At 49.6% G+C, this 71,061-nt stretch overlaps 2 protein-coding genes across 12 annotated transcripts in view; both read right to left on the bottom strand.

The window, feature by feature from the left end:
- The window catches only part of Arhgap23 (Rho GTPase activating protein 23), a 101,749-nt gene extending 73,694 nt beyond the window's left edge, over positions 1-28,055 (bottom strand). For 5 of the 8 annotated variants that reach the window (XM_087572184.1, XM_087572193.1, XM_087572179.1 and 2 more), the window contains exon 1: positions 16,446-16,558. Coding sequence is in view for 7 of the 8 variants with exons in the window: in XM_087572193.1 (XP_087428319.1) it covers positions 16,446-16,508 (63 nt within the window). In the remaining variant the exon portion in view is untranslated. 8 annotated transcript variants of the gene reach the window in all.
- Positions 28,056-33,904: 5,849 nt separating this feature from the next.
- On the bottom strand, positions 33,905-70,524 carry Socs7 (suppressor of cytokine signaling 7). 4 transcript variants are annotated; one of them, NM_001427009.1, is given in 10 exon segments: positions 33,905-39,041; positions 41,469-41,619; positions 42,053-42,188; positions 52,551-52,679; positions 56,345-56,513; positions 57,006-57,136; positions 57,986-58,087; positions 58,542-58,646; positions 61,810-61,874; positions 69,415-70,524. In NM_001427009.1, coding segments are annotated over 9 exon segments (1,929 nt in total). In that variant the 5' UTR covers positions 70,386-70,524; the 3' UTR covers positions 33,905-39,041; positions 41,469-41,498.
- Between the last annotated feature and the right edge of the window lie 537 nt (positions 70,525-71,061).

Here is a 71,061-nt window from a genome sequence, read left to right as displayed (position 1 = left end):
TCTCATTTGGAAATGAAAGGGACAAGGTGTCATTCCTGGGACACACACACACACACACACACACACACACACACACACACACACGGAACATACCCCCTGCATTCTCCAGGACTCTCAGCTCCAATGAATGATGCATAACCCCATCCCCCAATCACTTACAGGAGAAAGGTCTCCTGCAAGACAGATCAAAGTCTTCAGTGTCTTGAGCCTTGAGGCCTCCCTTTGGTCCCACAGTACCGAGGAGGCTCAATTCCCTCTCCTGAAGACATTGGGAGACACCAGTCATTCTTAAACCAGGAGCTTCCTGCAGTAACTCCTCTTCAAAATCATCACACCCATCCCATCACTGGCCAGCTCATTTGAGACAGACTGCAAACTCAGTGTGAGTCACCCCCCCCCCAGTTCTTCCTGTTGTCTTACCACCTGGCACCTGGGCAGAGACAACAGGTGCACTCACTGGTTTCCTTGAGGGGAGAAGAGAGGGAGAGCTCAGCTCCAGTCCAGTTGAGACCACATTCCCTCAGAGGGCAGGTTTCAGCAGACTCCTAACATCTCCCCCAGGGCACATGGGGTTCTCTGCTCAAGGAAAGCTCTCAGCCTCACCTCTGAAACCACCCCACCCCCTCACCTTAGCCCTGCCCAACCTGCTGATGCTACTACCTCTCCATGCCCCTGTATGCTGGCCTGCCATGCCTCTGAGCAGAACCTCTCCCTGGTTTAGCCTGCGCTGTGTCAGAGGCAATCCTAGGAAGTGAGGAGATATGCAGCTTTAGGAGGCCAAATGCCCTCCACTATACTTCTGACTATGAAGGAGTTGAAAGGGCTTCTAGGTTGGGATGGAAGACATCTCTTATGTCCAGACCCTCGTCTTCAGTCAGTCAACCCAGCTCTCTCCTCAGACATGGAATCTCAGGCACAACAGAAGTAGATGACAGGGACAGGAGGTAGTAGCACATGCCTTTAATCCCAGCACTCAGGAGGCAGAGGCCTTAGATCTCTGAGTTCAAGGCCAGCCTGATCTACGCAGCTAATTCCAGGACAGCCAGGACTACATAGAGAGACCATGTCTCAAACAAACAAAGAAGAAAGAGGTGGAGAGGAAGAAAGGAGGAAGAGGAAGAAGAGGAGGAGGAAAGAAAGAGAAAGAAGCGGAGGACTGGAGAGATGGCTCAGAGGTTAAGAGCACTGGGTGCTCTTTCAGAGGGCCCAGGTTCAATTCCCAGCACCCAAATGGCAGCTCACAACTGTCTGTAACTCCTACTCCAGGGAATCAGACACCCTTACACAGTCATAACACCAATGCACATAAAATAAAAATAAATTTATAAAGAAGTAGCCGGTAGGTCCTCTGTACACACAGCACCTGTGAGCCGTGAGGTGCCACCCATCCCCTGCTTCCTTACCCAGCCATGACTGGAAAGGGAATTCTGTGCTCACCCATGGACCGCTGAGGGGAGGGGGACAGAGGCTGGGAGAAAGATCTACACGAATCTCAGCGCTCAGGAAGGAACATACCCCAGGCATTCACAATGACCCTTTTCTAAGCAGCATTAAGGTCACCTGTCAAGTGCACACTTGCTGAGCAAAGTTTTCAGGAAGGCATTCAGAAACGGACAGGTGGGAGGTGTCATCCACCCGGCCTCCTGCCCACCATCAGGGTGGACCCTGCCACCCAAAGCCCAGGGACCCAGCCCACTTCCCATCCACACCCGCTCTGCGCTGCTTGGTTTCCCTCTGGGAGGTCAGTCTAGGCTGACAATATTTTGGTCTCCAGGCCCTGGAGGACACACTGCTGGCCTCCACACCCCGCACCCCCTTCCCTGTGCTCTAGTCACCCCAGCCTCTGGCCTCCTTCCAGTTCCCGTGAGCACCGTGCTCCTGTCCAGCCTCTGCAGCATGCTGGAATATTCTGTTGCCTTCAAGCCCTCCTGCTTCCCCAACCCTTACCCCACCCACCCCCACCCACCCTGGAGCGTCTAGCACTAATGTCTGCCAGCACACCAGCTCCAGGTGCTCAGCACTGACTGCTTGGACTAAGGAGCCCCAGGACCCACACGACAGAAGAAGAGAACTGATCTTATGTGTCCCGGAACTCCCTCTACAGACCAGGCTGGCCTCAAACTCAGAGATCTGCCTGCCTCTGCCTCCTGAGTGCTGGGATTAAAGGTGTGCACCTCGATAAAAAAGATTTGTTTAAAGTCACTTCACACACATACTGTCCTGGTGCCCAACCAATGCCAGGTCTCTGGGCACCCTCCTGGGCCATGTATGTTTATGAGGCGATTTTAACCTGGGAGGCCAGGACTGTGTCTGCTTTGAAGGGACAGTGTGGCCCAGGTGGGCATCAGCTTCTGAACTTGGGGGTGAGGAGCCAGCAATGCTTTCATCCCTGGGGTGTCCACCCCTCCCTCTGTGGGCCCACCGGGTACAGAGACTACTTCAACTCTTTCTTGTTTGTTTTGAGACAGGGTCCCACGTAGCTCCGGTTAGCCAAGGATGACTTTAAACTTCTGATCCTCGAGTCTCCAGCTCTCAAGTGCTGGGGACAGGTTTGTGCTACCGCACCCATACTTCAGTTTTTTGTCCTTTTTTGGTGGGAACTTTGGCGTCAAGAAGTAAGGGGGCGGGGCACACAGGGATAGACAGGAATCTGCTTCCATATAGCCATGCCTTAGCCCCATATTCCGTGTTCCAGCTACAAGCCCTCCTCACGTTTTCAAACATGCTAGACACAAGTACTTGCCTATATTCTCCAGTCCTGTCTCCTTCCCATGACTCCTGATTAGTCTCCCCACCTCACCTGGCAGCTGAATGGTAGGCCCAGGTCCTGCTGTGTGTCATATCCCTGCCAGATGCTTCTTCCTGTGGCAGTCACCTATGGCATGCCAAGCCTAGCTCTTGGCCACCTCAACTCATGCACCCTAACTATCAGTTTCTTCCTCTAGGCCCAGCCCAAAGAGACACCAGCTGTCGGGCTTTAGCGTGCTTGCGTGCACAGGCTACAAGAAGGCAGCTGAGATAAGCGGAAAGGATAAGATGAGAACAGAAGGGAGTAGGGGACGGGGAAGGGGGAGCGGGATGGTCCAGCCAGACGTGAGGAGCGACAAATATGCGAAGTACGCCTGCCCCGGAGCTATGAATAGTGCAGCTAGGTTGCCAGCCGGGTCGCAGCCCCCCGCCCCCACCCCGCCCCACGGAACAAACTGCACCGGGCTTGAAATGAGGTGAGAGCCCAGGGGGCAGAAACCGCTTCTGCTTGACAGGGCTGAGCTGTGAAAATGAGAGGCGTGGCCATGCAAAATAAGAGCAGCAGGCACCTCTTACTGGTGGATCCCTGCCTACCAGCAAGTTTGGGGCGGAATGATCACTCTACCCTAGGCAGCACCCGCAAGCTGAAGAGGCTGCCTTTTCTAAATCCATAAGGCTGGTCATCATCAGTCACCAGTCACCGCAGAGCCGAACCCCAAAGATGCCTCGGGGCTGCTGGAGACCTCCCCATTCCCATCACTGCCCTAATAAGGTTCTGCCTCTCTGGGACGCCATTCCTCACTACCATAGCCCCAGGTCAGCCTCGCTTTCTGGAAATGCAAAGGTCTGAGCTCACACAGCTGAGCACTTAGGCAACATCTGAACCAGTCCCTGCCCCAAAGGTACACACGTTAAGCTTAAGGGCCTGAGAGTGGAACTGCAGCCCTATCCTGTCCCCTATGTGTCCCCAAACAATTCAAATTTCAGATTCTAATCTAGGACCATGGAAAGGTTCTCACCAAGTGGGGCTCTAGATGGAGGGGTTGGCACACTAGGTAAAGAAGGGCCTCAGAGCCTGGGGCTCAGTCTCCACCCTGTGTAGCCCTGGTCTCACCCAGTCCCTCTCCAAGCCTCCACCTCCTGAGCTGTAAGGGATCCTGCAGGGTCCTGCAGGGGACTCAGCTGAAGGCCTGGCCATCTAGGAGCTGCTCAGCAAGTTTTAGTTCAATCCCCAAAGGATTTGCGGAAATTAAAAGCAGTCTGAATTTCTAAAGATCAAAGGGGTAGATGTGCAACAAACAAAGCAGATGGGGACTTGGGGTTCAAAATGCCCAAGCTGAGGGTGCCTGTACCCCAGAACTGGGGATGTGGTGTCAGGGGGCAGGGGTCACTGAGAACTCAAGGCCAGCCTAGGACACACACTGAGTTCCAGGCTTCAACAACCTGGTGAGACTCTGTCTCAAAAATTAATAATCAATTAAAGCAACAACAACCACCAGGGGCTGGAAAAATGGCTTAGTGGTTCAGAGTAACTGGCTGTTCTTCCGAAGGACCTGGGTTCAATTCCTAGCACCCACCTGGCAGTTCACAACCATCTGTAACTCCAGTTCCAAGTAACCCGAGTCCCTCTTCTGAGCTCCTCAGACACCAGACACACACAGTACACACGCAGGCAAACCACCGCCTGCGTGCACTAACAACAACAACACTAACCACTCAAATAAGGGAAACATAAATATGTAAACGAGACCAATCCCTAGACCCCACAAGATAGAAGTCGAGAACTGCCCGGCCCCGGTTATGTGCTGTGGCACACACACACACACACACACACACACACACACACACACACAGACACACACACACACACACCTGTCTTCCTGTGGTCACTGCCATATTGCCTAACACAAAGGTACATGTAAGGGGCTGGGTGTGATAGGCACATGCCTTTAATCTTGGCACTCAGGAAGGAGAGGCAAGCAGACATCTGCGAGTTTAAGGCCAGCTTGGTCTACAGAGTGAGTTTCAGGACAGCCAGGGCTAGACAGACCCTGTCTTAAAGAGTTCGGTGGGAGGGGAAGAGGTCACCAGGTCACCACTGGTGGCTCTAGAGTACCTCATGCCCTGGATCTGTGGTCAAGGCTTGCTCTTCATGGAGTCAGGAACCCCAGGGTTCTTTTTTGCCTGTCTGTCTGTCTGAGACAAGGTCTTCACTATGTAGCCCTAACTCTCCTGGAATTTGCTCTGTAGAGCAGGATGGCCTTAACGTTGAACTCAAAGATCCACCTATCTCAGCCTCTGGAGTGCTGGGATCCTATCCTACCCCAGGATCCTATCAGTAAACACAGGCTTCTCTAAGAAGCTTCAAGAAGGCATGACTGTGGAGGAGGCGAGGTTTACCAATGCTGGAGGAGTTGAGCCATCCCAGCAGACGTTAGAAACCTGTCCAACAACAGACAGCTTAAAGGTGGGAGGAGCTGAGACTCACACCCATGCTGTGTGTGTGTGTGTGTGTGTGTGTGTGTGTGTGTGTGTGTGTGTGTGTTTACCAGAGCCACCAGCAGGGATGTCTTCCTCTCCCTTATTATGCTAGCCCTCCTTGGATTGCAGCTCTCTGCTCTGGGATAGGTGGGCCTATGCTGGGCTGTGGGAGGTGGCCACCCATATGCTTTGTGTCAGGCAGTATGGCAGTAACTACAGAAAGGCTGTAGGATTCAGAACGATCTGTCTGTTAAGCTGGCAACATATTTTCTCTCTCTCAGAATTTGGTTTGTTTTTTATTTTGCTTTTATAATAAACATACAATTGCCTAGTGATGGTTCTGAGCACCCACCCAACAGAAGGAATTTTACTGAAGAGTTCTCACTTAGGACTGGGGTATGGCTCATTGGCTGGAATTCTTCCACAGTGTGTATGAAGCCCTGGGTTGGGTTCCCAGCTCTACATAAGCCATCATGGTGGTACATTCCAGTAACAGCAGCATTTGGTGGAGTCAGAGGACTAGAAGTTCAAAATTATCTTTGGCTACCAATCAAGTTTGAAATAGGTTTGAGATATACTAGACTCTGTCTCAAAAAAAAAAAAAAATTCCAAGGCTGGAGAGGTGGCACCAAAGAACATCAATTACCCTTCCAGAGGACCTGGGTTTGACTCCCAGCAGTCACATGGTGGCCCACAACCCTCCGTAACTCCAACTCCAAGAGATCTGATGCCCTCTTCTGGCCTCCTTAGGCACCAGGCTCACACGTGGTGCACAGGCATCCATGCACATAAAACATCTAGAGATATTAAATTTTTTTAAAGTTAAAAAAAAAAAGGTCAGGTATTGGTGGTGAAAGCCTTTAATTCCAACACTTGAAAGGCAGAGGTGTGTGGATCTCTAAGTTCAAGGCCAGCCTGGTCTGCAGAGTGAGTTCTAGGACAGCCAGGGCTACACAGAGGGACCCTGTCTCAATAAACAAACAAACATAATTTTGTAAAGTATTAAAGGCACTACAGATGCATGTTCAAGGGCCACTATAAAGCACTTTTTTTAAAAAATATTTATTTATTTATTATGTATACATCATACAGCTTTCTGTCTGCATGTGTGCCTGCAGGCAAGAAGATGACCCCAGATCTCATTATAGATGGTTGTGAGCCACCACGTGGTTGCTGGGAATTGAACTCAGGACCTCTGGAAGAGCAGTCAGTGCTCTTAACCACTGAGCCATCTCTCCAGCCCTATAAAGCACTTTTTTAAAGATTTATTCATTTATTATATATAAGTACACTGCAGCTGTCTTCAGACACATCAGAAGAGGGCATCGGATCTCTTTACAGATGGTTGTGAGCCACCATGTGGTTGCTGGGAATTGAACTCAGGTCCTCTGGAAGAGCAGTCAGTGCTCTTAACTGCTGAGCCATCTCTCCAGCCCCCACTATAAAGCATTTACAGACTCAAAGTGAGCTCCTGTAGGCTAAGCAATGTGCAGCCCCAGCACCCCAGAGGCAGAGGCAAGAGGATTTCCCTCGAGCTCCAGCCTGGCTAAGACTACACAGACCCTGTCAAAAGACTGATGTAAGTAAATAAAGAAAAACAGCACCACGCGGGGTCACCGAGATCCAAGCTGAATCCGTAATCTGTGTTTTACTCGCCTTGGCTCTAGTCCCCTTTCTGACTCTGTACCACTGCTCCTTGGGCCAGCCCGGGTCTTTATACCATGATATTTTAGGCAAGGGGCCGTGGGAACAGTCTGGACTGTCAGGTAATGGAGACAGGAATCTCGCAGGCCATTGTTTATAAAAATCTTAGTGGAGTCTTTTTGTCTGGCTTTTGGGCAATAGGAAAAGCAGACAAGGAACCCCTTGAGGGCAGGGCTGTGTGGAGCCCAGGGTGCTTACAAGTAATGACCACCCATGAAATGAAGGCTGGTTTGCTTGAAGATCCGGTCACTGCCCAATCTTTCCCAAGCCACTTCGCCTCCTCTGCTGCCCCAGGCTGTAGTTGGAGGAGGACAAGAGGAACACTATGCCAGCTGTGCCTGGGAATGTCCTTGGCAGCCCCAGGCTGAGCCTGGTCCCTCAGATAAGCTAGTACCTAGCATTGAGCGACCTGGGTCCCTGGGACCCAGTGCAGGAGGCGAAGGCTGCGGAGGGAGGAAGTGGATGAATGGGCTCTGTCATCAGCCTGGGTGACCTATCCCCATCGCTTCCTTCTTGTACACCTGCCCACCCTTAGCTGTCACAACTCCTCCCCCAGGTGCAGCCCAGCAGGGGCCCACAGCCAAGGTCTCATTAGAGCTAATGAGAGCTCAGCTGTGTAGATACAGGGAGCAGCAAAGAAAGCCCCACCCCTTCTGGGGGAAGAACCAGAGGCCACGCCTCCAAAAGATTTCCTCAATTCAGTGTGAGGACAGTTCGTGTCTTAAGTGACACTTTCAAAGAATTGCATCACTGTGCAGTTTCAACGTGTGACCATTACGGAATACTTAAAACACTCTACAGTGCTACAGTTTACTAGGCAGTGAGATCTGGTCATTAGATCTCATGGCTACAGTCAGGAGGAAGAGAGGAAGCAGTGCATCAGGGTGGGACAAGGGCCTATCTGGCTGACTGGTCTGTTTCCCCTGTCCACACCACTCCGCCCCAACACCCAGAGTCCCCCTCAGGAAACCCCCTCATTCTTTACCTGGATGTCACCTTTTCTTTTCTCTCTCTCTCTCTCTCTCTCTCTCTCTCTCTCTCTCTCTCTCTCTCTCTCTCAGTTAATTAAGCCCGGCGTGGTGGCACAAGCCTTTAATCCCAGCACTCAGAAGCAGAGGCAAACAGATCTCTGTGGGTTCACAGCCTCATGGAGATGGAGCAGCGGATGGTCCTGAACTCTAACTTCCCAGTATCTGCCCGGAGTGCTGGGATTACGTGCGTGCACCACCGCCCAGTTTATCCAGTGCTGGGGGTTGAACCCAGGCCTTTGTGCACACCAGACAAGCACTTATCACTGATATACACCGCCAGTCCTCTTCTAGCTTTCTTCTTAACTTCAAGAAGAGTCTCAACTGTCCAGGCCTTGAACTCTTGATCCTTTAGCCTTGGCCTCCTGTCACCCGGCCTAGCTCTCACGACAGCTCGCGCTTGTTCTGCCTCCCTCTCTTCTGTGCCTGCCTTTTTTCTGGGCCTCACGTTCCCTAAAGGATAAACAGGGAGTTGGGAACGGTGCCCTCTCTGATTAGTTGTTCTACTCTTCTCCTTCCCTCTCTCCCCTGGGCAAGCCATTATTGTCTCCTCATTGATAAGAAGTCTGGGGAAGACAGAGGTCTTTGCTCAGAAGCGGGGGAATCTCCATTCAGAGGTGGGGTCTCCACTCAGAGGTAGGGGTCTCTGCTCAGAAGCGGGGTCCCCAGCTTTCTAAAGGCTCTAAGGAGTGGGGAAGCCTCTTTGACACAAATCCCTACTCCACCCCTCTATGTGCCCCCGGTCCTGTGGTCCTGCCCTAGTCTCCCAAGCGGTTCTCCCAGCAGTGGTAGAAATTAACAAGAAGACAGTGCTGGTTTGGGAGCCCAATACAGACAGAAATCAAATTGCTGGGTGAAAGAAACCGGTCACCAGCCAGAAGGAATTCTACCGTTCCCTAAAATGACACCCTGACTTGTCACGGGTCAGACCCCTAGTCGTTGGGCATGGCTCTAACATGTACCCCAGCCCACCACATTCCTGGTCCCCACAGGGCTCCTGCCCCATGTCCATGCCACAGAGGCCAGCAAGCCCTTTGCCCAGTCTGCCCAAGCTCTCTCTCCTCTCAAGAACACAGGCTGAGCTTTGAAAGGGTCACTTCAAAGAGGGCCAGTCTGTGGAGAACCCAGCCAAACCCAGGGCCAGCTCCTCCGCCAGATTCCTGGCAGCTGTCAACAAAGGCTCCAGTGTTCCCCCGACCCCCAGATGCCCCCGAATGCACTGGGCATAAGGCTTTCCTTCCCAGCTTCGCTCCTACGGGCCAGACTCTGCTCCAGTGAGCAGCTGAGGCAGGCCCCTGCTACATGAGAGGCTGTGTTGGTGGGCCAGGAAACTCCCCTCCCTTAGCACTCAAATCCAGGATGAGCAGGCAGCCCCCAGGACCAGTGGCCCTAATGCCTCCCTGCTCCTCGGTCACCCAGTCTTTCTGGCTCTACAATGACCTCCTACCAGACCACATTATATCAGACAAGGCTTTCCTGGCTTCTTCTAGTCCGCCTGTTCAGAAATACCTGGCCTCTGAAGAGTCACTTAGCCCCAACCATAGTGGCCAGCCTTTAGTGCTCCTTCCAGACCAGGCATCTGGCCACAGGCTCAGTCCCCAGTGTGCACAAGTCCAGGAAACAGTCCTTTTAACTGCCGTGACACAGCATAAATACCCAAGCAGTGCCCCCCAGGGGGTTCTGCCCTGACCTTTAGCTCAGTGCCGGAATTATCACCTGTCCACGTTATTGTCCAGCAGGGCTTGGGTACCTCCAGTGATGGAGGCCTCACTACTTCCAGGCACGCTCATTTCTCTTCAGATTACTCTGACCATGAATGTCTGTTTTGTTTGTTTATGGCAATGTCTTATGTAGCCCAGGTTAGCCTCAAGCACATTATGTAGCCAAGGACGATCTTCAACTTCTTTCGGATGCTCGTGCCTCCACCTCCCAAGTGCTGAGAGTATAGGCCTGACTACTGTGCTCGCTCAATCCACTGCAGACCCAGGGCTTGTACGAGCGGGGCAAGCCTCTACCATCCGAGCTGTATCTCACTCCTCTGTTGGTTTGGTATCTTGAAGTTTTCATTTATTTGCTGTCGTGCTTGGTTTTGTTGGCTTTTAAAGCAGGTGTCCCTTTGTAGCTTAGTCTGTTGTGGAGGTCACAAGGTAACCAATGCCTACTTTGAACTGGTGGTGAGGGGTTGGGGATTTAGCTCAGTGGTATAGTGCTTGCCTAGCAAGCGCAAGGCCCTGGGTTCGGTCCCCAGCTCCGCCCGGGGGGTGGGGGGGGGAGGAACTGGTGGTAAGCCTCCAGTCTCCCACTAGGGTTAGGATTATGTTTTTTTTTTTTTTTAAGATTTTATTTTATTGTATGGGTATACTGTAGCTGCCTTCAGACACACCAGAAGAGAGCATCAGATCTCATTACAGATGGTTGTGAGCCACCATGTGGTTGCTGGGATTTGAACTCAGGACCTCAGGAAGAGCAGTCAGTGCTCTTAACCACTGAGCCATCTCTCCAGCCCCTAGGATTATGTTTTATGTAACCCAGCTTAGCCCCAAACACATTACATAGCCAAGGATGATCTTGAACTTCTGATCCATAACTCTTTAGGGTCATGGGAGATGTGAGTTATCACCCCCAGCTAATGGGTGCTACTGAGCCAGCTGTGCTGTGGTTACAGCTCATGGCTTCCAAAGCCTGTGCTCTCATGCCCATTCATTGATTATTATTTGCCTAACACTGGCTGCCAATAGAGATTGGCCTGGTTCCCCTGGCTCAAGCCTCATCGTATCTGAGGTTTAAAAAAAAATAGAGGCCTTCAAGAGCTCAGATACAGCTCAGTCACAAAGTGCTTGACTAGCATGTGTAAGATTCAAGCCTCAAGTCCACATGAAAGAAAAATTGGAGGCCACTGTCCAAAGCCACACAGTAACGATGGGGTAGAGTTAAAACAAGAATGAAGAGGGTAAGGCCCAACCTAAACACGCAACCATAGGGTGCTCCAGACTCCCAAGGGCCTGAGGGCCATACCAGGCCCAGGCCCAGGCCCAGGCCCAGGCCCCAGGCCCAGGCCTCAGGCCCTCATCTTCCAGGGCCCATCTGCTGGGTCAGAGGGTAGAATGCCAAATATCTCACAGTGCGCAGGTCCCTAAGAGCAGATGGAGCTGCAGCCTGGGGGGCCTGACTGACTAACGCTAACTTAGACCAGGAAAAAAAAGAACAGAAAGGAAGGGTGACCCAATAGCCCAAGTACGTAATTAAGAGTCAAAGGAAGCTGGAGATATCCCTGGGCCCATGGTTTAGGACAGACGCAGGCTGGGAATCCAACACCTGCTCCTTGAGAGATAAATAGCTGATAACCGTGCAGCTGGCTGAGAGAACTATAATCCCGTGACTGACTCACGAGAGTGGACATTTAAGGCCTGACCTGGCTACAGAGCGAATTCAAGGCCAGCCTCCTTAACTTAAGCAAGATCCTGTCTCAAAATAAAAAGTAGAAGGGCTAGAAAGATGGCTCGGTGGTTAAGAGTGTCACATGCTCTCCCAGAGGACCTAGGTTTGATTCCTAGCACCCACATGGTGGCTCACAAAACCATGTAAAAATCTAGTTCCAGAGGATCAGATGCCTTCCTCTAACCACCACATGTGGTACACAGACACACATGCAGACAAAATACCCATATGCATAAAATAATAAAGTAAATTAAAAGAAAAAATAAGGGGTTGGGGATTTAGCTCAGTGGTAGAGCGCTTGCCTAGCAAGCACAAGGCCCTGGGTTCGGTCCCCAGCTCCGGAAAAAAAGAAAGAAAAGAAAAAATAAAAGTAAACACGGGCCAGGCATATAGACGGTGAGAAAGCACTTGTCTCGGATGCACAAGGCTCCAAGACTCAAGCCTCAGCTCTCAGTCAGGCTGGTGGTGCATGGCCTTTAATCCCGGCAGGAGGCCAAGGCAGGGGGAGGAGGACAGAGAGGACAGCTGGACACAGGGCCAGGTAGCAGAGCACGGAGCTAGCTTAGGCTAGCAATCCTAAGCTAAGCCAGAGCCAAGCACCTCGGGACTGTGATGGCTGTGAGGCTGGCCTTTGATTCAGCCTACAGACTTGCCTCAGACCTCTGGGAAATCTAGAGTCAAGTGAAACAGTAGAGCCAGGAGCTTTGGAGGCAGAGGAACCTGGTAGCCTTGGAAGGCAGTGGTGACAGGAGGCCCTCGGAGACTTTCCCTTCTTCCCTAGGCTCGGCTCTGGCACTCTGTGCAGACAACACAGCAACCCTCCCAGGTTGTCTTCCCAAGACCCTAACCCTCCTACGTGCTGAGGATGGGTGCAGGATTCTGTGGGTTGTCACACATTGTCTCACCATTTATGCATCCAGTTAGTCAGTCGGTCAGTCAACAAACATTCTCTAGGTGCTGGCTGGGTGCCAGACTGTGTGGGTAACAAGACAGACATGACACCTTTCGTCAGTTGGAATGAGGTTAAGAATGTGCTCAGCGCCTGGGCTTTGTCTCTCACTGTGCGACCTTAGGAAGCCATGGAATCTCTTCGTGTGACTGGGATGCAGTAACACACCTGCCCACCATTAAACACCATGAGCATATTTTATAGATCTGCCTGCCTTTGACTCACTCAAGTCTGACAGGGAGACTGACAAGTCTCCCATCCCAATGCCCAGGAGAGAGCTAGGCCCAGGTCACCCCAGGAGACCAGTGGGGGAGGCTTCTGGCTTGCATTCTGCAAACATTTATGGAGGGCTGCCCTGTGCCAGGCACTGTGCCGGGCGTTAGGACACAGATGAACAGGACACATTGTCCACTCATCTCTGCCACAGCCCCCAGGACTCAGTCCCAGAGACTAGCACCGGTGGGGTGTGGGGGGAAACAGCGCCATGGACAGAACTCTGAGAGCCTAGGCCTCAGAGGACCCGAGTCCTCACCTGCCACTCACAGGCTGAGGAGCAAGATACCATACAGCATCCTTTCCCACTGTAGCATGAGAAGCGGAACAAGATAGGCCCTTTCGTTTTGACCACGCTGACAGGTAGTGAACATCCCCTCCCAAGTAGCTCAAACCCTACTATGTCCAAAGCCAAGGCCATCTGGGCCCCGATGTTGCCCTGGATGGCAGAGATGTACTCCCAGTACAGCCTGGCACTGCCCTGCTGACACGCTGGCACAATTTCACCAGAAACAGGGGCCTGGATCTAAAGTCGGGCTGTTTGAAGGGTGGGGAGTGAGCATGGGGAGAGGCAGTGCCAGCTCCCACAGGCCCTATTCATGACAGAGTCGGGGTGGCAGAGCAGGATAATTAAAACCAGGCTTTGTCTAAATCCCTGACAGAGCCAATCCCTCACCTTTGAACCACTGCAGACAGCAAAGCAGGGCTGATGCACAAGGGACAGAGAATGCCAAGGGACTACCACAGGCTGGAGCTCTGGTGGCCAGCCTGGGGGTGGGGGAGGGAGGCTGAAGACCATGGAATGATTCCCCACCCATAATCACTGAGAGATACCTAAGGCTGTGCCACCCTGACAACCAACAAAACAAGCAACCAAGTTCCAAATCAGCAGGAGGATGGCTTGATGTGGATTCTCCTAAATGGGCACAGACTCAAGGGGGTGTGGCAGCTGGACTGACGGTCAGTCAGGACTCTAGAACCAGGTGGCCCCTTCCTCCCCTGCTCTGTTCTTTACTACTAGTTAACTGCGCCTCAGTGTCCTCAACTGTAAAATGGGGCGAGGAAGACAGTGCCCACCTTGAGGGGATAATCTGACAAATAAAAGAATGAGCTATGCAGATCCGGCCCCAGAGGAACTGCTATCAGACCTTAGCCATAATCACTGAGGAGGCTGAGACAGACAAAGCCAGCCTGGGCTACATAGTGAATATCTCAAAAAGAAAACTCTCTAGCACTAAGGCACATGCTCATCTGAATGTCTGCGTGCTCTCTGGGTCTCTCTAGAGATCTGCACTGGGGTCCAGCATCGCCGGAATCCACCTACGGGAGGAAACATCCCTGTACCGTGCACAGACTGCTTTGGGGTGCTGCAGTTCACAAACCTGCCCCTGGAAAGCTCTCCTGAATAGCCAGCCCCAATCCTTCACCCCAACACTTAGTCCAGTCACCCACTCTGTAGTCTGTCTTTTATATTTATCTTCATCATCATCATCATTGTCATCGTCGTCATGGGTGTGTTGTCATCGTCATCCTGGCGTTTCTCTATGTAGCCCCTGGCTGTCCTGAAACTCCCTATGTAGACCAGGTTGGCCTCAAACTCCAACATCTGCCTGCCCCTGCCCCTGCTTCTCTGCTGGGCTTAAAGGCACCACCACGCCCAGCTGCAGTCTTTTAACTTTACACAAGAAGTTTCAAAGTATCCTTGCAATGAGAGATGAAGCAACCCCACTGCCCACCCCCACAGGGCCTGACTTTGTTATGCCGCACCCTCCCTCACCCCCACACCAACTCTGCCAACAACACCGCATCCTTTCACCATGCGTTCAGGGCTGCCCTGAGAGAGGAAGAAGACCTCATCCATACTACCTCATGAAAGACTTGTTCCCTCAGCGGCTCTGGGGACCACGTAACCTGCCCCACCCCAGCAGTAACCAAGCTGTCTTCCTGAGACCATTCCCCCAAACCTTCTTTCTTATAATTTACTTCTTTATATTTTATGTGCACTGACGCTTTGCCTGCATGTGTTTGTGAGGATCCTATGGTCACACGGAGTTGGGAGCTGCCATGTGGGTGTTGGGAATTGAACCCAGGTCTTCTTGGAAGAACAATCAGTGCTCTCAAAGGCTAAGCCATCTCTCCAGTGCTCCCCTCCTCCAGCTTTATTATAATGACCACCAGAACTCAGGTTCCAGCCCAACAATATCACCACACCTTTAGGTCAAACCCTACCAGTAAAATAGGGACTAGCATTGCCAGGCAAGAGGGGGCACACCTTTAATCCCAGCACTTGGGAGGCAGAGGCAGGTGGATCTCTGATTCGGAGGCCAGCCTGGTCTACAGAGAGAGTTCCAAGTCAGCCAGGACTACACAAGGAAACCTTGTCTTGAAAAAGCAAAAAGTAAAATAAAAGAAAAAAAAGTAACTAAAACTAATGCTTTACTAACAAACACACACTTTGAGACCCTCCAGTCTAGCACTTCGTAGAGGTGATCCACTGTTCTCATCACTTGAAAGGAGAAGACAGGGCCTGGAACACAGGACCTCAGAGATCCCAGCCAACTGGGGGGGGTGGGGGGGTGGATCCAACCACATGTGGGCAACTGGAGGAAGCCACCAGGGCCAGGGGCCTTTGGACCAAGTCTGCAGGCCAAATGACTAGTTTTGGAGTGGAGTTTCAAATCTCCTGCCGTCAGCTCTGGCCATTTTGAAAATGGGGTTGTTTCCCTGGCAGTGGGGAGAGGTCACCCACTAGAAACCCACAGAGGGTATGGGTGGACGCAGTAAGGGGACAAGGATGAAGTACACTGTTGGTTAGGGGGAGAATCCAAAGAACTCAAGCTTAATGACCTCCACTCCTGCCCCCTGTCCATCCTGAATTTCAAGTTTATAATTAGGAAACACATTTTGGCTGGAGGGAGGGGTAAGGAAGCCGACTGAGGGAGAACTTAATACATCTAGTCCAGACACCAGAGTCTCCTAAAAAGTTTGCAAAGTATATGCCCGCTGGACCAACACCCCGAGGGCAGGAGCCCGCTGGAGTGTCAAAAGAGGGAGTGGTTCAGTCATGGTCTTGACCCTCAGACTGGACACCAGGGAACTTCTTTTCCAAACTCAGGAAAACTATTGGCCAGACACTGTTTAGTCCTTCAGCTTACTCTGCCATTGTGAGCTGGGGGAGCTTAAACAGGACCGGCAGCCAGACTCCAAGGTAGGGGACTGACCCTGTTGGGAAGGTGAAGGCCCCTCCCAGCCTCAGCAGCTGGCAGATGAAAGAACCCAAGCAGAGCAGCCCAGCGCTGAGTAATGCCCCTGGCACCCCACTCCCGGACCCACCCACAGCCGAAGCGGGCAGAGAGGAGGGCCGGGCAGGGCTGGGGTCCCAGTCCGGAGCCCCGAAGCCTACAACGCAGCTCCACCCGGAGGGGGCGAGCTAAGGACGTCCTGCCCCGGGACCCCTCCCCCACTCCCTGTGGCTCCAGCTGTGCGGGGGCCTCGCCAACGGAAAACGAAAACTTGGGCAGAGGAAACCGTGGCGGGCGCCCCGCCTGAAAATCCTGGACAAAAGGCGCGGGCCTCCCACCCCCGCTGCCTGGCCGCCCAGGGCCTGGCACCAACACCAGCTGTGTGACCCCCCCGGCTCGGTAGCCCCGGGCCCGTCGGGGCCCCTACTCGGCGCCTCCCTCCAAGCCCTTGCCTAGCGCAGCTGTTCTTCCAGCGGGACACCAAGCTCCCACAGCAGTGCCCTCCGACGGGGGCGCAGTGACCCCAGCCCGGACGTCCTCCCAGGTCCCGCCCAGCTGACCCGGGCCCTGGTCAACCCTCACCTGGGGAGGCCGGGGCTCCGGACGCGGCGGGATCCCGACCAGGCAGAAAGCGACTCCATTCATCGGGCCGCAGTGGAGGCTCTGCGGTCAGCAGCCAGGGCACTGTTGGGGGCACCGGCCCGGGCCCAGGGGGCGGGGGACTGGGAACAGAGGGGCGGGCTCTCATCGCTCCGCCCCCAGGCCCTCCCCGCCCCTAGAAGCCAAACTCCAGACTCGAAGCTCCCCACGCGCTGCACAGAAAAGGGGACTGGCACAGGGGTCTACGCGGACCATGGAGCCATGGATCAGAACCGAGCCTGATCCAGAGACAAGGTCTCAGGGGAAACCGAGAGAAAGCCCCTAAGGGACCTGCCCGGATAGAAGTTAATTGGTGACCCCGAAAGAGAATGAAAGAACCCGAAAGAGGCACCAAACCCAGACACGACACAGGGAAAGGCAGCCAGAAAGGGACCGAAACGGACCCAGAGGTCCAGAAAGCCTGTGAGGTCAATCCTGACCTCATCTCAGACAGGGAAAGAACGGTCAAAGCTTGGTGGAAGTACTCCAGAGCACCGGTTTTTCAGCCTATGGATCGTGACCCTTTGGGGGGGAATCAAAGGGCCCTTTCGCAGGGGTAGCATATCAGATATTTACATTATGATTTATAACAGTAGCAAAGTTACAGTTATCAAGTAGCAAATAAACCAGACAGTGGTGGAGCACACTTTCAGCACTCAGGAGGCAGAGGCAGGCAGATCTCTATGAGTTTGAGGCCAACCCTGTCTACAAACGAACTCCAAGACAGCTAGGGCTTTTACACAGAGAAACCCTGCCCGGAAGGGGAAAAAAAAATAGCAACAAAAATAATTTTATGGTTGGAGGTCACCACAACGTGAAGAAGTGTACGAAAGGACTGCAGCATCAGAAAGGTGCTGCTCTAGAAAGTCATGGAAGTTGAGGCACAACAGATATGGTTTGGGATAGGCCCTCATCTAGAAAGGATACCTCCCAGGAAGAATCTTAGACAGGATCTCACAGTGGTAGCCGAGTCAAGGGGAGAAGGGAGGTCTGACAGACACCCCAGACTTTTGGTGCCCACCACAGTGAGTACTATGGTTCATATCTCTGGTTGTGTAAAGACCTGCTCCACTAAGACAGCCCTATGAAGAAACTCCCACCGCTAGCCAGCCTTCCTGCTTCGCTGGGAGCTACCCCTAAAGAGACATTCCCGGCCTGAGCCAGACACTCACTTCACAGTCCTCCAAAGGAAAGAACCCCAGCCTGTTACCCCGGCTCACATACCCCCCACACAATCCTTCATGGAGCTGGGAAGTTCTTTTTGTTATCTAACTCTCATTCTTCCTTTTTTTTTCCAGTCCATGCTGGCTTCTTCCTAAACCTTTCACAGGAGTTTTTGTTTGTTTGTTTGTTTGGGGTCTTTCTTTGTCTCTCTTCTTTTAAAGAACACATAGATGTGGTTGTCCTGGAATTCACTGACCTCCAACTCACAGAAATCCACCTGCCTCTGCCTCCCTAGTGCCGGGGTTAAAAGGGTACACTACACCTGGCGATGCTTTGGGCTTTCTTTGGTACCCATTGGTTTGATGTTCTTGAGACAGGGTTCGGCAGAGTGACCTCGAACCTTATCCTTCTGCCTCTGCTTTCTGACTATTGGGACAGTAATCATGACTGACGCCACACCAGGCTTCTTACTTTCGTATTCCTAGACCCAGATTATGAGATGGGGAAGAAGCAGATACCCCCAAGAGATAGTGATGGATTTCAGGGAAGGCAGGCAGAGCAGAAAGGCTAACCCCCTGGGCCAGGAGAATACACTAAGGATGTTTGTTTTAACAGCACCTTCAGGGCGGATCCAGGCCCACCCTTGCTACTTGTTCCAGCTCAGAGCTCAGGGCTGCAGATTGTGAGAAGGGGGACATCAGTCAGGCCACCCCTACTCCTGTTATGCCTTACTAAGTCCCTTGCACTTAAAAGGATTCTCTTAGAAAGACTTCTCAAACTTTCACCCAGAGGTCGGAAGCCAGAATTACCTCTCTACTCCTAAAAAGTCCCTCCTACCACCTAACTGTAATCCGTTACAATGCCTGGAGCTTCTCCCTCTCACCACATGCGCCAGTTCTTCCTGTCCCCTCTGCCTGTCCCAAGGCATAGTGCCCCCCTGGCACGGGGTCCTTTCCTCCCAGAACAAAGGGTTGTCTCTATAAGGAGAGCTGATTGTAGGCGAGGCTGTGGGGGCAGGGAGGAGGGTGGTGGCCCCTGGGGTGCCCCTGGCTCACTTTTTCCAGAGCCAGATGCCCTCAGACCCTACAGGAGGCAGTAAGAGGAAGTGAGCTCACGCCGACCGGCAGGCCAATTCCTCCCTCCACAATGCACAGCACGAACCTCCTCCACCCCTCCCACTTCCCAGAAAGGGTACTCTCCACCCTGCTGCCCCTCCCACCTCTTCCTGCACCTTGACCTGCACCGCCCCCACACCCCCACCGGTCATTCCTAGCCATCTCCTCTGTCCTTCTTCCCCTGATATGCCCCCCACCCCTCGAACCCCACCAACCCCATCCCAGCTCCCCAACTCCTGTGCACTTTCCTCCATCCGTCCCAAAAGCCATTTTCTTCCTGGTTTGTTCTTTGGGGTTTGGGACAAGAGCGCTCCCAGTGAGTGGATTATGATTCTCCTGGGAATCCCCTTTATAGTCATTTATCTAAACCCCTCCACCAGCCCAGTCATGGCTGTTGACTCAGTCCTACCTCAGGGGGGCAAGTGACCTGCAAGGGTGTGGCTGGCTGGGTGACACTGAGGATACTATAGGGATCAGGCCCTGCTCCTTCCCTTCAGGGGCTTGTCATCCTTTTTTTTCTTTTCTTTTTAAAGATTTATTCATTTATTATATATAAGTACACTGTAGCTGTCTTCAAATACACCAGAAGAGGGCATCAGATCCCCCAGATGGTTGAGAGCCACCATGTGGTTGAAGGGAATTGAACTCAGTACCTCTGGAAGAGCAGTCAGTGCTCTTAACCGCTGAGCCATCTCTCCAGCCCCCGGCTGGATCATCCTTAACCATGATTCTATGGTGAGACCCCCAGAGCAACCCCATAAGGCTGGAGAAGCAGGAGGGCTGTCTGCTGGAGCTGTCCCTAGCTCTGTGGGGTTTCAAGGCTGAACTGACCTGGATGAAGGGAATGGAGAGAAAGGCATTCTGGGGTGAAGGTTCCCCATGGACAAAGACAGGGAGGGCTTCAGGTGGTGTGGAGACAGGAAGTGTGGAGAGATGAGGAAGGAAACAGGAGGATGTGAGAGACTGGGCTCCAGCACTTAGGTTTTGGCCTGGCTTGGCAGAAACTTCAGATAGTGGCGTGCTATGTTCTCTCTGGCACACAGGGAGGACAGGAACGGAAGACGGTCAGAAAGGAGGTTAGGGCTGGGGGTTGGGATTTAGCAGAATAAGGTAAGGAGCAGGGAGCAACAAATATCAGAGGTTTTGGGATTTGGCAACCTACTAGGTGAAGGGGGAAGGAGATAGAAGAATCTAGAACAACCTCAAGGCTTAGACTACTAGACTATTTGTGTAGGATGTTCCCAGGAGCACGAACAGGCCAGGCACCAAATCCAAGGTGAATGCTAACACTGAGTGAATGCTAATACTTAGGAAGGCCTTGCCATGCAGAGTATTATCATTTTATTTTTATTTTTATTTTTATTTATAGAAGTACACTGTTGCTGTCTTTAGACACACCAGAAGAGGACACCAGATCCCATTACAGATGATTGTGAGCCACCATGTGATTTCTGGGAGTTGAACTCAGGACCTCTGGAAGAGCAATCAGTGCTCTTAACCACTGAGCCATCTCTCTAGCCCTACTATTTTGTTTAATGGATAAGGAAACTAGGGTTCAACCAACTATAGTACAACAAATACATTTGCGATTTTTGTTTTCTGGGTGGGGTGTGTATATACTCTCTGTGTGTGTGTGTGTGTGTGTGTGTGTGTGTGTGTGTGTGTGTGTGTGTAGGCTGAGGCTGACATTGAATATCTTCCTCAATTACATCGCACCTTGTTTCCTGAGATAGACAGGGTCTCTCACTGAACCCAGAACCCTGAAGATTCCTCCCCCTGACCCCGCCTCCATCTCTGCTCCCCTAGCCCTTGGATTCCAGATGTGAGCTGCTGTACCCAGCTGCACCTGGTCCCATGAGCACTAGGGATCTGAATTCACATTCTCCACACTTGCATGGTAAGCACTTAACTGACTCACCTTTCCAGAATCCTTTTCTTTTGCCTTTGCCTTTTAGTTTTTAGACAGGTCCTCAACCTATAAGCTTAGTCTAGCCTGGAGCTCATCAAGTTAGCCAATGCTACCCTTGAACTCAGCATCCACTTGCTTCAGCTTCTTTAGTATAATATCAAGATTATAGGCATGCACTAAGTAAGTATCTTATGCAAACACACACAGGATTAGAACCCAGGCATTTGAGCTTCAGACTCTACATACTCAATCCACACTTGGTGGAATATTCACTGGCTGCTTAAACCCTGCGTCCGGTCCTTCTCTGGAAGGCAGGTTTGAGTTAGAGTCTGGGTTGTGGAAGTCTAGTGACACAGGGAAGCAGCTCAAGAGTCCCTAGAGGGGAAAAGGGATGAGGTGACCCTATGCAGGACAGTAGCTGCAGGAACACCAGCCTTTAGGAACAGACAGAAGAGAGATACAGGAATGTGGCATCATGTGGGTCAGAGGGAATTTTTAGTAAGTTGCTAGGAGCCAATGGAGGTCAAACCATGCAGACAGGCAGAGCTGCAGGGAGAGGGAGAAGCTGAGCAGGGAGGTGCTGGGGCGGTAGGTGCAAAGCGGCAGAGTGGGGAGCAGGGCAGGCTATCTGACAATCCACTTGTGCCTTGGGCATGGCAGGCAGCAGTTTGAATGGAAGATGGCATAGCTCAAACCTGAGACTCCATGGGAGCAGGGATCCAGAGCTAGCCATGGCGGCCCAGGCCTGTGATCTCAGCACTTGGGAAGCTGAGGCAGGAGGATGACAAGTCAGAAGTCATCCATCATAGTCTAGGCAGCAAGTTTGAGGATAGCCTGAGCTACCCAATGAGACCCTGCCTCATAAAAAGAAATGGAGGAGGAGGGGCTGGAGTGACGGCTTTGCAATTAAAAGTACCTGGTGCGGGGATGGGGATTTAGCTCAGTGATAGAGCGCTTGCCTAGCAAGCGCAAGGCCCTGGGTTCGGTCCCCAGCTCCAAAAAAAAAAAAAAAGTACGTGGTGCTTTTGCAGGAGATTCAGCTTTGGTTCCTAACACCCACACAGCAGCTCATGGTTCCTGGTAACTCTAGTTCTAGGGGTCCATCCTCCCAACCCCCTGTTTCTGGCCTCTGTTGGTACCAGATACGAATTTGATACACATACATATATCCAGGAAAACATTCATCCACCTAAAATTAAAATAAATAGCCTGATGTAGTGGTGGACAACTTTAATCTCAGCACTAGGGAGGCAGAGGCAGGGGGATCTCTGTGAGTTCAAGGCCAGTCTGGTCTACAGAGTGAGTCCCTGTCTCAATAAGCAAATAAATAAATCTCTAGAACATGTGTTTTAAAGGCGGCAGGAGGGCTGTGTCAGCAGCTCTTATAGAGGACCCAGGTTCCGTTCCTAGCACCCACATTGCAGCTCACACTCATCTGTAAATACAGTTCAAGGGGATCTTACGTACTTTTCTGATCTCCACAGTGAGATCACAGTAGTGAGTGCACAGACATGCATACAGACAAAAACACCGATATGCATGTAATAAATATATCTTTTAAAACAATGTTGTGGTTTTAAATATAGGGCCAAGCAAAATGAGGTAGCAGGTTAAGACACTTGTCACCAAAGCTAATGCCTGAGTTTAATTCACAGAATTCTTGTGGTGAAAATTGAGAACAAACTTGTCGGGGTTGAGGATTTAGCTCAGTGGTAGAGCGCTTGCCTAGCAAGTGCAAGGCCCTGGGTTCGGTCCTCAGCTCCGGAAAAAACAAAAACCAAAAACTCTTGCTATTGACTTCCGATGCACACAGAGGCAGGTATGCATGCATGTGCACACAAATCAATCAATAAACGTTAAGAAAGCAACAACACTGGAAGGCTGGAGAGATGGCTCAGTGGTTAAGAGCACTGACTGCTCTTCCAGAGGTCCTGAGTTCAATTCCCAGCAACCACATGGTGGCTCACAACCATCTGTAACTCCAGTTCCTGGAGACCGAATGGCCTCTTCTGGTTTCCACTACATCAGGCACACATATGGTGCACAGACACACATGGAGGCAAAACAGCCATCCCCTACAATATAATTTAAAAAAATAAACCAAACGTTTGAAAGCATAGGCCTGGGAGGGAGACTGAGGGCACATGCGAGGAGACTAAGTGGAAGAAAAGCAGCTCAGGGCTGGACAGATACCGGGAGGACAGCACAGGGATGACCATAGGGCTGACTCCTGGTGTTGGGCCTAGTCCTGAGTTGTCAAGGAGTTTACAGTGTCATCACAGGAGCTCCGAGATGAGATGCCCGGTCCCTCTCTTCGGTCTGATGTTGAGGCCTAGTTGCCGTCTCTGAACTTCCGCCTTACGCTTTAACATGAACCAGTGAGAGAGGGAGGGTGGCTCACATTCAGGGACAGACTTGAAGCACCCTGGAGCTGTAAGGAAAACACCCCACTCCAGTGCAATTCCGCTTCCATCAAAACCACCCTAAATTCCTTGTCAAATCCCAGCACTTGGAAGGTAGAAGCTGTCAGGTCTCTGTGAATTCTGAGGCATCCAGCTGTACACTGCTTGTTCCAGGCTAGCCTGGTCTACATAGTTTATCCCAGGCCCATCCCGCAGGGCACCCTGGTTGAGTTAAACAGTGCAGATTCCAGATTGTTTCCCACTAGGGCTTCAAAGTGTGCCCCACTGCCACAGAGGACAGGGCCTGTGTTCTGCCCGTGTAAGTTGGGCATGGTAATGCATATCTATGATCCCAGCTCTGGGGAAGTGGAGGGAAGAGGATCAGAAATTCAAAGTCACCTCCAGCAGCACACAGAGTTCTAGGCTAGCCTGGGCTACATGAGACCTTTTTTTTTTTTTTTTTAAATAATAATGGAATGTAGTTTCTGCTGAATTTGTATTGCTTTTATACTACAGTGAAGTCAAATCCTTGTGAAGTGAGTTGGGTGTGGTGGCACATACCTTTCATCCACAGGACGCTGATGTAGGAGGGTAGCTGTCATTAGTTTAAAGCTAGTCTGGACAACACTTCAAGTTTCAGGTCAGCCTTGGCTACGTAACAAGACCTTTTCTCAAAAAAAAAAAAATTAAAAAGGTGTCTCTCAAGCTACCATGCGTTGGGAACTGTAAAATGGGACGGGTGGATTAAAGGGTCAAAGGACGGTGAACTTGGCCTCTGCAGCGGCCCTTCCCATATAGGGAAACGACTGCCCCCTGGTGGAAAAAGAAAGGAAGGCGGGGCTAGATGAGAAAGCTGCTCTTGGCGCCCTGGCTTGCAGCTCCTAGAACCTCGGAAGTCTGTCTCTCAAAGGAAACGCTGCCACAACCCCCTGTCCCGCTCCCCCCACCCCCGTGTGCACCTCCAAAGCACATGGGATGGCATGTGATGGAAGGGTAGGGGCAGTTTGATTAAACAGACGTGCTCCCTCTAGGAATTCTTATTTTAGAGAGGGCAATGGAGCCACAAATGATTCTTTTGGGCGGGTGCTGAAATGGTGGGGCAGACACAGTCCTGAGCAAAACGAGAGGCTGGGTACTGAGGAGAGAAGGAAGTGGCCTTAGGGGGGTAAGCTTAGACCCTTGAAGGCCTTTGGCAAAGGGCGGGGTGGGGGAGCGAATGGCTGGCGCAAAGGCCAGGGCAAACAAGCTTTTGTTGGGTTGGTTGTTTTGTCTTGTTTCTTGAGATGGCCTCACTATGTACCCTTGGCTGCCTGGAACTTACTACTATGCAGACTAGAGGCTGACCTTGAGCTGACAGAGTGCAGCCTGCTGCTGCTTCCCGAGTGCTGGGATTAAAGGTGAGGGACACCACAACCAACGTGTTTTTTAATGGAGTCAGTGGGAATATTATTCAAAAAGATGCCAGCCCCCACCTGCCACCAGGTCCCTGTGGCAGTAATCCCAAGGTGCACACCTTGGGAAGGGAGGCTAAAGACCTCTGGCTAGGTTGGGGCCAAAGGCATTAGGGACTTGCCAAACAGCTGAGGTCCTTAGCCCAGCAACCCTGGATAGAGGCTTGGAGCAGGAGCAGGAGGCTGCAGTTTCCCTGGGTTGATGGTATCAACCCCTGGCAAGTGTCACAGCAGGAGGTGTGCCATCAGAACTGCCTGCCTGCTAGGAAAACCTATAAGGTAGCACAGAGAGATGAGGACTCAGGTGGGGACTCTGCCCTACAGTAGGGTCCTAACCGTTTGTCATCATCCAGTGAAGCCCCTGGACCATGGACTGAGCACAAGTACTATTCTAAACAATGGCTGCAGGGCTGGAGATATGGCTCAGTGGTTATGAACACTGACTGCTTTTCCAGAGGTCCTGAGTTCAATTCCCAGGACCCACATGGTAGCTTACAACCATCTGTAACGGGACCTAATGCCCCCTTCTGGTGTGTCTGAAGACAGCTACACTGTACTTATATAAATGAAATAAATCTTTAAAAAAAAAAAAAACAAGCAAGCAATGGCTCCCAAAGGTCATAGAACCTGCTAGAACCTGCTAGCAGGGCTTTGGAACAAGATGGAGGGGAAAGGGATTGAACTGTGTCGAATGCCGATGACGTCTGATGGTCTTTCCAATCTAATTCCACTTAATCTCCTGAGATCACTGTAAAATGGATATAATTGGGTCCACTGTGTGAATGAGGAAGCAGGTTCAGAGAGGTTAAGTAATCTAAGAGATTCTCCCAGCTCGGATTCAGGACTCAATCAAAGTCTGACCTTGCTCTTTATTGTAGGGTACAGAAGGGGCTGAGGAAGATCACATCAGCTGGACCCTTCCTGTTGTAGGGATTCTGTAGTTCTATATGCGACCCAGACTCCACCCCACCCCACCCCACCCCACCCTGACCCATGCACCCACATAGGAGGGTCTGTGCCTTCCTTTCAGAGAAGTACAGAGAGTAGAGGGGAGAGGGGACAAGGAAAAAGGAAAGAGAGGGAGGGAAGGAGGAAGGAGGAAAGGGGTGGGTAGCTCCTAACTCCCCCACCACCCCACACACACACACACCCTGGACGCTCTGGAAGTCCCCAGCAGCTGCCCCTCTCCTCTTTGGCCCTGAGCCAGCCCTGGGCAGCAGAGGGCAGTCCACTGGGGAGGAAAGGGGGAGGGGCTGGCCACAGATTGGGGGAACCTGGCAAATCCAGCCCCTGGGAGAGATTCCAGACAGGCTCCCCTTTAGGAAACCCTACATGCCAGAATCCACACATACCAAGCAGACACACCAGGGAGGCTCGTGCACTATAAAAGGATTCTCTGCTTTACAAGAGGGCTCGGCACATGGGAAACTTAAAATAGGAGCTGCTGCAGCTCTGGTTTCTGAAGCACCCCTTACGAACCACCACGGGCTTCAGGCAGCTTGGAGCACAGCCGTTGGCAGAGAGGCTGACAGGGCACTGGACGTAGAGTACCCCAAGATCTTAGACGTGTCAGGCTGGCACAGATCATAGCAACCACGCCCATCACAAGGGAGTGCCTACATCTGGAAGGCCCCAGGCTGAGTAGTCTTGCTCTTCCACAGAGGCCACCCCTCTCTATAGCTGGCAGCTCTCACAGTGGCCTGGAGACACACATCCCAGGCTTGCCAGCAGTGCTCAATGGAGTCAGCCCAGGAGTCCTATTGGTCAGAAGCCAGGTTCATACATCTACTCCTGTAACACCGGCATAGGGGACCCAGCCAGATGAGGCCCGTCCTTTGGGAAAGGGGAAGAAGATGACAGCAGAAAAGCTAGAACATGCAGATGCTGGAGTGAATAGGTCACCTGGAGGAGTACTTGGGTGGGGCTGAAGAGACAGGAAGTAGTGTTGGCCCTTGCCTCCCTTCCCCCCTTGAAAGAAATGGAGGTGAAATTCATATAGCATAAAACTGATTTTTACTAGAGAACTCAGCGGTATTTAGTGACCCCCCCCCCTTTTCTGGTGTTTCCATCAGTACTCTGTAGTAATAACTGAGGGGATGTATCCCCTTCCCCCTACCAGGCCTGTTGCTTGGGGAGCTGCCACTGGCCATTTAAATTAAGACCAAGATGCCAAACAGGCCTAGAGACTAGAGCAACCCATGACCCCGCCCCAAATCTCAGAGCGCAGCCCGGGAAAGAAAATCAGAACACAGGATGTCTCTCAACCTCCCAGAATTTTGGGTCATCCATCTACTGACTTTTCATCATCATAGGTAGCCCATGCCTGAACCCCTCTGCAACAGTGCGGGGAACCTGAGCTCACTAGAAGGGAAGAGACCTTAAGAGGCCAGGACCTCACACCAAGCAGCTGAAAGAAGCCTGTAGCAGGGACAAAATGGTTATAGGGGGCAGGTTCAGCATTTCCAGGCACATCCAGTGACAGAAAAGCCAACTCTACCACTCCAAACCCCACCCAAGGACCCCAAAGAAACAGCATGGCCGGGAGCATCGTGGACACTCCACCCCCACCCGTTGCTGCCCCTCTTAGAGCCAGGGCTGTGAGCCAAAATCTGAGCCTCCTACTCACTGGCCTGACTGGCCAGGCTCGGAGGTGGGGGTCGGTGGTCAGGAGAGTATGCAGAGTGACAGCTCTAGCAAGGGGCCTTTCCCTGGCCACTAAGCCTAGCCCACACCCCAGTCCCATGCCAGGAACCTGGGTAAGAGGCAAGCAGCCGCCCACCTGGCCAGAGCTGCAGTGCTGCATTTGGGGCGCATGTGGCGAGCCTAGCCTTCTAGCCCACCCCATCTTCTCACTGTCATGAAATGGTGGCAGCAGTTGCTGCAGCTGCTGTAACTGGGAGAAGAGGCAGACAGGCTGGGAGAAGTCCCTTGACACGTAGGGGGAAGGGCCGCTGTATCTTTAAGTCCCACTGGAGGGTGGGGACCTGGGGGACAACGGAGTTGTATGGCCACCTTTCCATAGAGCCGGTGTCCCCTCAGCCCTAGGTTTAGCGAGCAAGGTCTAGGGGCTTCCCTTCCCGACTGGAGATGGGGGCTTCTAAATGTAGGGAGGAGGTGCAGAGTGTACCCTCTGCGCGTGCTTCCCTGGTTATCAGCGATGGGGGAGTGCCCCGAGAGCGCGCCGTGTGCAAGTGTGCACCAGCTCCGTGTCTCTCGGCCCCATCCCTCTCCTCCAGCTCAGCCCCGCCCCGAGCTCCCGCGCCCGCACCCCTCCCTCGTGGTCCGGCCCTCGCTCCCGCCTCGCCCACCCTCGCCGGGTCACCGCGCCCGCTGCCCTGGTTTTCAGACACGCGCCCGGATCCGGCATCCGCTGACCTGCTCCATGCTGTGACCGCTATGCCGTCCTCCGCAAGCCGGCCCCAAGGGGCGCAGGGGGCGGCAGCCCCTCCATGCACTCTGGCCCGGCAGCTGCACCCGGCGACCGCGAGCCACGCCAGGAGCGCCTGGACTCCACCGCCCCAGCCCTCCCCGCCCCGGGCTCCGCCCCGCCGCAGACTCCGCCTCTTCGCGGGCTCCGCCGTCTCCCCCTGCCCGGGTGGGGGCCGCGTTCCACGAGCTCATACTTCGCACCCGCAGGCACCCGCTACCAGCTGCGCGGAGTCTCGCTGACACACACAGTGCATCCCGGGGCCTCACACATCCAGGGTCTTTTCCTGTCTCCACATCCAGAGCTGCCTGTCTTGGGGTCTCCTCAATGGGGAGAAGACTGGGCTCCAAGGGAAGAAGCTCGCCACTTTCCTGAGGCTAGTCAAGAGGGCCCCACCTCTCCTTTCACAAGCTCCAGAAAGGAGTTTGGCCAAGGGAACCAAGAAGCTTGGTGGCAGAGCTGACCCGATGACCCAAATGGCAATGGGCCACTTAAAGAGATTGAAAGCCTGCAGACCTACCTACGGGATTGCTGAACACAGGGAGGCACTGTGCCGCTCCACATGGTGATGGCAGCGAGGACAGACAGGGGTAGTTCCTTATTGCCAAGGTTCAGCCTTTCTGTAAATGTGCCCTAAGGACCTTTGGCTGGGGTACGGGGGTGGGGAGCAGGGATGGATGGAGATTCCTGCCGCCCACCCAACATGCAATGCTCCAGCCATGTGCCAACCCGGATGATGACCTGTTTATCCTCTACCAAGAAGAGGTTTTTGAACCCCAGATGATGATGCCCACCAACCCTGGTGATAAGTGTCAGTGACTCCTCTCTTTGGCAACCAAAACTAAGGTGTCCCTTGTCACAGACAGAACAGGACCAAACTGAGACAGACATCACATGAATAGGCATAGATGAAGTGGGTGTTCTGCCCCAAGAAGAGAGTGGAGTCCAGAGAGGACAGGGAGGCCATTCACCTGCCCTGAATGCAGTAGTGGGCTTCCTAATATTCATATGCAGGAGCTGGCTGATGATGAACAAGCCAGAGTCCAGGCTGACAAGAAACCGGTCTCACATTTCTCACCCAGTCCTCCTCTCTGGGTCAGGCACCAGAGGGTGAGGGAGAAGGGAGTGGGAAGCTAAAATGGAGAGTTAAGACCTCAGCCTATCAGACAAAGGGGGCTTTATAGGCTGGAGTGTGGAGGGCCTATGGGGGCAGGGAGACCCGAGGGAGCAAGGATTCTGATGGTTTATTTGGTATTGCAGTTGGACTCTCCCATGCCTCTATACTGCAGGATATGAGGAGATTTGCTCCGAGGTTAGCAGTAGGGTCCCAGAAGCAACCCAATTCCTGGCTAGCCCTGGCACTCCCCTAGGTACTCCCCACCCAGCTAATTGTGGCCTCTCTCAGATTCACTGCCATGCCATCTAGGTGGCCTCACAGCCCCTGTCTGCTACCCGAGGGCCCTGGTGGCTGCCTGGGGAGAGAGGGCAATCTTGGGGAGTGTCACAAGGCTATGGGGTCAATGGATCCTTTGTCCCTTTATACGAAGTCTGTCCTGGCCTAAAAAGACAGGAGTGTCAGCGGGCAAGCATGCTCCCCCCCAACTGACCTCTCCCAGACCCTGGAGGAGCTGGACTCTGGTTGCAGAAGCCAGACTGTGTCTTTCCTGCTGGCCTCCCTCTCATTCTCTTTAAATGGCCAGGAAATGGAAGCAGGGTAGCAGTAGCCACCCATTCCAAGCTGCTGCTTGCCCAGTGCTTTGCAAGGTCTATCCCTAAATATGCAGGTCTGGCTCTGAGATATAGAGTCCTAGTAGCCAAATTCGTGCCAGCTTGGTTGTGAAAGCCTAATGTCAAATTCCCAACACACTCCAAAGCCGGGCGAGGTGGCACAAACCTTTAATCCCAGCCACTCGGGAGGCAAAGGCACTGGGATCTCTGAGTTTGAAGCCAGCCTGCTCTACAAACAGAGTCCCAGGCCAGCCACGGCTATGAAGAGAAACCCTGTCATGGAGAAAACAAGTAAACTACTTCCCAACTCTCTTCCCACGTTCTGAACACCATAGAAAGATTTATAAGAAGTCCTTATAAAGAGAAGGACCGGCACCATTTACCGTCTCTGCCTAGCCTTTGGGGTCAAGGCTACTAGTCTAGCCCTACTAGTCCAACCAACTTCCTGAGCGGAGGCAGTGGGGGCGAGAGTGGAGGTTGAGGAGCCGTGGTAGGGGTGGGGTGAGGTGCACCTCTGGACACACTTGTACCCTTTCACACCGTGCCTAAGCCAGAGCCTGCAGCACCACCAGAGGGATGGAGCAGTGGGGAACCAGGCTGACACAGCCAGGTTCTCAGTAGGTAGCCTACATTAGTTCTTTGCTCAAATTAAAAGACAAGAAGGCACCCTTGTCTCTTGAGTGTGCTGGGCACTCCACCACCCCTTTGGCTTTCTTACATTTTAGACAAGGTCTTACTATGTAACCCAGACTGGCCTCAAACCCACTATGAAGCTAAGGCTGGTCTTGAACTCATAGTACCTCCCCCTGAAGCTCCGAGCACTAGGAATGCAGGCATGAGTCACTATTCCCAGCGTCAAGCCCCCCTTTAAAGAAAATGTTCACGTCCGGTCAGCATGGAATTTTCCAACCGTCTCTTGGTCATGCTTCAAGTCTGTCTAAAGGAAAACATACCAAGATTCAGGACCCAGGTCTGCCTGAGTGGCCCTGTGGTCTTGTATTGTCACCTCTCTGCACTCTGGCAGAAGACAGGTGACAGTGCCCCCCCCCCCATCACAGAATTGAAGATTATGCAAAAATATGGGCAGGAAGCTCTAGGTCCACACGAATGAACCACATATGCTTCATACTTCCTACCAGGGTTGAATTCATTCAGCTTATGTTATTTTTAGCTTTAAAAGCAAGAGAACGTTTCTGACCTTGTCACTCAGTTCTGATAGTCCGTATCCTGCTATGCCACCTGGTGTTGCTTTTTTGAGGACCACAGTGATACAGCCTACTCTGCCTTCTTCCCTCTAATAGGGAGGAGAGAGCCCTGAAGGAGAACGGAGGGCGGGCGGCCTGGGAGGGAGTGGAAGGGATGAGCTAGGGAAGAGGCTGCGCTCCGGCACCTGCTCTCATTGAGAACAAAGCCAGGCATGATGCAATCTGGCCCGGTGCAGCTGAGGCTGCCATGCCTGGAGAGGGAAGTGCGTGTCAGTTGGGGAAGGTGGCAGGCACCAGAGTGTACACAGGTGCCCCTGGACATCTGACTCCATCCCGAGCCTCGCCCCCTTCATTTGACTACTGGATCCCTCCTAAAGCCCTTCACTCTCCTGGCCCCTCCCCAAATCCTTGCATCTGCTTCCTAGGCAGGAGCCCTGACATGACGCAATGAAGACCTCACTACAAGCCGCCTTCTCCCCTAGGCGAGGGCTAGACAAGAGAGTTGCACAGGCCCTGTTGGCCTTCCCCAGCAGGCCTCTGGTGCCTGCTGTCTCTTGTCTTAGAGACAAGAGGGCAAATCCTCCAGAGGAGGAGGGGAGGGAGGCTGGGGGAAACCCAAGCTCCTGCACAGAACAACACATATTTAGAGAATTACACAGAATCCTAAGACGATACCAAGCCCGGCAGGGTCCCAGCATCTGTCATTGGCCATCGTCAAGCCGGGAGGTGGGGGGCAAGCTGTGATGGTGGCACCCACCACAGGGTAGGTCTCAGCTCTATATACCGCCAGCAAGTATTAAAAAAACACCGCTCTCCCTGAATCTTAGAAAGGGATTTTGTTCCTCGAGTCCGGTAGAGGATTTGGGACAAGCCAGGGTCCCCGACTAGCCAACGAGAAATCTGGCCACAGAAGAGGACTGGAGAGACTGGGAATATTTATCCCAGATTCACCCATCCCAGACTGCAGCTGGGTGACCTGGCTCAGAACAGCCACTAGGTGGCAGAAGAAGCTCGAAGGCTCACTCGGCTACGCCCACTCTTCCTCTCAACCTCGCCGTCGCCCCCGCGCCCCGCCACTCCCCGCCGCCACGCGCCCCCAGCTCCACGAGGACGTCGCCTCGGAATTCCTTTCCCTGTTGAGGGTTCACTGCCCAGTTCAGTTTGGCCAACCACAGCCTGGATTGTTAGAGGTAGAAGCTGACATCCACTAGGTGCATCAGAGATGGGCGTGCCTTGTCCTGATCACGCTTCTCTCCCACTACCTAGGAAATCCAACCGGGTGTCAGGGGAGTTCAGAGGTTGGCACAGGGATTGATTGCAGCCTAAAGACTCATGTCCAGCCTGAGACCTGTCTTGCCACACTCCGCTTCTTCTCTTCCAGCCTTCTCACACATGCTGGATTCTCTAGCCAGAAGGGCCCAGAACCCTTCCTGTGCTTGCTTCCAGTCCAACATGGTTTCCATCCCAACTTCTTAATTCCTTTCCCTCTCTGACTTGAACTCTGTGGTGTATGTGCGGGATGGGGTGAGCGAGGGGAGGTCAGAGGGCAGTTTTCAGAAGTCAGTTTTCTCTTTTAGTCATGTGGCCTCCAGGTTCCAGGTCCACCAAGTCCCCATTTAGATTCCAAGGATTGAACTCAGGTTGCCTTGGCAACAAGTACCTTTACTTGGTAAACCATTTCACAGGCCCTTACATGTGGTTTTAGAAGGTTTGGGTTTTGGGGAGGAGGGGGTGTTTTGTTTTTTAGGCAGGGAGTTACTGTGTAGCTCTGGTTGACCTTGACCTCACAAGAGATCCACCCACCTCTGCATCCTGAGTGCTGGGATTAAAGGAGTTTTATTAAGATTTATGTATATGAATGTTTTCTCTGCATGTATGTATCTGTACCAGGTGTGTCTGGTGTCCAAGGAGGCCAGAAGAATCAGACACCCTGGAACTGGAGTTACAGATGGTTCAGAGCCACCATGTGGGTGCTGAGAACCCAAACCTGGGTCCTCTGCAAGAACAAGTGCTGTTAGCCACTGAGCCATCTTTCCTGCCCCTAGGAAGTTGAAAGAATGGGAGGAAGCTGGAGAGATGGCTCAATGGTTAAGAGCACTGACTGCTCTTCCAGAGGTGAGTGAGTTCAATGCCCAGCAACCACACAGTGTCTCACAACCATCTGTAATGGGATCTGATGCCCTCTTCTGGTGTGTCTGAGGATAGCTATGGAATGAATGAATACATACATACATACATACATATATATATATATATATATATATATATATATATATATATATATATATATATATATATATATATAATGAATGGGAGGAAACAGGAGGCAAGACCTCTTGGGGAATTGTTGAAACTGTTTGGATAAAAAGGGAAATGCCTGGCCAGGTGGTGGTACACACTTTTATGGAGGTAGAGGCAGGCAAATCTCTGAGTTCAAGACCAGCCTGGTCTACAAAGCAAGTCCCAGGACAGTCAGGGCTCTACACAGAGACTCTGAGAGGTCCTCCTGTGATTAGCCTAGAGAAGCAGCTTCCCAGAGAATCCAGCAGGAAACCTGCAGACAATTTCCAGGTAGCACACTGGCCCCTGAAGCAGGAAGCAGGATAAGAGGGAGAAGGCAGGTAGGGGTTAAAATGGTCCCGGAACCACCAGGCATTAAGACCCTAGAGCTGGGAGGGCAAAGCTGAAAAAGCAAGGAAGCCTTGCAATCAGCTTCCCCAGGATGGCTGCTGTCACAGCCAGTGCCAGTGCACACTGAGCCACTGCTCACCCAGACAGAAAGGCTCTGGGTACCTCCCGCCTTCCCTAGGCTCTCTGGAGTGCTCCTGCCCTTCCTAGGGCAGCTCGGGCAGTGCGGCCTGTTTCAGTCTTAGGAATTCCCAACAACCCTGCTTTAGAGACAGGACTGGGCGTTCTGCATGGCTGCCAGTGCGGGGACCCCATGCCTGACTGAGAGTGAAGAGCCAGGAGAGACTGAAATAACACAAAGCCAAGCAACAGATCATTTCTAAACATTTTTATTTCAAATCTCTTTTCATCCCTCCCCAAAAAGACATGGGTCGGTACAGCAATCATAAAAAGGAGATACAAACACAAGAGTCAAATGTCTCCCGCACTGACACTTACAAAAAACCGGGAATTATACACAGGGTTTCCAAACAGGACCTGCAGCAGCTACTAATGTCCCTTTACAAGAGTCACACATGCCTATTAGTACAGTATTTACAGACACCCCACTCTGGAACTAATCTACAGGGACATCCCAACACCCACCCCTCTATGCCCAGAAAAATACCAAAACACACCCAAAGTGCATTTGTTTGTTTATATCAAAACATCTCTCCCTCTCCCCGGCCCACCCCAGACCCACCCCCATTGAAGATTGGCCTGCAAGTCTATTTTAACCATTTAGTTATTTTTTATACTTTATGAAAATAAATTATACAGCAACTATTTTAATAAATTAAGCACAGAGGGAGAATAAAGGAGGAAACTAAATGGGAAGACAAAAGCCAGGCCACACTTTGGCTAGGAGGGCAGGGGTGGCTTAGCAGGACAGAGTGGTTGTGGGGGTACGGCTCCCCGGTGGTGAAGATCCCCCAACCACTGAGTCCAGACTGACACCCCTCAGCACGGAGTTTCTGAAAAACCACCAGAATGCACAGCAGGGCCTGTGCCAGGCAGCACCGGGGCAGGCATCCTAATGTCTGGCCTACCCAGAGCGGAGCCTGGATCCTGCCTGTCCCTCTTGGGAGCACCAGGGATGGAGGAGTGGTCAGATCAGCCCATTGCCCACTGAACACAGCAGGGGTCACACCCAAGTGGGCTGAAGAAGAGTGTCTTGTTTTCCCTATCTGTCTCCAGGAGCAGCTGCCGTCGCAGTCCAGCTGCGAGCCATGTTGCTGTCTGCCCGGCTGCTTGTCTGCTCCTTGATGCCTCTTGGCACTATGAGGAGGGATCAGTGGGGCAGGGAGCAACTCCAGGGACTCTCTAAAACCCTCTCAAGATGAAATGGAGTGAAGGCATGTCACAAACTCAGCATGCAGGATTGGCTTTCTGGGAGGTAGATGAAGTGGGAAGGGACAGGACAAAGGACAGAAAGACAAGAGGGACACCAAAACTAGGTGACCCCTACCTAGGACACCAGGAAGCAATGAAAGATCAAGGACACATGAAATCTGCATGTAAAGAAAGGTCCCTTTCTCTGGCAGATTATAGACTCAGTTCTCTATTTTCAACTGCAGTACCACGTCCCCTGAGCCCTCTCAGTGATTAAACCCAATCTCACTCCCAAGATGCTGTTCTCCACTTTTTCAAGGAAGGCCCCATCACACACACTGACACATTGAAGCACAAGGGCTCCAATGCCAAAACAGACGGGTGACCATAGGGGACTGGCAGACGTGACTCTTGTGGCCCAATAATTCTACAGCTATCGTAAGGGGCACACCTTTCTTTCTTTCTTTTTTTTTTTTTTTCTTTTTTCTTTTTTAATAAAAAAAGTTTTACTCCCCAGGAGCAAATAAATCATTTTGAACTACTGATAAACACTGCTGCAGTGAAAAGAAAGATGGCTACATGTATGCAATAGCACAGATTTAGTGTAAGGACAGCTGTGTTGATGACTAGAAATAAAAACCATGTATCCACTCCCCTCTCCCCACAAACCAAACCAAGAGGGTTCCCATAGGGAAAATGTCTAACTCACGCTCTTCCCTCCACACAGTGGGCATTGCCATTCTCTTAAAGTGGAAAGTGAGTCCTAGTCCCCACTAGTGGAAATGGTCCCAACACCCCAACCACAGACAAGACTCGGACAAACGAGGGCACACGCTCACGCAGAATTCTAGACCTGTGTGGCTCTTTCCATCTCTCTGACCTGGCCTCTCACTCCTGCGCTCAAAGGTAAGGGAAAAGCAACAAGAGAAGGGAAGGGAGGAAGATCTTGCCTGGGGAAGTTTTCCTGTCCCTACTTCCTACTGGCTTCAAGCAGGCATGAGCAAGGCTGAAAGGGTGGCTCCCTGGGGCCCTTGTAGGGCTGTACTCCGATTATTTCCTAGTCCTCAGAGACCTGCATCAGAGGGTCTGTGTAGCCATCCCATAACTCCCTGCTTGGACTCAGAGGCTGGCACTGCTATCCACGTTTACTTCACCTTGGTACTAGACCACAATCAAATCAGGACAGTTGGCCTCACAGCCAAGCTCCTGCTCCCTCATGCCTACACTGCCAGCACAGACACACATTTCAAGTAACCACAGGTTGCAGCAGTAGTTGTCACTAGCTTACATCAACATACCCGTCTTGAGGAAGGTTACAGTAGATCAGTTATGAGTGAAGGTTTACAGGCTGAGTCTGGGAGTAGTGACACCCCCAACCACACCTCAGAAAGCCACAGCAGGTCTCTAGAAGTGACTGCCTTTCCTTTCCAGTTTGTGACTGGCACATAACCACCAAAGACAAGTTGAGTCCCCTCTGCAGACTGCATTTCCATTAGCACTGCCCCACCATCAGCAAAAGCTGAAAGGCCAGTGCCCTCTGGCCTTGCTCCTGCACCCTTCTCCCCCAGCCTGCAGCACACAGTGCAGTCAGCAGCTCAACTGCTCTCCCCAATTGCTCATTCCTTCTAACAAGACCTCCTGGGCAGCAGGCCAGGCCTCCTAGAGCTGTGTCCACACTGCTGTTTTGCAGCCCATCCTGCAGAGGCAGGGCCAGGCCAGCTGCCTGTGACGGGAATATCGAGGCTCATAAACACAGTGCAACTCGCTTTCCTGGGACAGAAGCGAGAGGCCGCCATGCTCTGGAGCAGGTAGGTCTGCTTCGCACCTGACTCTAGAAACTCTCCACAGGGAACCCCAGGACTAGAGAGGTGTTTCCTGACTTCTGGCCTTGTCCTCCACCACACCCTCATTCCCCTTAGCCTTCAGACCTGTCCAGCCATTAGGAAGTTTCCGACAAGCAGAACTCTGATGCCGTTGATCTAAGGCAGCTGCACACTTGCCACACATTTCTGCTCTGTACTTTAGTTTGAGTCTCTGTCACAGTGTCCTCACCTACAACCCAAAGCCTTATCACCAGAGCTCTCCCAGAGCTACCTGTGGTCTACCCTGATCATGCCGCTCGATCTGAAGATGGCCCTTGACGGTCTGCTCCAATGAAGCTGCTCCAACCCCTTCTTGGGCAACAGTCACCTTACAGTTCCCTCGGGGCAGGGGCTTGTCTTCTACCTCACATGTCCTTCCACACTACCTAGCTCAGAGCCATGCAAACAATGCAAACACGGGTTGACAACTAATTCTTATATCATGGGCGGCTGAAATGGGAGAAAGAACCTCTCAACTGCAAACATTAAGAAGACCTCTGTGGACTCTGGAGTTTGGGCTCCATTACAGAATGGCCTTTTCTATAAGATGACAAGTGTCCTGTACCCTCCAGAGGTGGAACTTGCAGGTGTGCCAGTCTCCGAATGGTGACCTTATGATGTTAGGGGTCCCATGAGACACGTCAGAAGTGAGCTGGACTAACACGTACACAGTTCATTCTGGGTCTCATTTCTTTACAGCCAGCTGCGAAAGCACACCTCTGTGTTTAGCTCAAGGAGGAGGAAGGTGACTCCCTGCACAGAGGGAGCACACAGGTCACCTTCCAGATAAGACAGTTTTCTAAGTTACTTAGACACAGACTTCACTCCTACCATCAGGAACCCCAAAAGTGATGATATTTACTTTGTCTTCTGAGGCACACAAGAGGGAACACTACAGGGTTGGGAGTAATGAAGACCCACCCACCAGCCCCACTGTCTGTCTTGAGTAGCTCTGTAGAACAGCAAACTGATGTGGCCCATGGCTGGACGTGGCCAGTTTCAGACACAGACTACTCAAGCACCAAAGTCCTTCCCTTCTTCCACATCCATCTCAAAGGCAGGTTTCAAACTAGCATCTGACAGGTTCCCAGTGAGAAAGGCAGCGGGGTCTGACGCAGGACATGTCTGGGTTGTGAGAACAAACACAGGGAGATGAAGGAGCCCTTGCCACCTCCACCTCAGGGGTGGGGTGACACAGAGCAGCCTATCATCATGAGATGCCATGCCTTTTCTGCACGACAGAAATCCTGTTAAGGCTGAGACATGCAGGCTCCTCTAGGAGCACCATAGCTGTTTCTCAACTCCTCCACATTTCCTCACTAGCTGACAGGCAGGGTAACACCGACTCCTTAGCTGTGGGCATGCTTTGCCACAAAGAATCTGGAAGCATGCTCCAGGGTGAGGTTGCTGATGGTGGTGGGGGAAGCCTTGGCAGCCTAGGATTGGAGCTCTGAACTGGCCACGTGACAAGAAAACACCACTGTCTGCACAGCTGGCAGAAGCAGCAGGAGTGTTGGTTTGACCAAAGTGAAATAAATACACAGTTACTGAGGGTAAGGGACTGAGGATGGAGGGAGAACTAGGTTTGCCTCAGGTCACTGAGCTTAAGGAATTTAGTCAACAAAACACACACCAATTCCAAGAGAGGCAATTGTGGAATCAGGTTTGTTAAACCTTGAAAGGAAAGGAGCAGGAGCCAGCAGTCCTCAGCAAACAGAACGACCAGTTCCTCGTGAACAGTTCCTCTCTCACTTGCCACCCTTCTCTCATCTCCTGGTGAAGCTGGAGATGAGAATCAGACACCTTTCCCCAGAAACTTCCAACTTCCTTCTTCTGGACTTCTCTGGCTTCCCCAGCCCTTCCTCCAGGTTCATGGGAAAAGAGCCTCAATGCTGCCTTTGGCACCAGCTGAACAACCAGCCCCCCTCGTCCCACCTTTCGCTTGACCTGCTCATCCCCAATACCACTTTCATTTCAATGGGTATAGACCCCAGCTGCCTTCCACTGAGAAACGTAAATACTAAAACAAACGTCTGAAAAGAAACAGTGTTAAGACTTCTTCCAGTTTTCCAAGGAGCTTATCTAGTCCTGGGGTTCGTGGGGCTGGGGAGTGGGGAGCCCCACTTGGAGGATGGTTGTGTGCTTCTTCCAAGCCCCAGGGATACAGGGGACCAAAGTCTGTGCCGAGAGTCACAACCCTTTCTTCTCTTTCTTCCAGACTCTTCTTTTGTGGTAGCTTCATTTGGTTCTTCAAACTGGAGCCTGTCGATCAAATGCCTAGGTAAAAAGGGAAAGAAACATCACAGAACAGTTCCAACAGAGTAGCAGACCCACAGGGAGGGGAAGGAGAACGACAAGCCACTGTGGGTGGGAGAAGATCAGCTCCAAAGCAGAAGGGCAGCTCAACAACCACATGCTTCCGCAGACACTGAACAGTGGATGTGGCAGTTGCCTCTGTTCATTTTGGGCCTTGTTCAGTCCCACGGTCACAAAAAACAAACACTCTTCCATGGGAAAATTCCCTAAGGACGTCTCTCAGTGCCCTGAGTTAGCATGTTTCAGTCTGATCGTGCCCTCACTCCCACATGATGCGGTTTGGAGCCCCCAACCCAAGGCCTTCTGAATATCTGAATGTGCTCCTATTGATGTGGGTTTCCTCCAGGGCACAGCACTCACAGAAGTCACGTTCTAACTAACGGGTCTTATCACTTCTCAGGAGGGAGCTGGATGGACAGCTTGGCGGCTAAGAGTCCTCACTGCATTTGCAGAGGAACTGGGCTTGGTTCCCAGCACCCATAAAATGGCTCATGAACCCCTGTAATTGATCCCCTGTAACCTGTGCTTATATATGCACACATACACCCCAACACACAACTAAAATTTAAAAAAAAATCTTAGGGGGGTTGGGGATTTAGCTCAGTGGTAGAGCGCCTGCCTAGCAAACGCAAGGCCCTGGGTTCGGTCCCCAGCTACGAAAAAAAAAGAAAAAGAAAAAAAAATCTTAGAAAGCAAAAACAAAAAACCTAGCTAGACTCTGCCAGCACAGAGCTGTGTATGGTGATGGATGCAGGGAAGACAACCAGGAGCTCATCAGACTCTGTCAAAAATAATAAATAAATAAATAAATAAATAAATAAATAAATAAATAAATAAATAAATAAATAAATAAATAAATAAATAAATAAATAAATAAATAAATAGAGTTGCATGAGGGCTCCAGCCTGGAAAGCCTGGTGACTTGAATTTGATTGCCAGAATCCATGAAGAAGTGGAAGGAGTGAACTGACTCCATAAGCTGTCCTGATCTCCACATTCGCACAGTACTGCGATGACCAGTGACAATAACGGTTCCCAACACAGACCAGTATCAGGACAAACCACAGGCCCCAAGTAGACCTCAGCAGGGCAGTGGGGAAATGGCTCTGACTTGAGCACGTCAATTCCTCACTCCTTCTTTTTCTTTTTCATTATGTGTACGCGTCTGTGTGGCACCAGGGAAGCCTGCTGAATCCTTAAGTTATAGAAGGCTGTTAGGTGCGGGACATGGGTGCTGGAACTGAACTCAGGTCCTGGGCAAAAGCAGCATGTGCTCTTACCTGCTGCTGAGCCGTTCTCCAGACACCATTCATTCACTCATTCATTCATTCATTCATTCATTCATTCTCTCTCTCCCTCCCTTCAACCTTCTCTTCCTCCCCCTACCCCATTTCGTTTTTGTGGTGGTGGTAGGGGGGTTTGAAACGGTCTCATGAAGCCGGCCTCAAACTTGCTATGGTGCAAGGCTAGCCTTGAACTCTGATCCTATAGCTTCCACTTCCTCAGTGCAGGGATGACAGGTGTGTGCCACCATGCCCAGTCTAATTTATTCTTTTGAACACTTACTTTGTGGTGGCTAAGAAAAGACAGGCTGCTTTTTCTCATCCCTATCTCAAGCTGGGTGCCTTGGAGAAACTCTTACTACAATGCACGCTTTTTGAAAATAAAGGTGTTCATGAGCTCCTTTAAGTTTATCTCCCTACTGGGCTCTTGCTTTCCATATCGTACATGCAGTGTTCTGCAGATGAGCTGAAGCAGACATTCCCAGGCACATTGTGTCTGCCTTACTTGTGCTCAGTGATAAGCCTGCAGCCTCTAGATGACCCTCTTTGCTGCCAACTCCTGAGTGCTAGGATCACAGGTATGACATGCTCAGTTTGGCAAAGAAAACAATTTCTGAGTAGTAACTAGGAATCAAACTTAGGGCCTCATGAGTGCTAGGCAAGCATCTCCTACTGAAATATATCCCCAGCTCCCGCTTTAGTTTAGTGAGGTAGGATCTGACTAATAAACGACTCGAGTCCAATCTGTCGCTCAGAAAGGCTTGGCTTGACAAACACTCTGTAAGGCTGCAGTTCTCAGCCTTGGTGTGACCCCTTTGGCAAACCTTTATCTCCAAAAGTGCTTTTGTTATGGTTCTTAACAGTAGCAAATTTACAATTATGAAATAGCAACAAAATTGTGCGGTTAGAGGTCAGCACGACATCACGGGAACTGTATGAAACACTGCACACTAGGACAGCGGAGAACCACTGGCTTAAGGCCTCCATGACTGTTGTGTTTTTTTCTTCAAATGAAGTGATGTACCTGTCAGAGAATCAACTATCAGACAAATTTATGGATCAGGAAGTAACCTAGTGCCTAGGCAAAGAGGCAGGGTGTTCCTACCTTCGTGTTCAACAGCAGGGGCCCTCGCTGCTACGTGGAAGGCTCAACCTCTTGCTTCTGTTTGGAAATGAGCTGTGCCTCCTTTAGGGACAGGTACACCTCTTCCTGAGGATCATAGTAGTAGAACTTTCGAATGTAAGAGATCAGAGGTCTGTGAAAAACAAGGAGACAGAGTGTACCATCTACAGGGGCATTTCTCAGGAACTGTGACTACTGTTTCCTTAAGAAAACCATCTCTTCCTGAGCCCTCCTCCCTTCTCCCTCTTCATACGGGTATGACTGCTGAGCAGTCATTGCCAACGTGACAGAATTCTCACCTTCCCATCCGCACACACTTCTGCCTCTCTCACTCTGCTGCACCGCACTCTGCCCACAGCCTGCAGAATGCGGCCAGCACACACATCTTCCTCCCTTTTGCTGCAATGCCACAGCTCTTAGAGTTAAGTGCTAAAACATATAAAATCGGAAGAACACTGCCTACAAACGTTTTATGCCAGGCTTGGCCTCTGGGAGAACTTGCAGGCTTCAGAGGATTTCTATTTCTAATTCGCCCGCCCCCACCCTAGCCCGAGAACCCACTGTACTTAGGCAGTGGCAGATCCGGGATGTGATCTATTCGGACAAGCTGCCGGATCCGGAATCTGCACAGATGCTGGAGGGACTTGACATTGCTGAACCTGGACACTGGGTAGAGCAGCTGCACTGGAGTCGGCGGCAGTCCTTCAAGAATAAACCAAGGAAGCACTCAGAACAACGAAGCTAACTCCAGCTCCCAGAGGAAGAGCTACAGGGTGTCACAGGGCTATTTTAGAGTTCATGTATATACTGTGTGTGTAAAGCCCCTCACAGAGGGCTGTTGACAGCCCTGTGAGAGCACCACTACCATATTTTACCCAAGGGAGCGTTGTGTCCTCTGATAGCCTCCCAAGCAACATTTTGGTTCATTTTTTTTCCATGCAGGATCTTGTTACCTAGCACAGACCCTGAGACTTACTATGTAGACAGCCTCAACCTAAAGCAATGCTCCTGCTTCAGCTCCTGAGTAGGGGGACCACAGATGTGAGCCCCAACACTTGGCTTCCAGAATCATTCTTTTTTTTAAAAAAAAGATTTATTATTATATTTATATAAGTACACTGTAGCTGTCCTCAGATACAGCAGAAGAGGGCACCAGATCCCATTACATGGTTGGGAGCCACCATGTGGTTGCTGGGAATTGAACTCAGGACCTCTGGAAGAGCAGTCAGCGTTCTTAACCGCTGAGCCATCTCTCCAGCCCCCAGAATCACTCTTAATTGTGGAGAATGACCCAACGAACAAGACCAAGCTATAGACTGCTTGGGGCCAAGGGATGAAGCCCAAGCCTGAGGTTCTTAGGGAAGGGTAATAACCCAAAGCTACCCTATTGGGAATGGGAGATACTTGTTCAGCATTATCTAGCAGTATCTTGAAGATCAGGGCTCAGGATGTTCAGAGGTACAATGGGTTTGAATGGCCTTTATTACCAGAAAGGGTCATGTGTTGGAGGTCAGCCTTTTCTGTGGCAGTGTTGGCACCGAACATTTAAGCTCTGAAAGGCACCATAGCATTCCAGCCAGTAAGTAGCAGCAAGAAGGACAGTGTCACTGCCACTCCTGCAGCAGTCTGTTTGGACCAGACCAGGCCAGCTTGGTACTTCTCTTCCTTTACTACTCTCCCTCTACTGCTGGAACATCAGGCTGGCTTACAGGAACAACAATGATGGAGCTCTGAAGGACAACACAGCAGCTTCAAAAGGCTGGGCTTAGTGCAGCAGTGCTCACGTCCCTGTGTGCCTGCTCACAAATGCCTGCCAGGCTCCAAGCAAACCCCTCTGCATGGATCAGAGCTCCTGAGTTAAGTAAGCCCAACCCCCACAGTCAATGCCACAGAACAGATAGCCACCGAGGACAGCAGGGACTAAGACACATTCAAATGAACTAACAATGTTCTGGTTTCCATAAGTGAAGGGACTGTGGAGAGTAAAAGAAGCAAACTAAAAAGACTAAGAAGTGGACTGGAGAGATGACTCAGCAGTTTAGAGCACTGGCTGGTCTTTCCAGAGGTCCTGAGTTCAATTCCCAGCACCCACATGGTGGCTCACAACCATCTGTAATGGGGTCAGATGCCCTCTTCTGGTGTGTCTAAAGAGAGCAACAGTGTACTCCCATTTGGTTTTTCAAGATAGGATTTCTCTGTGTAGCCCTGGCTGCCCTGGAACTTGTTCTGTAGACCAGGCCCCAAGCTGGCCTTGAACTCAGAGATCTACCTGCTTTTGCTTCCCGAGTGCTAGGACTAAAAGCGTGTGCACACATCCAGCTAGGAGTTATTCTCTTAGCCACCATCATACACAAAGAAACACTGCAGACACAGCTGGTTAGAAAAGAAAAATTCTACCATCACTGGGACTTAATTTCAATGGACTTTTTAATGGAAGGCCTGAGGAAAAAGGAACTGAAGCTTGTAGATTGTTTCCAAAGGCCATGCCATGGTTGTTGACAACTAACATTCTCCGAAGGCCAATCCATCACAGCCAGCCATAGTGCACTGTCAGTAAACAAGAAGACTTTTCTGTTTATCTTAAAATATACCTAACTCGGGGTTGGGGATTTAGTTCAGTGGTAGAGCGCTTGCCTAGCAAGTGCAAGGCCCTGGGTTCAGTCCCCAGCTCCGAAAAAAAAAAAAACAAAAAAAACCCCACCTAACTCAGGCTGCAGAGATGGCCCTGTGGTTAAGAGCACTGACTGTTCTTCCAGAGGTCCTGAGTTCAAGTCTCAGCAACTACATGGTGGTTCACAACCATCTGTAATGAGATCTGGTGCCCTCTTCTGGTGTGTCTGAAGACAGCTACAGTGTTCTCACATACATTAAATAAATAAATCTAAAAAAAGAAATTTAACTCAAAGCCATACTTAAGAGAAGTCCCTGCCTGTGCCCCAAACATGGAGACACCAGGTACCTTTGCATCCCGAGAACCTGCTTAAAGCACAGCACTAGTGAAGGCAGCCTGCCCTCAGCACCTCTCCACCTATGGAGCACAGCACTGGAAACCTTTGGGGAGATTCCCGTGTTAGGTGACTCTGAGCACTTGCCTGCTGATAAAGACAGGACATGATACCCATGACTCATCTATGACAACCTCTGCTAGACACCTCACCCATCACAGACTAAGGCTCCTATTCTGAAAGCCTTTACTCTTCTTCCCCCATCCATGTAGCTTTTTCTTTAAGTTTTATTTTTTAATGTGTGGTATGGTGTGTGTGTGTGTGTGTGTGTGTGTGTGTGTGTGTGTGTGTGGTGTGTATGTGTGGGTGGTGTGTGTGTGTGGTGTGGTATGTTTGTGTGTGTGTGTGTTGTATGTGTATGTTGTGTGTATGTATGTATGTGTGTCTGTGGGTGTGTGTCGGTGTGTGTGTGGTATGTGTATATGTGGTGTGGTGTGTGTGTGTGGTGTGTTTGTGTATAGGGTGTGTGGGGTGTGGGTATGTGTATGTGGTGTGTTGTGTTTGTGTTTGTGTGTCTGTGTGGTGTGTGTGTCTGTGTGGTGTGTGTTGTATATGTGTGTTGTGTGTGTCTATGTATGTGTGTGTGTATGTGGTGTGTTTGTGGGGGTGTGTAGGGGTGTGTGTAGGTGGTGTGTGTGTGGTGGGGGTGTGTGTGGTGGGGGTGTGTGTGGTGGGGGTGTGTGTGTGTATATGTGGGGGGGGTGTTGTGTGTGTGTAGGGTGTGTATGTACGTGGGGGGGTATGAGGTGTGTGCGTGAGGTATGTGTGTGTGTGGTGTGTGGTGTGTGTGTGTGTGTATGTATGTATGTGTGTGGATGTGTGTTGGGGGTGTGTGGGGAGGGGGAATATGGCGTGTGTGGTGTGTGTATATGGTGTGGTGTGTTTGTGTGTGTGTGTGCCTGTCTTTCTGTCTGTCTCTATGGCTCCCCTTCCTAGGAGGCCAGAAGTGAATGTCAGATCCCCAGAGCTGGAGTTACAGGCATTTGTGAGTCACCGGGAAGAGGAAGGGAAACCCCAGTGCTCTGAAGAGCAACAAAAACTCTTTGTTTTTTGTTTTGTTTTGTTGTTTTAAAAGATTTATTATGTATATGAGTACTCTGTCTGCAGTGTTACTGCCTGCATGTCAGAAGAGGGCATCGGATCCCATTACAGATGGTTGTGAGCCACCATGTGGTTGCTGGGAATTGAACTCAGGACCTCTGGAAGAGCAGTCAGTGCCCTTAACCACTGAGCCATCTCTCCAGCCCCACAACCAACACTCTTAACTACTCAGTCCCACTCTTTAGCTTTGTTTACTTGTTTGTTTGTTTTGAGATGAGGTCCCATATAGTCCAGGCTGGGCTCCTTCTGCATCTACCTCCCAAGTGCTAGAAAGAGCAAGCAAGCTAGGTAGCTTGAGAGAGGGAGGGAAGGAGGAAAGAAGGAAAGGAAAAAGGGAGGGAGGCATGGGAGGAGGGACAGGACCAAGGAAAGAACAGTAACATGGAAAGTCAGTGTTTTAAAGAGGAAAGACTTTCTTCCACTTCTGGTTTTGGAGGCTCCAGTTCCATGTTGCCTAGTCCTAGGGCTTCTCTGCCTTAGAGTGAGGCAACAATACAGAGATAGCAGAGAAAGTTGCCACGAAAAACTTCTGAGTGTCAAAGGACATCATCAAGAAAGCAAAGACACAGCTGGGGTGTGGCCCAGGCCTGGTGCTGTGCCCACTCAGGAAGTGAGGCAGGTCTGTCTTCAGTTGGAGGCCTGCATGGCCTACACAGTGAGACCCTGACTAAAATCAAAACAATCTGGCCAGGTAGTGGTGGCTGGCGCTAGCCTTTAATTCTAGGCCTCCTCAAGCAGAAGCAGAATTTCTGAGTTTGAGACCAGCCTGATCTTAATTAAAGAGTGATTTCCAGGACAGTCAGAGCTCTACAGAAAAACCCTACATAGAAAAAAACAAACATAAAAAATGTTTTTAAAACCCACAAGATGAGGACTATATCTGCAGATGTGCTGAGAGATTTATACCAAGAATGTACAACAAACTCTGAAACCCAATAATAAAAATGATATAATCTAGGTGAGAAATGAATGCTGCACGGCAGCAAAGCATTCGCTTACCAACGCCCAGCACCCCCAAGTGAACTCACAAAGTCTAGAAAAACAGCAGGCAAAGTGCTGAGCACCTAAACACTGTACACACCTAGAGACTGCTCATGAGGGAGGGAAGACCCCACCACCACTCGTCTGTATGAACACAGAAAAGAGCTAAAAGCAGCTTGCATTACCTCTGTTTCCAGTTGTGGATAAAATGGGACCAGTTGCTTCAAGTCTCTAACTTGACTTCCCCACCATGATGGACTGTATTCCTGGACTCCAAACTGTGAGCTCAAATAAACCCTTTCTTTGGCTGGAGAGATGGCTCAGTAGAGCCAATGGCTGCTCTTCCACAAGACCAATTCCCAGCACCTACATAGCAGCTCACAACCTTTTCTGACTCCAATTTCAGAGAATCTGATATCTTCTGGCCCCCTCGATGCCAGGTATACTGTGGTACACGGACATATATGCAGGTAAAACTCCCATCACACTGTGCTGGACAGTTTAATGTCAACTTGACATAAGCTAGAGTAACATGAGAGAAAGGAGCCTCTGTAAGACTATGCTGTAGGCAGGAAATTTTGGCTGCAGGGCATTTTCTCAATTACTGATTGGGGGTGGGGTGCGTTGGTGCCACTGTTGGGCAAGCCATGGGGAGCAAGCCGGTAAGCAGTGTTCCTCCACGGCCTCTGCATCAGCTCCTGCCTCCAGGTTCTCACCTGGTTTGAGTCCTGCCTTGGCTTCCTTCAATGGAACTCTGTGACTCAGGATGGGTAAGTCAAATAAACTCTTTGCTACCCCAGGATACTTTTAATCATCGTGTTTTACCACAGCAATAACCACCTACCTAAGACACACATAAAATAAATCTTTCAAAGTAAAAATAAACCTTTTCTCTCTTAAGTTGTTTTTTTTTACTTTATAGTAATTTTATTTAGTTAGTTTATTTTTTGTTTGTTTGTTTGTTTTGAGCCAGGGTCTCACTGTATAGCCCAGACTGGTCTAGAACTGACTTTTAGTTATTTATTTCTGTGCCCATGCACTCAGAGAACCCATTTAATGGTACTGGATCCCTGAGATGAAGCTCTAGGCAGCTGGGAGTCACCTGATGTAGGTCCCTTGCAAGAGCAGCATGCACTCTTTTTAAATAGATTTATTCATTTTTATTTTATGTATATGAGTGGTTTGCCTACATGTATGTAAAAGCACTGCATGCATGCCTGACCTGAGGAGTTCAGAAGAGGGTCTCTCAGAACTAGAATGCACAGACAGCTATTGTCATGTAGGTGCTAGAAATAGAACCAAGTTGTCTGCTAAAGCAACCAGAAAAGAAACCAAGTTAGAAACTGGTACTAGGACTAAGGACACTGATAAACTTGGTTATATGGCTCTTAGGCCACTGAAACTATTTTGTGGCTAAATGTAGAAGAATTTAGAACAGTACATTTAAAAAGTTTTTGAGTGCTGGAAACAGAGCTTAACTGGCCATTCTTGTGGGGATTTAGACTGCATGAATACTGAGGAAACTTGAGATAGTGGGGAATAACTTATAAGGTTCCAGAAGGAACAAGGATTCTGTCAGGAACTGGGCTAGAGGCCATTAATGTACTGTCTTAGCCAAGAATGTGCCTCCCTTCTCTTTACATCTGAGAACCTGAGAGGGTGGAAAGCTGATGGACTAATTTGTTTGGTGAAGGAAACTTCAAAACAAGAAGAGAGTGTTCAGGCTGGTGCTGAGAAAGCAGCTGGAATTTAAGAGCCCAGCACCACTGAACAGAGCTCTCCTATCTGCACTAGCACAAACAGGAAAGGAATCCTGAGGGAAAAAAGCTCAGCCCTCAGAGGCCCATTTTGTGAAGACTGAGTTCATTTTAAAAGTGACTCTGAGGGGTTGGGGATTTAGCTCAGTGGTAGAGCGCTTGCCTCGCAAGCGCAAGGCCCTGGGTTCGGTCCCCAGCTCCAAAAAAAAAAAAAATAAAAGTGACTCTGAAAGCTCATGGGCCCCCAGGACCCTTGAAAATCAGAAGTGTGGTGGTGGGGATTTAGCTCAGTGGTAGAGCGCTTGCCTAGCAAGCACAAGGCCCTGGGTTCGGTCCCCAGCTCCGAAAAAAAAAAAAAATCAGAAGGGTGTAGCTTGCTTGATTCTACAGGACTCACAGTTAAGACCTTGGACTTTTAAAGCTGGTGATGGGCCAGCAAGGTAGCTCTGTGGGTAAAGGAGATATTGAAGTGAAGACTGACGGCCTGAGTTCAATCTCCAGAACCCACTCCAGCAAGCTGTCCTCTGACTTTCCATAAGCACCACAGCACACAAATATACATACACACACAAGTAAATAAGTGTAATATTTTTTTAATTAAAAAAAAGGTGAAATTGGCTGGGCAGTGGCACATGGTTAACCCCAGCACTTGCATAGCTCTCTCCAGGCCAGCCTAGTCTACAGAGTCAGTTCCAGAACAGCCAGAGATACAGAGAAACCCTGTCTCGAAAAAAACAAAAGGGGCTGGAGAGATGGCTCAGCAATTAGGAGCATTGACTGCTCTTCCAGAGGTCCTGAGTTCAATTCCCAGCAACCACATGGTGGCTCACAACCATCTGTAATGGGATCTCATGCCCTCTTCTGATGTGTCTGAAGACAGCTACAGTGTACTCATATACATTAAATAAATAAACTAGCTTTAGGGGGGAAAAGATGAAATTGTTAAAGATAACGGGCACTGTAAGTCAGTTGGAAGGCATTTACTATATATTATGACGTGGCCATGAGCCTATAAGGGGCAAGAGGTGGAGCTGTGATAGTTAGCATTGTCATTTTAACAATCTACAATCACCTAATATGCCGGGAGCATGGCTGTGCAGAGTAAACTTGATTTATTTAACTGAGGCAGGAAGATCCATTCAGGTAAACACTTATACAAATAAATCTAAAGAAAAATTAATAAAACAAACCAAAAACATTTACAAATTACAGAGAGATTTAAAGTTGGGCGTAGTTGGGCATGCCTTTAATACCAAAATTGGGGACAGGGTGAGTGGGAGTGGGTGGCACAGAGGCAGGTGAGTCTGTGTCTGAGAGGCCAGCCTGGACTAAGAGTTCTAGGAGAGCCAGGACTGTGCAAAGACCTTCACTCAGAGAGAGACTTTGAAGACAAACTTGTAAAATTGGGTAAGACTAAACTTTAGGGTGTAGGGAAAGGTATTTCAATGATCCCAGCACTGGAGAGGTAGAGACAGGAGAATCAGGAGTTCAAGGTTCCCCTCAGCTATATAGTCAGTTTGAGACCAATAAGGGTTTTATGACATTGCCTAGAAAAAACAAGCAAACAAAAGGAAGACTTGTTGGAAGAGTTGTGCAGTAGCTGGCAGTGCTCAAGGTCCTACCAGCATGGTTTTCACTTTATACCTAGGAACTGGTAGGGTTACCTCCTTCTCCACAAAACATCCAAACTGGATTAGCCAAGCCTTTGGATAGAACAATGATTTAACAGGAAATTCAGAGAACCATATTGTAACCATGAAGATTACAATAGGTAACTTCTAGGCAGAATGATATTTTATTTAAAAATATTCTTGGGGTTGGGGATTTAGCTCAGTGGTAGAGTGCTTGCCTAGGAAGCGCAAGGCCCTGGGTTCGGTCCCCAGCTCCGAAAAAAAGAACCAAAAAAAAAAAAAAATATATTCTTGAGGGGCTGGAGAGATGGCTCAGTGGTTAAGAGCACTGACTGCTCTTCCAGAGGTCCTGAGTTCAATTCCCAGCAACCACATGGTGGCTCACAACCATCTGTAACAGATTCTGGTGTATCTCAAGACAGCTACAATGTACTCATATACATTAAATAAAATATTAAAAAAAATTCTTGAGACAGGATCTCATTCAAGAGCGCTGAGATTGATATATTTAAAATTTTGTCACTGCAAGGTATAGCAGCTTACACCTATAATTCCAGTACTTAGGACGTTAAGGCATGGGAATTGCCACAAGTTCAGGACTAGTCTAGGCCACATATTAAGTGCTGAGGTCAGAAGTTCACTGTCACCTAGGGAGTGTACTTGAAGCCAGCCTGGGATATACCTGCCAAAGCAAATAAATACACAGAGAACGAAACAGACTGCAGAGAATGTGGTTCCACTTCAGGGCTTGCCCAAGACCCTGGGTTGTGTGGGGACTGAATCTGGGAAATAAGCTGAATGCCCCATCCCAATTATCTACAATTTTAGTAGACTAATTAATCAATTAGCTAACTTAGTTCTGTATAAGAATTAAAGAGCAGGGGGCTGGGGATTTAGCTCAGTGGTAGAGCGCTTACCTAGGAAGCGCAAGGCCCTGGGTTCGGTCCCCAGCTCCGAAAAAAAGAACCAAAAAAAAAAAAAGAAAAGAATTAAAGAGCAGCTGATACTACACACTCTAATCTGTGTGCAGTAGCAGAAATCTTAACTGCAAGTTCTGAGGATAAAATAACATTTGCCGGATAAAAAGAGCTGAGACTCCACGAAGTCTCTCAGCAAGCAGAGGTGCTCCAGAGAAATGAGCCATCTTCTGAGAGATCAGCAAACAAGCAGAGCTCATCCCCTTGTCCCTGCAAATCACTTTTTCTACCGTCCCTTCCTTAAGGCTATGAGTTCCCTCAGGGCATCAACTAGCTTACTTGTTATACTGAGTTACAAATAAATGTTTGTTAAATAAATACCCATCATATCCACAAATGTTAAATACCCATCACACCCACAAATGTTAAAACTGCAAGCAGAGTGAACTGTATAAAGAATTCTAACATTTTCCTTCAACCAAGACACACACGAGCCCCAGTGGTGTTGGCAGCACTGCAGCAAATACCAAATGAAGTGAGAATTAATACAGTTCACACCCTGTCGTGCCTTATTTAAATCACCAACATTATACAAACATCACTGTCACCTGGCCCAATCCTGTTCCTGATGTTCTGCCTGAGGCCCCCAAGCAACTCCTACATTTTAGAGCAATGTCTTGGCACCCTGCTTAGGAAGCTAATTTGATTCAAAGTGAAAGCATGAAGATCTCACTGTAAGTTCTGTTTGCATCCTATAGATTCCGCACATAAATGTGCTTGTCAGTTTTCCTTACGTAATGCTAAAACCAAGTTCTTCACCTCCTCTAATAGAGACCAAGCAGATACCTTCCTGAGTGGGCTGGTTGACTATATGACCACACTAGTGAAGCCAAGACCAGGACAATGCTCCCACTTGGACAGCAGTCTTTGTTTGTTAACACAGTGGAAATGTCAACATACCAAACAACTCCTCTGACAGTGCACTATGGACAAATCAACAGCAGGCATATTTTTTTTAAATTTTATTATTATTATTATTATTATTATTATTATTATTATTATTATTATTATTTTGGTTCTTTTTTTTTTTCGGAGCTGGGGACCGAACCCAGGGCCTTGCACTTCCTAGGCAAGCGCTCTACCACTGAGCTAAATCCCCAACCCAACAGCAGGCATATCTTAATAAGCTACAACTGCACCCAGCCTGCGGACCCACTCACCACTGCCTTTCTGGTGAGTCCACTCTCACGTTCCTGTTCCCAAGGCCCTGTTTCACAAGTGAGAGGTAAGAGCCTGTAACAGCAGCAAGGGGCAATCTCAATGTCAATGTCACACCATGGGCTTCAGAGAGGGGAACAATTTTCTTATTCATGGGATCAGAGAAGCAGAAATTATTCTTTAGAACATTGTAGGATTAATGTACAAGGGCTGGCATTAGTCACTGGACTCTGCAGAAGTGGTTGCTCCAGTAGCCAGGACAAATGGTTTTAGGTGTAGCCTTTGGGGACTGGAACCTTCTGTTAGCATATCATATCCTAGTTAATGTAACTAGCAGAAGGCTGAGGCAAGAGGACAGCTTGGGCCACATAGAAATACAAAGCCACCCTGAAACACAAGAGTAAGGCCCTGTCTTTAAAAAACAACAGTAAAATTACTGCAATTACAGTTTTACCTGGGACCCTGGATCTCAAGAAATAAAGAAATTTCCCATTCTTGGAGTGCATGATGGCTCTCTTAATGAACTCCACCACCGACTGACAGCGATCCTCAAACTTGGGATGGCACCATAAGCTGAAAGTCCCTGAAATGGAAAATTAAGAGTAGATTTACAAACTTTTTTGGTGAGGTGTAGTGACACACTCCTGTCATCCTAGTACTCAGGAGTCTAAGGTTGGAAGATCTGGGCTGAAGCACAGACAGGGCCAGGGAGAAAACTCACAAATTAGGAAGGAAGGAAGGAAGGAAGGAAAGAAGGAAGGAAAGAAGGAAGGGAGGGAGGGAGGGAGGGAGGGAGGGAGGGAGGGAGGGAGGGAGGGAGGGAAAAGTAAAAGAAAGCAAAACAAACCAAAAAACCTCAAATGATTTGAGAGGCTGCTTTGAACATTTTAATTTTTTGTTTGTGTTTTGCTGTTGTTTGTTTTTTTTGAGATCTGGTTTCTCTCGGTAGCTTGACTGTCCTAGAACTTGTTCTGTAGACCAAACTGGCCTCACACTCACAGACATTGGTCTGCTCCTGCCTTCCTAGTACTGAGATTAAAGGTAGGAACCACCACCGCCCGACTGAACATTTTAATCTTTTTTTAATTACTAAATCCTTTTTTTTAAATTTTTTAAAGATTTATTTATTTATTTTGTATACGAGTACACTATAGCCACTATGTGGTTGCTGGGATTTGAACTCAGGACCTCTGGAAGAGCAGTTGGTGCTCTTAACCACTGAGCCATCTCTCCAGCCCAATTCTTTTTTTCTTAATGAGGCTCTCTCCTGATGTCTGTCTGTCTGTCTGTCTGTCTGTCTGTCTCTCTCTCTCTCTCTTTTAAAAGATTTATTTGTTATATTTGAGTACACTGTGGCTGTCATCAGACACACCAGAAGAGGGCATCAGATCCCATTACAGATGGTTGTGAGCCACTATGTGGTTGCTGGGAATTGAACTCAGAGACCCTGGAAGAGCAGTCAATGTTCTTAACCACTGAGCCATCTCTCCAGCCCACTGAATTCTGAAAAATTAAATTTTAAACAATATTTTTAACTCTTTTTTTGGGGGTATGGTGGTACACTCCATTAATCCTAGCACTCTGTAAGCAGAGGCAGGCAGATCTCTTGAGTTCAAGGCCAGCCTGGTCTATAGACTGAGTTCCAGGGCAGCCAAAGATACACAGAAATAGCCTGTCTTGAAAAACCAAAACCTCAAACAAACCAACAAAAGAAAAATAAAGATCTCAAAAAAATGGGTTGGGGATTTAGCTCAGTGGTAGAGCGCTTGCCTAGCAACCGCAAGGCCCTGGGTTCGGTCCCCAGCTCCGAAAAAAAGAACCAAAAAAAAAAAAAAAAAAAAAAAAAACTCAAAAAAATTTAGAGGGGCCAACAAGATGGTTCAATGTGTGAAGGCGCTTGCCAGCAAAGACAACATCCCAAGTCCCCGCCCTAGAACCCACACAGTAGGAACAAAGAACTGAGTCCCCAGGTTTCCTGTCTACCAAACACATGTGGCAATCTACACAAGTTTGAGCATGTGCATTCACAAAATGCATGAATTAAAAATAATTTTAAAAACAAATATTAAATTTAAAAATAAGGATTTTCTTTTCCATATGTATACTACTCCTTAAATGACTTACTTCCCACATTTGTGTTTATAAATGCTATGCTTGCCCATCATATAATGAAGTCTCATGTACTATAAAGGATGAGAGAGTTGAGGACCATAGTGAAAGCGAGTGCCCCCAGATCTAAGCCGTCCAGCGTGCACACCAGGCACTCGCTCACTTGCTCGCTCTTGCACCACAGCCACAGGAAAGCAAATTAGTAAGCCTTCCCTTCTCTCCCATGCCTAGAATGTTGTGAAGTTTCTACCTCAAACTCCAGAGTCCCAAAGGCAAAAGGGAGTCTGACTTCCTGTGACTTAATACTAGGTTCCAAAAGAATCACCCACAGAAGAGCACACTTTGGGGTACCCATCTCACAGTATCACTGAAAATGATGAGGGCACGTCCCACTGCCAACGAGTACCAGAAACAGAGCCTCTTTCTACTAAAAACCCTATTTGGTTAAAAAGAAAGGCCCTTTAACCAAAGAGCCACCGAGACAGTACTTAGGAGGGAGGGCTCTTACTCCCTCACATATCACAGACCTAATGATCAAGAAGTATTCATCTACCATTCCCTGAGTCTAGTCAATTATTAGTCTGTTTTAACAAAATATCTCATTCTGAAATGCTATATTTTATATTTGGTTTATCTGTGATTCTGTTTCTTTGGAACAGCAGAAAAATTGGCAGCATTGGCTTCTTACCATGTCCCACTTCCAACAGTTACCTAATCCATGGCTTCTTTTTCTTTTTTTTAATTAAGATTTATTTTTATTTTTGGTATGTGTGCCTGTGCGCGTGCGCACACACACACACACACACACACACACACACACACACACACACACACACACACACGTGTGTGTGTCATATGTCATGTGTGTATGGGTGCCCATGGAGGCCACAGGAAGGCATGAGATTCCCAAGAACTGGAATTACAAACAGCTGTGAGCCACCTGACACGGATGTTGGGAACTGAATCTGGTGCTTTGGGAGAGTGGCAGGTGTTCTCACCACGAAGGCATCTTCCTAACCTAATCATGACTGCTACTTCTGCTACTTCTTTCCTCCTCCTCCTCCTCTTCTTCCTCCTCCTCCTCCTCCTCCCTCCTCTTCCCCTCCCTCCTCCTCCTCCTCCTTCTCTACCTCTTCTTCCCCCAGCTTTTTTAAAATTATGTAGAGCATATATAATTTTACTATTTATTAAAGATGAAAACAGGGGTTGGGGATTTAGCTCAGTGGTAGAGTGCTTGCCTAGGAAGCACAAGGCCCTGGGTTCGGTCCCCAGCTCCGAAAAAAAGAACCCCCCCCCCAAAAAAAAAAAAAGTGAAAACAAATTTGCATGCGAAGATCAATCTGTCTGCTTTTTTTTTTTTTTCTTTTTTTCAGAGCTGGGGACCAAACCCAGGGCCTTGTGCTTGCTAGGCAGGCACTCTACCACTGAGTTAAATCCCCACCCCCTGTCTGCTACTTTTACATAAAGAATTAAATCCTGGGCTGGTCAGAGTGATATATTGCAGGGACAAGCATCAGTTCAGATCCAGTCTTGGTTATATAGTTCAAGGCAAGTCTGCACTACAGGAGATCCTGACTGTCTCAACACAAACATAGGGGCCCAGGTTTGGATCCCCAGAACCCATGTGAAGCTCAGGATGGCATCACATGTCCATGTTTCCCGCACCCCTATGACAAGATGGGAGGCAGGGGTAAAGCTCAGGCCAACTATGCCGGTGTGTGCTGCACCAGTGAACAGGAGAGCCCGCCTCAAGGTAGAAGGTACAGACCGACTCTTGAGACTCTAACTCACAGGCACCCTGCAGCATGTCCAGCCCTGCACTTACCCTCCCCCCTCACACCCCCACATCTACAGAGAGAGACACGGACAGACTGACAGACGGGAACGCTAGCTAGCTTAGAGGTTAAGAGCACTTACTACTTTTGCAGGGTTGGAGCCCAGCACTCATAGCAGGCAGCTCATTAACACTGCTAACTCCAGCTCCAGGAGACTGAACACCTCTCCAAGTGGTACTTATACTTACACTCAGGCCTGCCCACAAAAGTAACACAATTGTAAAAGGAGGGCAGGGGACTGACTCAGCAAAGGTAGGAAAAGGCAAATCTGGAGAAAGACTTTCCCAGAGGCAGCAGCTCTTACCTCTGTAGTGCTCCATTCTAGTGTGATGGGTGATACCCTGTGATCGAAAGCTGAGGCTCAGGATGTAACGAGGATCAGAGCTGTCTCGGACCAGGAAAGAGCCATCTGGCTTCCCTTTCAGTTTCATCTCTGCGTCTTCCCAGTTCATCGGTCCCCAGTACCAGCCACACTATAAAAGGTAGGAAACACTAAAGTAGTTAGCAGAGAAATGCCAACGTTCTAGGCACAATCTGTCTTACCAGGGGAGATTCCCCCACCCTCCAAAATATCTGAGAAGGTAAAAGCCATTAACACGCATGCCGATCACAGCAGAGAGCACCAGGCTCCTTACACTGAGTCGCCCCTGTACCGGGGACCAATTCTACCGCTTACTGTCAGTGGTCCTGTAAGGACCAAAAGGAACTGGGTCAGTTCACCTAGTAAAACCCCCTTACGCTATTCCCAATACGTCCCTGCAGTCCTCCTCCACTGTGTCTAACTTTCCCACCCACACTCAGTCCTTCTTACATTTCCCATGACATCAACAAACGCCTTCAGTGTAGCCACTGTGAATATGGAGGCATAGAAACTCCTCTTCCTCTAAGACAGGAAGGACAGCACAGACACAAGGTGAGCTGTGGGAGGAAGGGTGAGCTGCCTGCCAGTCCTCGGGCATCCCTACCTTTTCCAGCTCTCGAAGGCTGGCTGCAAAGCTGCTTGAGTCTGGCCGGTAGAGGGGACACTGGAGGTGCTGGGGGGGCTGGCTGTGCAGGGATTCTGATGCTCTGATGGGAGCAATTCGGGGAAATGCATCTACAGGGCAAGAGAATGGAGACCACTTGTTTATCTGCACTGCTCCAACCCATAGACAGACTTCCCTTCCCCAAAAAAGATGCTAACTGAGGAGGGGCAAGGCATTAGAAGCTGAGCTGAGAGGGTGGGAGCCAAAGCAGTGGAAGGGAGCTGGATGGGCTGGAACAAAAGGCTGTGCGAGCTGTGTGAGCTGTGAAGGATGGGGGGGCATTCAACCCCAGGAAAGCAGTAGAGGAGCTGCTCACTAACCTGACTAAGGTGACTACTTCAGGGGCTTCACCGGCCTAGAGCGATCCCAACTTCTCCCACCTCGAAGTGAAGTGAAGTGCGGGGAAAGCGGCCTTGGAAATAGTGACTTGCTTACTTGCCCCTCCAGGGAGAGTAATGATTTGCCAGGCAAGTAGAAAACAATGCTGATTTCATTCACTATATTCCCTGGATACTAGAGGCTGGCAAAGCAGGTGTGAGCTACTAAATGCTTGGTACTTATTTACAAGGCTGCAGTAAATACCAAAAGCTTAGGAAAAAACTACACAACTTTGATAACCAGCAACAGAGTAAACCTCTTCGCTGAACTGACATCACAGCAATTTCTTAAGTGGTATTTCCTCAGGGAACTGCAAAGCAGCCCCAGAAGCAGGAACCAGAAATCCCAGGTTTTCACTTCTAAGAAAAGTAAGATTTACTTCCAAAAGGAAACAGGTTAGGAAAAAAAAGTTCTCAGACTCATTTTCAAGTTCTAATCCAACCAAGGGGATAGATTAAGGCTTTCTCCTAAGTTGTAATTTCCATAAGTAGCCTTCTCCCGTCCTTCCACTCTTACAAATCTTGGCTCTAAGCTAAGCTAACCTGGGGCGTGGGGTGGAGGAGGCGGAGGTAGGGGGAAAGACTGCAAGGAAGACCCCATCGGAGCCACAAGGACAGATGTAGGCAGCGTCCCACTGATATCATCTACAAGAGAGAACAAAAGCAAGAGGTTCAGCAAAATAAGCACATAACAGTGGGGAGAAGGCGGAGGAGGAGAGGACTTCAGGCTGCCCTCTGGGGCAAGGTAGCCTGGACGTCATGCTATCTCTAAGTACGGGCAAGGCATCCTCATCAGCCTTGCTTTGCCTAGAAAGCAGGAGAGTGAGGGTACTCCTAAAGCAGCTCAGGAGCAAGACTGAGGGCTCGGTGCATGTGAAGCCACTCAGCACATGGACAGTCAATATTGCTTCATGCAAATAAAGATGCCCGCCCATCTAAGTCCCTACAGAAACGACAGAGGTTTGGAGAGAGGAATGGGAACTAATTGGGTCATCAATAGAAACCCATAACCTTATCTGGCCCCTGACCAAAGAGCAAGTCCCTAGAGCTCACCCTCCCTACAGGGCAAGATGGCAAAAGGGTGGGTTAGAGACTATACCTAGGAGGCTGAGGCTTCTTCTTGGAGGAGGAGGGGGAGTTGGAGGGTGTGGAGAGGTCAGGCCCCGCTGAGATATGTCCACGTCCACAAGCGACACTGTCTCACCTGAGGGATTCACACAGCAAGCATGTTACAGAAGCATAGTGTCCAAAGCTGAGGCCAAAAGGAAAGGGAACAAAAGCAAGCAGGGAGGCAGAGGGCAGAGAGTCCTAAGCAAGGGAGGCCAGAGCAGAGGGCCCTAAGCTCTCCAGGCTGGAGTCACCTGGACACCAAGTGTCTTAGAATCTGGTTGTTGCTGGGTTACGGTGCACACACCTTCAATCCCAGTACTCGGGAGGCAGAGACAGGCAGATCTCTGTGAGTTCAAAACAGCCAGCTTGGTCTATGGGTAGAGTTCCAGGACAGCCAGGGCAACAAAAAGACAGGATTTGTCTCAAAACAAACAAAGAACAAACTGTTCGGCTGTTCTAGGTTAGTGAGGGACTCAGAGGTCAGGAGCCTTGCTACTACTGGAGCAGACCCACATCTGTTTGCCCACAGCCACAGAGGCTCATAACCACTCTGAACTCCAGTTCTAGGGCATTCAGCGCTCTCTTCCAGCCTCTGCAGGCACCAGGCACGCACACAGTATATACATGTAGGCAAAACAACTCATCTACATAAAGAAAAATAGGGATGGTAGGATGGCTCAGTAGAAAAAGGAACATTTTTAACAAACCTGATAATCTAAATTCTAGTCCTGTTTGGTGGAAAAAAGAACTGACTCTTTTTTTTTTGGTTCTTTTTTTCGGAGCTGGGGACCGAACCCAGGGCCTTGCGCTTCCTAGGTAAGCGCTCTACCACTGAGCTAAATCCCCAGCCCCAAGAACTGACTCTTGATAAATGTCCTCTGATCTCCAAATGCATGATGTGACACACATTCAATAAACAAAATGTAAATAAAGAGGCACAAAATAATAATTTAAAAAATTTAATCGTTTTATTGCAGGGTTGGAGAGCTAGCTCAGGGGTTAAAATCACTGCGACCGCTCTTCCAGAGAACCCAGATTTGGTTCTCAGCACTCACACAACAGCTCACACCCACCCACAATTCCAATTCCTGGGTGTCTGATGGCCTCTTGTAACCTCCACAGACACCAGGCTATACATAAAACGGTACACAGATAAACATGTAGACAAAGTACCATACACAAAAAGTTTTTAAAAATAAAAGTCCTGGGGTTGGGGATTTAGCTCAGTGGTAGAGCGCTTGCCTAGGAAGCGCAAGGCCCTGGGTTCGGTCCCCAGCTCCGAAAAAAAAAAAAAAAGAAAAAAAAAGAAAAATAAAAGTCCTATCTTTTCTTTACCATATTAAGGGTTGAGTTTTCCTTAGGAGAAAAGCATTAGTTAGCTTGTCAGAGAGAAAGCTATTCATTGCTCTCTCTGCTGCTGACTTATCTTGATTAGGGTCTCTAACTCTGAAAAGGAATTTGTTTTTAATCAAATAAAACCATACTTGAGGTTGGGGATTTAGCTCAGTGGTAGAGCGCTTGCCTAGCAAGTGAAAGGCCCTGGGTTCGGTCCTCGGCTCTGGGGAAAAAAAACAAAAAAACAAAAACAAAAACAAAACAAAAACGAAAAAACAAAACAAAACAAAAAACAAACAAACCCATACTTTGCAGACTTTCATGTCAGTGTGGAGCAAGGCAAGTGGTTCTCGTTCTGCCACATGGACAGGACAAATGCAAGGCCAGATCATGTTAACAGTTGGGGGAGGGGCAGGGAAGTGGCTCGGCATACAAAGTGCTTGCCTCCAAACCAGAAGACCCAAGTTCAACTCCTACAACTGTCTTCTGGCTTCCTCACATGTGTGCTGTGAAATTCACATACACATGCGCATGCATTAAATGTTAAAAAGAAAGAACTGCTGGGTAGCATGTTAGTATATTCCTTTAAACCCAACAATCAGGGGCTAGAGACGGGAGGGGTTCAAGGCCAGCCTCTGCTACACATATTGAAGCCTGCTTGAACCTTAAACAAAACTCAAATCACCTGCAGAAGTTCTAGGACGCACGCCAGGGACTGCTGTCAGCCTCACTGCCTTATGGTGAGTCTGTTAGAAAAGTCTAGGATATCACTTACAGATGCTAACTAAGGCTCTGCCTTAGCCTCACACTAAAACAATATGCTCCTAAAGAGGAGACAACCATTAACTAGGAAAGTGTGTAGCCAGTAAGATAAGCAATTCTGTATATAGGGACCCACTACAGTAGAGGTTTGTAAGATGTCATCTGTTTTTAACAACTCACTGGAACCTATACGGTTAGGCACCCACTGGCCTGGAAATGTCCATTCTAAATCATAATTCTTCTAGTCACCTTTATAAGGGCCATAATATCCAAAGGAGTTAAAGGTTGGCATTTTAAATTTGGTTAATTAATTAGTTTTTTTAGATAGGGTCTCACTATATGGCTCTGATTGGCCTGCACTCTCTACATAGACTACACTGGCTTTAAACTTTGTAACCCTCCTTCCGCTGCCTCCCAAGTAGTGGAATTACAGGGGTAGGTTACCACACCCAACCAAAAGACTAATTTTCAAAGGGATTCTAAGACTGGACGTAATATGAAAAAGACCTTTTTACAGCTTCTACTCAGCCAGGAGCTTTACGTGACTGACAGAAGAGGTCTCTCTGAAAAGCTTCCCATAACATGAGATGCTATAGCAGTGGCCCATTACCAAGACACTCAACAGCCTTTTTACTTTAGCAACTGTGTTCCCTACTGCAAGAGGACAGCCCTAAATTAGACACAGTGAAGAGCACCGACAGCTGCCTGCACGGCCCGCCCCTAAAATGGTAAGGCAGAGCTCACGCAGACCCCAGGCCCGAATTCTTTAAACAAGACCAGACACTCAGGGGTCATTTTTATTAGATAATCTATAAACTTCCTTGGAAGCTGGAACAGGAATTATGACTTCAGGAGAGTCTTTTATTCATTGTAAGCTTATATCTTAGTAAGCTTTGTCTTTAATTTCTACATAACAACCCTGAACTATGTAACTGTTAGGGCTACCCTATTACCAAGAAGCCTTTACCTTCCAGTGAAAGCATCTGAAATCATGCCAGAAAACCAGCCCCAACCCAAGGGTATGGGACAAAGGAAATGATTGTAGATAGTCAGAGAGGTGAGCAGAGCTCCCCCAGCAATGCCTGTGCAGGGGTGTTTCCTGAGAGGCCTCAGGACACCCCCACTTTCAGTTGTCAGAGTAGAGAAGATAGGATCCTTACCTGTGAACAAGGGGCTGAAGGAGACCGGAGAAAAGGCACTTTGAGTTCTTGTCAACCTGGGTTTCCTAGGGGGAAATGAACACACATGCACTTACATCACGAGCACACTGGATTCCAGATATCCTGAGACACAAAGCAAACCCCTTACTACAGACATATTGGCAACACTTCTGAAATAAAGCCTAAAATTTAAAGGAGAATGAAATAATTAAAGCAAGTCCTTGAATAGCTTTGGCTCCTAACTCATCAGCCGACAAAGCAGGAGCACTCCCTTGGGTCCTGACATGCCCAGCACAGAGGAATAAAACACCCTGCGTGGTAATTATGAAGTCTATTTCACAAGAAAGGGAGTTGGATGCAGAGTGGATTTTTATCTGAAAGCCAACCAAAAGGCTTTAGGCCTGAGTAGCTGCCGACCTGGAACAGGGCTTGCCCTCTAACTCTAAGACAAGGTTCCATGGAGTCAGGAGCCAGGGAGCACACCCTGCCCTGAGAAGAGCACTAAAGGATACACGGCCATCTTCAATCATTAACACCTCTCTGCCCATGGCCCTGAGATATGAGCCTAGGCCACTGCTCACTAAGAAGAGTTTAGTCAGAAAATTTCTACCTCAAGTCTAAGGTTTAGTCTGAACTACAAAAAAAAAAAAAAAAAAAAAGCACACACCTTCAGAGATGCAGAAACAGATCTCTGTGAGTTCAAACTAGCCTCATCTACAGAATGAGTCCCTGGCCAGCCACAGCTACAGAGACTCTGTCTCAAAGAAAGAGATGAGAGACACAGGCAGCTTCCTTCTAAGAGGTCTTGAATCCATCCACAGTCCACATGGTGACATGGCCACAGAAAAACAAGATTCAACCACACATGGCCTCCATTTATAAAAGTTGCTCATGACTACAGCTTAGTGCCAAACCCAAAGGAAAGTTCGGCCCACTGGACGTGAACTCTAAGCAGCTGAGAAGCTCCCCAGATGACTTTTATTTGATAACTTGTGGGTACAACATTAAACTCAGCAAGTAGAAACCCAAAGCACTGGCCTTTCGAAAGGTTCACACCTCAGCCATTTGGCAGTTTGCCTCTTTTCAAAGGAAACAGCATCACTCTGCCATCTGCCCATGCGGGGACTCGCCTCCCCGTGCCAAGCTCTGAGGAAGGGCAGTATCCAAGCACAGTCTTGCGGAGGCCCTCTCATCTTCTCTCCCACCCCCGACATTTTAAAGAGAAATCATAGTTTCTAGGATCTAGAAAAAGAAAAACATCTGAATTTAAACCCAGGCAAAACCATCTGAAAGTACTAGATGTTTTTTCCTGGCAAAGATGGGTGCTTTGTGGTAAAAGGTATAAGGCACCGAATGGCTACCAATTAACTGTGTACTTCCTTCTCTCTTTGGGGAGTGCTGCCTAACTGAAATTCCATTTCCTATCTCAAGGACCCTGCCCTGGAAGCACTCTAATGTGAGTCACTCACGAAAAGCCTATCTAGATGACTGAGAAACAAAGCAATGAAATGACCAACATAGACCTGAGGATGGTAGTTACCTGGGGACAATGCATACCGAGGAAAGCAACACTTGAGTCCAGATAAAGTATTTCTAAACTATGTCTGACCCTCCTGCCTGCCCTCCTCAGTGCCACGGTGACAAGCATGTACCACCGTACGCGTTTATGAGGTGCAGCATGCTCGCTTTATGAAGTGCTAGAGATTACACTCGAGGCTTCAGTCATTAAAGGCAAGCATTCTACCAACTAAGCTACCATCCTAGGCCTCCAAATACACATAGTTTGAAGTGCTGGGAATTTAACCCACGGCTCTAAGCAATCCAGACAAGCACTCTACCAATTAAGCTACATCTCTAGCCCAAATAAAATTTCAAATTAACCATCCATACTACATTCACGTGTTAATAACTTCCCACATCAATCTGAAAAGCACTAGGGCATTCGAGTAAAGCCACCTAACGGGGTTGGGGATTTAGCTCAGTGGTAGAGCACTTGCCTAGCAAACGCAAGGCCCTGGGTTCGGTCCCCAGCTCCTAGAGAAAAGAAAAAAAAAAAAAAAGCCACCTAACGTGGCCAGTGGGCGTGGCCACTTTCATCTTAGAACAGACTTACCAGAGAGGTGGGCCAAGTCCCACTCACATGACTGGGACTTTAGACAAAGATCTTTTGGGGAGCTTGCTGTCCTTTGAGTCAGCTCTGTTACTGGCTGAACTGTAGGTAAGAGAGCACCCTATCCATTTCCTCTCTGCAAATGGTCTGCATTGCAACAGATTAATGAGATAAAAGGAGTTAGAAGCGCTAGACTAAACAGGACAATCGCACATAGATGTAACCATTGGCCAGTTTTCAAATTCCTTGGAACCTAAAATACAAACAATGAATTGTACTGTACACCACTCCTGTCCATAAATCCCTTTATCCCTGAAAGTTTCATGTGTCCTTTCCTAAAGCACCTTCCGAACTAAGATGCCCAAATACTAGACTGTGTGGCTCCAATGCACCTCTGCCCTGCTGAGGCGCTCAGTGCCAAGTCAGGCAGCCTGTGCCATTTCCAGCACGTCATAAGCTGTTCATGTGCTACAGGCACAAAAACCATGTGTTCATTTTCACTTCCAACACACAGACATCTGTGAGCAAGGTCAGATCCAAAACTCTGTTGTACACCGACTAAAAACCGATGGAGGGAACTCCTAGGGAAAAGCCAAGGGCCACAGTCTAATCCGAAAACCTCAGGAATGATGTTGGCAAGAAGAATATTTAAGGCACAAGAATCAACTGGACAGACAAAAAAAAAGTAATGCCAGGGAACTCACTCTGTGAGAGCTGACAACCACAAGCAGTTCTTTAAAGGATAGTTGGAAAGGCCAACAGAACACGAAACAAAACCCAAGCACAGCTTACCACACCACAGTGTCACCTTGCTTCCAGCATGCCATGTTATGACTCAAGGCCCCTTTGAGCCTGTGATTTCAGCATTTGGGAGGTGGAAGCAGGAGAATGGGCTGAACACCAGCCTTGAACACTTACAGAATAAGTCTGAAGCCATCCCGGGCTATACAAGACCAGGCATAATGGTACGCACACCTATAATCCCAGAGCTCAGGAAGCTGAGACAGGAAGATAAATTGACCAGTCCAGACCACATTGTGAGACTGTGTCTCAAAAGGACAGAAGGGGGTGGGAAAAGAAAAGGGGCTGAGAGATGGATCAGCTGTTACTTGCTGCTCTTCCAGAGGACATGAGTTTGGTTCCAGCACCCAAGTTAGGCTCACAACTGCCTGTAACACCAGACCTATGGGATCCAATGTCCTCTTTAACCTCATCAGCCACCTACATATGTGTGCAAGTTCATACAGACATGGACATTTTAAAATCTTGTTTAATAAAATCAAAAGTAAGAACGAAGAAACAAGGGCTGGAGAGATGGCTCAGTGGTTAAGAGCACTGACTGGGGTTGGGGATTTAGCTCAGTGGTAGAGCACTTGCCTAGCAAGCGCAAGGCCCTGGGTTCGGTCCCCAGCTCCGGAAAAAAAGAAAAAAAGAAAAAAAAAAAAAAAAAAAAGAGCACTGACTGCTCTTCCTGAGGTCCTGAGTTCAACTACCAGCAACCACATGGTGGCTCACAACCATCTGTAATGACATCTGATGCCCTCTTCTGGTGTGTCTGAAGACAGCTACAGTGTGCTCATATGAATAAAATAAATCTTAAAAAAAAAAAAATGAAGGAACAAAACAGCAATCAAACACATCCCTCTCTCCTGGCTCTCAAGACCCAAAGAAACAGTAAGTTTCTGCTGTCGGCCAAGTCTACCCATGACAGCAGGCCCCGGACTCATGCCAAACACCATCCAGAATTGCACCTTTTTTCCGCAAACAAATCAAAAATCACTACAGAACTGTTCTCCATTTCTTCACTACACGACCATTAAGCCGGCCAGGAACAGCCTCAATGTTAAACTCAAAGACAAACCCTCAGATAAGGAACCTATTCCCAACTGAGTGAGTATTTGTGAGGAGATTCAAACAGGGCAGAGGCATGCTATTATTCACCAAATCTGATGGAAGACAATCAGCTCAACATATGTGAAACAGACAAGGAAACTCCACTGTTTTTCCTGAAATAGCAAAGCTCTATATTATACCAAGGCCCACAGGCATGAAGCCCAGCTCTCTGAATTTTGACATATGTGTGGTATAAGGCCTAGCCCAGCTCTCAGAACAGAAAGCTGATTAGTTGGCAGCGCAATCTTACTTCACTTTAAAGAGTTCTCAAAGCTAACTCATACTATTATTTTTTTTAATAGAAAGTAAAAAAAACTGTTGAGACAGGATCTATGCACTTCTGGCTAGCCTGGAACTTGTTATACAGACTGAGCTAGCCTCCAACTCAGAGATCTGCTCGTCTCTGCCTCCTGGGTGCTGGGATTAACAATATGAGCTACATTTATTTATTTTTAAGGAACTGGAAGTGGGTGCAGGCATACAGAGGTTGGAGGACAAGCTGTGAGGGTTGGTACACCCTCCACCATGTGGGTCCCAAACTCAAGTCACCAGGCTTTACAGCAATCACCTTTATCTGCTGAGTTATCCTGCTGACCCTCACACTACTCTTTTACTCTTTTGCTTTTAAAGATTTATAGTTTGTGTGTGTGTGTGTGTGTGTGTGTGTGTGTGTGTGTGTGTGTGTGTAGACATGTGTACATGTACCTGCTGAGATCAAAAAAGGACATTTGATCCCGTGAAGCTGGAGTTACAGATGGTCAGGAGCTACCCGACCTGGGTGCCCAACCTATGTGTGTGGGAATCAAACTCTGGGCTTCTACAAGGTCAGCAAGCGCTCACATCTTCTAAGCCACCTCTCTAGTGCCAGCCCCCACCACTATATTACTCTTAGGACTTGTATATCCCGGCAGCTCCACATAAGAAACTCAAAAGGAAGTTGTTCACCAATAGAAATTCTGACTGCCAAGCCTTATAAAAATGACTGTTAGGAAACTCTCATCAAAATTGATAGCTGTGGGAAACGTGTAGATGGGAAAGGTAAATGTTGAGGAGAGCAAAGAGAATTATGCCTGAGGTTACAGTAAATGCCCCAAATTACATAGCAAAGACAGCAGAGGCCCATAATTACCTTCAAGCAGTAGACACAGAAGCCTCATAACTGGCAAAAGGCTGAATGTCCTCAGAGCTTAAGGTGCTACCATTTAAAACAAGATCAAGTGCAAACCCAAGCCACTGTTCTTCCCAACAAGAGAGGACTTGCTTAGGAGACAGATCCACAGAAATCACAACTACCCTGGCCAGACTTAGCAAGGTTCTCACAGCCTAGAGGCTGCCAGCAAGACTGGCACAGAGTTAAGTGTGGAGAAGACAGCAAGCAGCACCAAAGCTTAGCACAGAAAAAAGTCCCAAGTCAATCGTATCACTTCTCTTCCAAAAAGCATGAAGTAAGTATTCCATCCAGTTTTCACATCTTCCCTCTACTCCTGTAAGGACATGAACAGGACAGTTCACAGCTGTCCTACTTCACAGATCAAAGGGGAGGACAAAGATGACAAACCTGTCCTCCGAATCACAGCTAATGCTCAACTTCCAAATAGAATCCAGACTTTCCTAATTCTCTCTATGTGACATGCTGCCTCCAAATAGCAGTCAACCAAATGTTTACACACAAATACCTAGCTCTTCTCCAATTCATCAGAAAAAGCTCTTGGACCAAAAAATGTATTTCTCCACTGCCCTGAACTAAGCTTCTTTGCAGAGGTACAACCTAATTTGCTCTGCAGCAGAAATCTGTATTGTGCTTAGAGTGACGGTTGGTGACAGAGCAGCCAATGACCATTAAATTCTGCTTCCAAGGCAAAACACCATCCAATGGTGTATGCCTTTTCCACTTCCTAATCTATTAGAAGAAGCAGCTAATTTCACGCCACACCTCATACTTGTCTCAGGAATCTTAGAGCAAGTCCTGGTCAATGTGGAACAAAGGCAAGACAAACCACAAGGAAATGATCAATCCACCCTATGTCATTACCCACAGCTTCAACCCTGCCCTCACCCTCAGCTAGTGCAAATTTCATCCATGTTGGTAAGTGGAGCATCAAATACAGAGCCTGCCACTGTGGGGGTTGGGGAACTGTTTCAGTAACCATACTTTTCAAGACCTGAGCTCTCAGCAGGAATTTGCGCACACACACACACACACACACACTAATAATAATAATAATAATAATAATAAAATAAAACAGGCCCTACATAAAGGGGTACTATGCACTGAGGCAAACAATCAGGGATCTGGGTTTGGCCCAGGGCGCAGATGTTCAGAAATGGCAACAAAGCCAAAATAAACCTGCACCTTTATCTTGGAGCATTCAAGTTCCCTTGAGAATCCATGTCCAAGAATGGGTGGTTTGTGATCAGGGATAAACTAGGGAGCTGTAAAAAATTAAAATTGGGCCCAGACATACTTTATCTTTCAATGTTCCCCCTACCCTCCAAGATTCTAGTGCTCAGCAAAGTTATCAATTTAGCTGCTTGTCAGTCTTGCTCTGTTGCTGTCTATATGTTTCAAGAGTGCATCACATAGACCATACCAAGACCAATTCCAGCAGCAGGCCTGAAATCCTGGCCCTTGGGAGGAGGTAGGAAGGAAGATCAAGAGATCCAGACCAGTCTGTGATATATAGTGAATTAAAAGCAAGCCTGATCAACATAAAAAACAAAAAACAAAAAACCTTGTCTAAAAAACAAAAGCCACCAATTCAAGTCTAAGACAAATTCAGAACTACAAATCACAACGTTAAACCACAAGGTAAGACTCATTCACGGCTGCAAAAGCTGACAGCTTTCTAAACTGACACTACAGAACTATGTCCTGACAGTCAAAAGTCTAGCCACTTCTTAGAAAATCAGGGGAACAACTCAACATTTAAGTCTAGAATTGCCATTGATTGGCCTAGAAGTCAATGCTATACCTCCCTTAGAATTCTCACATCCGTGTGAAAGTGAGAGTGCAAGCATAAAGCCATTCCCAGAATGTGGTCAGCACACAGGCTTTGGACAGCAAGTATTTAGGACCAACCGGGAGAATATTAAGAATGGAGCTGCCCAGCTAATTGCTGGCCGGACTCTTCAGGCTATTTGCATGCATGTACTTGTGAAGAGAGTGGAGGCAGGTGTACAGAGAGAACAAGCAAGATGATCAAGATAATAACAGACAGGTGACTGACACCAGCTTTGTGGCCCCAAGGCCACACATTTCCAGCAACCTCCCAGCAATGTTAGTAATAACAGTCGTGGGAGGAGGTACTTAAAAAAGTGGGGCCAGTACAGGGATGGAAGGTGAGACAGGGCTTCAAATCATCCCCAGCAAGATGCTAACCCACTGAAAAGTGTCAGAGTGTGAACTCTCCAAGAGCGAAAGCTGTTTCCACAATTAGCTCTGATCTAATGCAAGATGTCACCACCTTTAGTCCCAAGTGTCTGCCTCCCCCTGAAGTCCACAGCTTGAGAACTGACAGTATCGTGTTAGCAGCAGAGGAAATGAGGGAAACGAAACAAGAAATGGAACTTTTGTCGCCTGCCCACCCCCAAACCAATCTCACCTCCCCGCATCCAGCTCCCGGACCGCAGAGCCTCCCATGTCTGTCAGGCTCGCAGCTGAAGCTGCCAGATCTCCCGAAGGCCTCTTGCCGGTCCCATCCCCACCGCCCGAGCCACCGTTGCAGCTCTTCGTGCGAAACAGGCGGCTGAGGCGTATTTTGAAGGAGCCCTTTCGAGAAGGGCCTGCGAGCGGCCGAAGGGGCCCGGGAGGCGGCGGCGGTGGGGGAGGTTGCTGCTGCTGCTGCTCCCCTCGGCTCAGGCGCCCTGGAGGGACCAAGTCCTGCAGCGGAAAGGGCACCGGGGGTAGTTCGGGGCCCGGAGGCTGCAGCAGCAGCCGGCCACCCACTCCTCCTCCACGGCCCGGGCTGCTGAGCTCCTCTTCCGAGCAGCTGTTAGTCTCCAGGCTTTCGGCCTCCGATTCCAAGCCTTCCAGGACCAGCAGCGCGTCGCTCGTCTCCGTGGGGTCTTCCCCGGCCTGCGGGGCGGCAGCAGGCGGCGGGGGTTGCGGCGGCGGCGGCTGCGGGGGGCACGGGCACGGACAGCAGCCTCCGCCCGCAGTCTTGATCCCCGGCCCCGCCGGCTGTCCGAGCCCCAGTGCCGCCAGCTGCGCCTCTAGTCCAGCCACCGGACCCCAGGTCCGCTCGAGCGCCAAGCCCGGCGGGAGGGCCTTGGGATCCAGCGCACAGCGGTGTCGGGGACACAGCAGTTCCGAGGGTCCCGGCTCCGGGGCCGCCTCCGCGTCCTCCTCCTCCGGCGGCCGCCCCACGTTGCGGAACACCATCAGCTGCGGCGGCCGGGCGCCCCGCGAGCCGGGCCGCGCGAGGAAGGGTGGCGGCGGCGGGCCATGGCCCGGGGGCGGCGGCGGCGGGCCTGGCTCGGGGGCCGCCTCTCCATAGCCGAGAAGGCGGCTCAGGACCCGGTACGAAGCGGCCGCCGCCGCCGCCTCGCCGTCCCGGAGCTCGGCCCCTTGCATCGGGGTAAGGGAGGGAGGGCGGGCGGCTGGGAGCCGGGCTGGGTGGGGACTAGGCCGGGCCCCGCCGGAGCCCCGCCCGCCGCGGCCCCCGGAGCGACAGCTCTAACGGCCGCCGCGGCCTCTGCCTCATAGAGGGGGCGGGGGGCGCGCGGAGCCCAGCGCGAGCCCAGGCCGCGCGCCGCCGCCGAGGACCGCCCCCGAGACGTCACTTCCTGTTCAGGTTCCGCCCCCTTCCCCAGGGTGCGCAGCGTCGATCTCCACTATGCCTGACGTTGCTCTCGACCCTAGTAGCTATTGGCCGTTTGCTGCTTCTGTGGCCTCGTTGGTCTCGAGCACCGACCCCTGTTTTTTCACTTCCTGGGCGCCCAGGCCCTGTCCACTTTCCTATGTAGAGCAGAGCAGGCCTTGGGACCCGGGTCTGGACCTGGGAGAGGGTCGCGGCCCTTGGCACTGTCTGTGGGTCTTGTCCAATCATTGTTGACTGGGATGTGTGACCTTGGTTAAGTCATTTCATTAAGTCTGAATCCCCTGAATTGTGGAATGACTACATGAAAAATGTGTTGTAGATCCCGCGATGTGCTGCTCTTCAGTGCTAAAACAATTGGTTCTTTGCGGGGAAGGCCGGGTGTGTATATAGTTAACATAATTTCATCATGAATTTGACTGACGTAAAGCA

This window comes from Rattus norvegicus, chromosome 10 (assembly GCF_021556685.1).
Source record: "Rattus norvegicus strain SHRSP/BbbUtx chromosome 10, alternate assembly SHRSP_T2T, whole genome shotgun sequence".
In the NCBI taxonomy this organism is placed as follows: domain Eukaryota; kingdom Metazoa; phylum Chordata; class Mammalia; order Rodentia; family Muridae; genus Rattus; species Rattus norvegicus.
The sequence above is the reverse complement of the archived record's forward strand: the minus strand, read 5'-3'. Positions and strand labels throughout refer to the sequence as shown.

Excerpts from the sequence above, each read along its gene's own strand:
- Socs7 (XM_087570760.1), bottom strand. The coding sequence starts at position 70,385 with ATGCAAGGGGCCGAGCTCCGGGACGGCGAGGCGGCGGCGGCGGCCGCT. Across the intron at positions 58,647-61,809 it reads CTTCAGCCCCTTGTTCACAG|GTGAGACAGTGTCGCTTGTG; the intron begins GTAAGGATCCTA and ends TGAATCCCTCAG. Across the intron at positions 57,137-58,541 it reads AAGAAGCCTCAGCCTCCTAG|ATGCATTTCCCCGAATTGCT; the intron begins GTATAGTCTCTA and ends CTTGCCCTGTAG.